The sequence below is a fragment of the Lepisosteus platostomus genome, chromosome 5, assembly GCF_059453375.1.
Source record: "Lepisosteus platostomus isolate fLepPlt1 chromosome 5, fLepPlt1.hap1, whole genome shotgun sequence".
NCBI classification, from domain to species: Eukaryota; Metazoa; Chordata; class Actinopteri; order Semionotiformes; family Lepisosteidae; genus Lepisosteus; species Lepisosteus platostomus.
In genome coordinates this window covers 18,129,025-18,199,854 of record NC_142615.1, presented here as the reverse complement: position 1 = coordinate 18,199,854, position 70,830 = coordinate 18,129,025, and the positions used below count along the sequence as shown (strand labels likewise).

General features: G+C 44.6%; 2 protein-coding genes and 10 non-coding genes across 12 annotated transcripts; 6 read left to right on the top strand and 6 right to left on the bottom strand.

Moving 5' to 3' along the window:
* Positions 1–1,027: 1,027 nt before the first annotated feature.
* trnaf-gaa (transfer RNA phenylalanine (anticodon GAA)) lies at positions 1,028–1,100 on the top strand. Its single transcript has one exon. It is a non-coding gene; the product is annotated as a tRNA-Phe (tRNA).
* Positions 1,101–1,209: 109 nt separating this feature from the next.
* trnav-aac (transfer RNA valine (anticodon AAC)) lies at positions 1,210–1,282 on the top strand. The gene has a single exon. It is a non-coding gene; the product is annotated as a tRNA-Val (tRNA).
* A 574-nt stretch (positions 1,283–1,856) lies between these two features.
* On the bottom strand, positions 1,857–1,928 carry trnah-gug (transfer RNA histidin (anticodon GUG)). The gene has a single exon. It is a non-coding gene; the product is annotated as a tRNA-His (tRNA).
* Positions 1,929–5,404: 3,476 nt separating this feature from the next.
* On the bottom strand, positions 5,405–12,131 carry LOC148664378 (uncharacterized). Its single transcript, XM_088631502.1, has 10 exons — positions 10,258–12,131; positions 9,900–10,034; positions 9,647–9,781; positions 9,332–9,397; positions 8,768–8,859; positions 8,520–8,646; positions 8,305–8,425; positions 7,714–7,772; positions 7,492–7,606; positions 5,405–6,926 (listed from the first exon to the last, which is right to left on the bottom strand). The coding sequence occupies exons 1-10, from the start codon at positions 11,887–11,889 to the stop codon at positions 6,910–6,912; spliced, it is 2,499 nt and encodes an 832-aa protein (XP_088487628.1). The 5' UTR covers positions 11,890–12,131; the 3' UTR covers positions 5,405–6,909.
* A 9,138-nt stretch (positions 12,132–21,269) lies between these two features.
* trnav-cac (transfer RNA valine (anticodon CAC)) lies at positions 21,270–21,342 on the top strand. Its single transcript has one exon. It is a non-coding gene; the product is annotated as a tRNA-Val (tRNA).
* A 1,723-nt stretch (positions 21,343–23,065) lies between these two features.
* trnaf-gaa (transfer RNA phenylalanine (anticodon GAA)) lies at positions 23,066–23,138 on the top strand. Its single transcript has one exon. It is a non-coding gene; the product is annotated as a tRNA-Phe (tRNA).
* A 109-nt stretch (positions 23,139–23,247) lies between these two features.
* On the top strand, positions 23,248–23,320 carry trnav-aac (transfer RNA valine (anticodon AAC)). The gene has a single exon. It is a non-coding gene; the product is annotated as a tRNA-Val (tRNA).
* Positions 23,321–26,915: 3,595 nt separating this feature from the next.
* Positions 26,916–26,987, bottom strand: trnaw-cca (transfer RNA tryptophan (anticodon CCA)). The gene has a single exon. It is a non-coding gene; the product is annotated as a tRNA-Trp (tRNA).
* A 5,220-nt stretch (positions 26,988–32,207) lies between these two features.
* trnal-uag (transfer RNA leucine (anticodon UAG)) lies at positions 32,208–32,289 on the bottom strand. Its single transcript has one exon. It is a non-coding gene; the product is annotated as a tRNA-Leu (tRNA).
* A 3,489-nt stretch (positions 32,290–35,778) lies between these two features.
* trnay-gua (transfer RNA tyrosine (anticodon GUA)) lies at positions 35,779–35,867 on the bottom strand. Its single transcript is given in 2 exon segments — positions 35,779–35,815; positions 35,831–35,867. It is a non-coding gene; the product is annotated as a tRNA-Tyr (tRNA).
* A 750-nt stretch (positions 35,868–36,617) lies between these two features.
* Positions 36,618–36,923, top strand: LOC148664371 (histone H4-like). Its single transcript, XM_088631501.1, has one exon. The coding sequence runs from the start codon at positions 36,618–36,620 to the stop codon at positions 36,921–36,923; it is 306 nt and encodes a 101-aa protein (XP_088487627.1).
* Positions 36,924–37,229: 306 nt separating this feature from the next.
* Positions 37,230–37,285, bottom strand: LOC148664370 (U7 small nuclear RNA). The gene has a single exon (XR_015939035.1). It is a non-coding gene; the product is annotated as a U7 small nuclear RNA (small nuclear RNA).
* Positions 37,286–70,830: the final 33,545 nt, after the last annotated feature.

The following is a 70,830-nucleotide window of genomic DNA, read 5'->3' as shown; positions in this document are numbered from 1 at the left end:
TGGGATAGGGGTATTCTGTTCACAAACCAATAGCATTTAAACAACAGCACCCACAATGCTGCAAGTAAGTGTTTTACACACTAAGCAGAGAGCGATGTCTTCCTCGTTAGTATAGTGGCAAGTATCCCCACCTGTCACGCGGGAGACCGGGGTACATCAGGACATGCATTGAAGTGAAAGCAGGATGCGCTGCGACATCCACTGTGCAGACCCGCCACACTAAGAGGTGAGTGGGTCTGTTCGATCACAGCGCTAGGCGAATCCCTAAACAGTGTGCGTGGCAACAAACGAAACGGGCCTGTTTCCGCCCGGTTTCGATCCGGGGAAATCGGGCCCAGTAGTGGCGGGATCTGTACAGTGCATGTCGTAGCGCTTCAATGTGCTTCCTGATGTCCTACACCGAGTGCAGAAAAGACAGCATCCACAGCAACAACAGCTCAGGTCTCTGCACAGGAGCTAAGCTGCCCTAATCTCCTCTGCTCTGCGGCTCCTGCGGAGTGGAGTCCTGCCTGGAGCCGTGTTTGCAGGCTGCGGCTCCCCGCGCCCTGTCTGTGCGTCGTGTCCAAGAGCTCCTGGGAGGAAGAGAGAGCCCTCCCACTCGGGGGCTTTTCCACGGTCTGTGTGAGGAGGGGCGGGTGTGTCCAGTAGCTTATCGAGCGGAAGCCTGGGGCGGCGGAGAGCTGTGATCGTGCAGACCTTGAGGTGTCACCTCTTTGTCTGCTTTCCCGCCACCCCTCCGCCCAAGCTCTGCTCCAAAGTAGCCCGGCAACCCCTCACACCTGCACTTGTCACAACCTAAGGTGCGGTCATGAGACACCCATGGGGTGTCGTTCTGTTCTTGCTAATTGTTTCCTGCCCGTCGCAGGCAGGAGTCCATGCGAGGAAGATGCGCTGGACAGAGCTCAGAGGGCGCAGCTGGGTGGCTTTCCTTCTGAGTGACGTTCCTGCAACACTCTCCCGCTACTCTTGGTGCGCTCATGCCACAACACAGGAAGGCTGGCGCAGGTGGCTGTGGGCTTTGCGCACTGCCGAAATAGCTCAGTTGGGAGAGCGTTAGACTGAAGATCTAAAGGTCCCTGGTTCGATCCCGGGTTTCGGCATTTTGTTTCATCGCGCCCTTTGTTCCTCTCTCCAGCGCCACCTGCCTAAAGTGACGCGTCCCTTTCTCAGTCCGAAACGCAAGCGAGACACCAGCAGCAGTCCCTACAGGTTTCCGTAGTGTAGCGGCTATCACGTTCGCCTAACACGTGAAAGGTCCCCGGTTCGAGACCGGGCGGAAACAGCCGCGTTTTGCACGCTCCTGTACTTCACAGAGGTCTTGAGCGACCGGTCATTTGTTCCCAATGTATTTCCGGTGCCTTCGTGCACTCTTGTACCAAACGCACGTTCCTTTTGTACGCGGAGCCGATCATTTGCAATTGGGCTGTGCCGACAGACCAGGTCGAGCTCTGTCGGCTCAAAAGCAGCGCAGGACCTGCAAGAACAACAGAAAGATTAGCATCCAGCGGGGGCCTCTTAGTGAGCCCAAGAGCTCATCAAGAATCGGCTCCAGCAACAGGGCTGGGCGCATTGTTCCATTCTCCGCCCACTCTCGGTGTAAACAAGTCCCTCCTGGTCTCTGCTTGAAATGCACTTTCCTGCGTTTGCTTTGGTGTAACTGGCTTCCCCTGCATGGGCGAATGTGAAGAAGATCCTTAGTAAGTCATTGAAGAAAACCGAGAAGAGGTCGGAGTGGCCTCTGTCGTTCATCAACGATCCAGTCAGGCAGTACTCCTCTGTAAAGCGCCGTTCGTTCACGTCGATTGGCTTTTTTTTGCCTTCATTCGTGCGAGTAGTAAAAGCAGACGCCCCTATTCTGCCGTGACCCGGATTCGAACCGGGGTTGTTGCGGCCACAACGCAAAGTACTGACCACTATACGATCACAGCGAGTTACCGAGACACACGCGGCAGGGTGGAAAGGGCTGTGCTCTCTTCGTGTGACATAATTCGGAAAAGTCCTGACGTTGCATTTCAACTGAGCCCCAGTATACATCGACCCTTCGACACTCTGAGTGACAACTCTCTCGCGTGTTTTCTCATATTTATGTAGTTTGCTTGCATGATGCCGGGAACAGCATGGTTGTTCGCTGCCATATAGTCTAGCGGTTAGGGTTCCTGGTTTTCACCCAGGCGGTTCGACTCGGTTTTGCCTCCTGCTTTCCAAAAGATCAGCACCGTGTACGAAAGAGCCGCATTAAAACTACTCGAACGTGCAAAACGTGCGAGATGAGGGGGCGCTTGTTTCCAACCGAAACTTCTCGCGTGTGAGACGAGCTGATCATCGCTGTGGGACCGGGGTAAAGTTAGCTCGAAGTTCGAAAACGATTTTGGCACGCCTGTAGCGCTTTCACGAAACCTCTTAGAGTTGCGAGAATGCTTGTTTTGTGTATAAAATACATTGTGGATGCTTTCTCAGCCTTTACTTTGTCGTTTTTATGACATTTTTTTGACCAAGCACGAATATTCTTTTGTCCATATCTTCGCGATGGAAGCACAGAATGCTGTCAAACCAAATGCATTTTAAAGACCACGACTTGTGGATATTTCCACACCCTTTATATCAAACTATCAGTGAGCTAATTATCTTTTTTAAAACCTCCGGTTTTTCATCGATGCGTAATTACGCACGAACTGGAACCCGGGGGACCGCTGTGTGCACACGTTCACAACGCGAGAAATACTGTTCAATACGGCTTCGTGCGAAAAACCGGTATATGACCATAGGAAGCAGAACAGCGCAGTCTCCAATTACCCAGACTGTAAGCACGGGAATAAAGCTTTGTTTGATTTCTGAAACCCTTCCTTTACGTCCTGTTTTCATTCAGGTAAGGGTCAACTATATTCACAATACTACTGACAGCAGGAAGATAAAAATATTCTTTACTCAGCAGCTTATTAAAAACAGCTCCCATGATGTTCATACCGACTTTTTACACAGAACACTGACACAGCTTTGTGTTCTGAATCTCTTTTTCTCTTGCTTTTATTTAATGTGGCACAATGCACTGGGATAGGGGTATTCTGTTCACAAACCAATAGCATTTAAACCACAGCACCCACAATGCTGCAGGTAAGTGTTTTGCACACTAAGCAGGTCATCTGACTATTCCCAGCTTTGTTTTGGGTTATGGAACCTTTATTTTTTTATGATTTTCTGAAGATAACACTACAGGTGGGATGGGTGGGTTGTCTTCATGGCTCAATAGCATTTCAAATACAGCACCCACACTGCTGAAACCAAGTGTTTTACACACCAGACAGGCCCCCGAACCTCATACAACCTTACTGTGGCTGTGGCCCCTGTCTTTATTTTGTAATGAGTTTCTGAAGATAACACTACAGGTAATACACTGGGACAGGTGGGTCGTCTTCATGGCTCAATAGCATTTCAAATACAGCACCCACTCTGCTGAAACCAAGTGTTTTACACACCAGACAGGCCCCCGAACCTCATACAACCTTACTGTGGCTGTGGCCCCTGTCTTTATTTTGTAATGAGTTTCTGAAGATAACACTACAGGTAATACACTGGGACAGGTGGGTCGTCTTCATGGCTCAATAGCATTTCAAATACAGCACCCACTCTGCTGAAACCAAGTGTTTTACACACCAGACAGGCCCCCAAACCTCATACAACCTTACTGTAGCTGTGGCCCCTTTCTTTAATTTTTTATGATTTTCTGAAGATTACACTACAGGTAATACACTGGGACGGGTGGGTCGTCTTCATGGCTCAATAGCATTTCAAATACAGCACCCACTCTGCTGAAACCAAGTGTTTTACACACCAGACAGGCCCCCAAACCTCATACAACCTTACTGTAGCTGTGGCCCCTTTCTTTAATTTTTTATGATTTTCTGAAGATTACACTACAGGTAATACACTGGGACGGGTGGGTCGTCTTCATGGCTCAATAGCATTTCAAATACAGCACCCACTCTGCTGAAACCAAGTGTTTTACACACCAGACAGGCCCCCAAACCTCATACAACCTTACTGTAGCTGTGGCCCCTTTCTTTAATTTTTTATGATTTTCTGAAGATTACACTACAGGTAATACACTGGGACGGGTGGGTCGTCTTCATGGCTCAATAGCATTTCAAATACAGCACCCACTCTGCTGAAACCAAGTGTTTTACACACCAGACAGGCCCCCGAACCTCATACAACCTTACTGTGGCTGTGGCCCCTGTCTTTATTTTGTAATGAGTTTCTGAAGATAACACTACAGGTAATACACTGGGACGGGTGGGTCGTCTTCATGGTTCAATAGCATTTCAAATACAGCACCCACTCTGCTGAAACCAAGTGTTTTACACACCAGACAGGCCCCCAAACCTCATACAACCTTACTGTAGCTGTGGCCCCTTTCTTTAATTTTTTATGATTTTCTGAAGATTACACTACAGGTAATACACTGGGACGGGTGGGTCGTCTTCATGGCTCAATAGCATTTCAAATACAGCACCCACTCTGCTGAAACCAAGTGTTTTACACACCAGACAGGCCCCCAAACCTCATACAACCTTACTGTAGCTGTGGCCCCTTTCTTTAATTTTTTATGATTTTCTGAAGATTACACTACAGGTAATACACTGGGACAGGTGGGTCGTCTTCATGGCTCAATAGCATTTCAAATACAGCACCCACTCTGCTGAAACCAAGTGTTTTACACACCAGACAGGCCCCCGAACCTCATACAACCTTACTGTGGCTGTGGCCCCTGTCTTTATTTTGTAATGAGTTTCTGAAGATAACACTACAGGTAATACACTGGGACAGGTGGGTCGTCTTCATGGCTCAATAGCATTTCAAATACAGCACCCACTCTGCTGAAACCAAGTGTTTTACACACCAGACAGGCCCCCAAACCTCATACAACCTTACTGTAGCTGTGGCCCCTTTCTTTAATTTTTTATGATTTTCTGAAGATTACACTACAGGTAATACACTGGGACGGGTGGGTCGTCTTCATGGCTCAATAGCATTTCAAATACAGCACCCACTCTGCTGAAACCAAGTGTTTTACACACCAGACAGGCCCCCAAACTTCATACAACCTTACTGTGGCTGTGGCCCCTGTCTTTATTTTGTAATGAGTTTCTGAAGATAACACTACAGGTAATACACTGGGACAGGTGGGTCGTCTTCATGGCTCAATAGCATTTCAAATACAGCACCCACTCTGCTGAAACTAAGTGTTTTACACACCAGACAGGCCCCCAAACCTCATACAACCTTACTGTGGCTGTGGCTCCTTTCTTTATTTTGTAATGAGTTTCTGAAGATAACACTACAGGTAATACACTGGGATAGGGGGGTGCTATTCATGAGTCAAAAGCTTCATCACAACATCTGAAAATTTTAGATTTTACATTCTTTTTATTTCCCATGTTTCGTTTAGTTTTTTCCTAATTTCACATTTTAAATAAGCTATATCTGTAATCACAATGAAGGTGTGGTATGCAGTCTTGATGATGTGACTGTGTAACCATCAGGCACGAAGGAGAGAAAAACAAAAAACTCCAAAGGAGAAAAAAAATCTCTGGGGGTCCAAGGCCTGATGGTTGACCTCCCCTCCAGGTCCTGGTTGTGTATGACAAGTAGTTACAAGAAACAGTTCACATGCACAACCATGCAGATTGACACGGTGAATTCTATTTCATATATTATGTGAGACTAGATGTTAATGTTGAGTGTGTCCCATCCACTGGGTTGAGCAGTACAGGATCTTGAGTTTTGTAGGCTGGGTTCCTTGCTTCAGAAATCCAGGAGGATCCCTTGTCATGGGGGACGGAGCTCAATATCAACCAAAGGCACCGAAGAGAGAACAGTGGCAGGCATGGTGTGGAGAAAAAAAAAGGGTTAGACACAGAAAAAACAATTGCAACGTGGTTGTCTACTTACCCACTTGATATCTATGTTTCTGCACCTCCTAAAGAATTAGATCACTTGGGATAAAGAAGACTACAGAGACGATGTAGAAGACTACAGCATTGTTAAATATGCTTGTAGGTATGGGGCATCCTTAAAAAGGTCTGACATATATTTCCACAATTTAGGGGCTGTGTGCCTAAATGCTCTGCTACGTGCTTGCTATTGTTAACATAATCTGTTCATTGATCTAGACAGCATCCTACAACTACCTTAACCTTACTGTAAGAAAAGTATCACTTTGGTGTCTAGGCTGTTCTTTTTCATGAGTCTCCACTCCTGGAGATGTACATGGTACGATATTGAAAGCCAGTGGGGTTCGGACTTCGATGATGCAATTGTGTTTTATTGTTCCGGTTAGAATCCTTTTAGCACTGTGCCCTGTCTGAAGGTAGATAGAGTACTGTTTTGGAAACCTAATAAAAAGGAATCACCCTAGATACACTTCTATTTGATAGAAGCCATTTTTCTTTGATCTTTCTCACAACGGAGTGGAATTTCTTGATTAATCTATCTTACTAGGATGGATACAATTTTATCTGGAAATCTTTCACATAAATCATGTCATGGTGACATACTGTCGTTTTACATTTCTTTGCACTACTACAGTGATGTTAACAGTGTGTAGTGATCATATTTAAAAGGGACTGTGTTGTGTCATGATTAACTTTTTTACTGTTTTCATACAGACTTTGTTTGGTTTCTGGCAATAGATAACAAATGGTTTCTAGTGATTTTGTGTTCTAGTGTTTTTCATTATTGTTTGGCAAAGTGTACGAAAGTTTACTCTTACCCAAGATAAAATTTTTGGGGGGATATTGAAACTTGTACTTACGTGTCTTTTGGAGGTGAATTCTGCTGAGAACACGTTGACAGTCTTCTTGAGTTTCCAGCATGTCTTTTATGTAATGCTCGGGAGTAGGGGGTGGATGCTCACTCATCAACAGTGCCTGAAATATAAAACCGTAAGAAGGGTTACGAACTGCAAAGGATCCAAGGAGTATAAATGGGTCACAAATCAAGATCTAGGTATTTGCACAATTTGCCAGATCTCTCTTAATCAAACTCCTTTTTTCTTACTTTGTGTTTTTACAGCAAGACGTTATATTGTTTCTGTGCTAAATGGCAAGCTCTTTTAGGTGTTCATGGTTGTGTCTTTGTTTCTATACTATTGGAAAGAAACCTAGTAAGTGATTTGATGCATCCATGTCTAATCATTAATCTGACACAGTAATTCTATCTTTGAGATGCCTGTGTCATGTAATAAATTGCACAGATTATCAGTAATCTTTTATGTGTGCCTTCTTTGGTGTGTTTTTTGAAAAGTTATCTCTAATTTATAGAACCATTAATGCCAGAAGACAAGCCTGCAATCCAAACTTCTTGACAATAACAAACAATTATAACGTCCACTGAAATATGTCATCCTACTGTATGTTTCTGCTGAATCTAAAACTACATGTCCTGCTTAAAAAACCCTTTCATAGTGATAGTTTGCATGCAGAGCATACTCACCAAACTGGGGTTGGCAAAATGTACATATCCATGTTACTTCATTCTTTGCGCTTTCATACTCTTCTTTTGAGATGCACAATTCATGGAACCAGTTTTCACAACTGTCACACTGAATCTACACGGACAGTAAACCTTATATCAGTTCAGCTATCACCTTTCACTGGCATGTTTTGTTATTATGTGCTTACATTACACATACAGATAGAGATGATGTTCACTTACCCAGTTTGTCTGCCGCACTGGTGTTTCTCCACACATCAGGCACATGTCCTGGAGAGGAGCTATAATAAACATGCCAAATAGACTGATTTTTCCAATGTTATCTACAGATCATTGTTGCATAATTGAAGACAGTTTGATAGAGACCTTTTCGTATGCACTTTCCTGATTAGGTGTTCTACTGCTTCTTAAACCGCACATTGTCATGTCTCAGAATACTCCTGTCAACACCTGTTACCCTTTTTTGCGTCAGCGTGTGTTGCTATGATTTTAAGGGGGCACATGATAACACAGCTATCATGTTTCAGTTTGCTTTGCTTCACTATGGGCAATTTAGACCCACACTTTTCCCAGACAATGGTTGTGTCAACCACGACGAAGGCCAAAGTGTCATTGAATTTTAACTGTGTGAAATGTGATTTAATTAACTTTTCATCACTGTGTTATATAGTACAAAAAGAATACCCAAATGAGTTCTGCATATAAATAAATTGAGAATCTTTTTCATCCAGACTTGTTACAGAGAGAGAACATGCTTCAGGAAAATAATATACACCAAGAAACGTAGGCAATGAGGATCATATGGTACAATACCTGAAGCCTGAAGAATTCTGATTGACAGGTCTTCCCGCAACTTTCTCATTTCTTTGGCACTGCTGTTTATTTCGATATATGTTGGAATATCCGGGAAATTGTTAATGATGTCTGCGCCCATCTAACAGACAAAAGTTTGTTTCAATTATTTCCCTAAAAATCTCTCATACAATAGTTTTAAGTCCAAAATTTCGGCGTGGAAAGGTTATGCTGACCTGCATCACAAAGACCCCACAGCTTGAGGCATCTGCTTGCCTGGTGTGACCAATCACGCTTGGGTGCCAGTTGATATTCAACCAGTCTTCTTTTCCTAGGACATTCCTTCGCATCTTAAAAAAGTCCCTGTGAATCAAAACAATAGGTTATTGATAAATGAGGAAATATTTGTCATGCTGAACTTGAACCTGAAATGTATGTGTGCCCCTGCAGAATTTCACCACGAAACTAATGCTTGATTTCTTACCTGAACCTTTTTGCCGCTGCAGTGGAGTCTCCCATCTCATCACTCCCCATAGGGTCGACCACAAAGACTTTCTGGGATGGAGCATACAGATACTGCAAGAAACAAAGGGCCCATCATCAGACATGAAGTTGCATTTAATGTGGGGCCAGACACACAGGCAGTTTCAGGAGTTTTATGTTGTTTAAACAAAGGTTTTTAATATTTGAATATTTTATATATATAATATTTATATTTATATATTATTTAACATTTAATATTTTGCAAACCTCGGCAAAGACAGTCAGGAAATGACCTAACAGTACTTTTTTTCCTACATGACACTTTGACTTGTTTGGTTGTCTGTTCATTACACAGCAGTATTCACAATAATAATTTAGGAAAAGTGCACTGTCACCATTGCCTTGGACACTCACTATCAATGTCCACCTTTTTTAACAGGAGAGGAACACATACATTGTGACTTTGTAATTTTTTTAGATGCAACAAGGATAATCACTTGAACTGTAATGGTTCCAGGTGTAATTATAAACCTACGCTGTTTTGGATTACCTGCACCACACTTACCAACAATTTCCAGTGGACACCAGTGTTAAAAAAGCTAATAATGGCTTCATAGTTTTCAAAGTTGACCTGTAATGAAAAGAATGACAAGATTAGTACAACAGGCTGCCTCACAGGGATGGTGTGCTACCTTTGAATTTTGATTTCTGACTATAAAGGTAGTTTCTTTAGGCAGCACCATGGGCACAGTTGTGACCTGTTTTGATTGCTTGTAGCTCTCCTTGTTTCTCTATTGATAAAACAATCATCAGTTAGTGAAAAACCATGTTTGCCCCCTCACTAATGTAATCCATCAACATTTGTGTTTGATGTCCTTACCTTGGACAAACGTTGTCTAGCCATGCGCTCTCTATTCCCACTCATGATTACACCAGTTGTGTAGTGGTTCATTAGGAAAACCTTCTTCCCCAAGTCCATGGATTCTTTCGCTACTTGAAAGTAACACTCAATGGTCTTATGGAAAAAGCAAACACAATTGAAGAAGATGTGATTTCACGCACTCACAAACATTTGATTACACAAAAGCTCAGAAACCTTAACAAATGCATGCAATCAAACACTTTCATCTTACCTCGCCTATGAGCCACTCATCTGGTTTCAGAGACACAAACTCCGAGTGTCTGAAAATATATGTGTCTGCACTGTGCATGGATGGCAAAACTGCAACCACTAATTCACTCGGATTGATGTTCCAAAGGGCGTGTACCTAAAAAAGATTTACCAAGCCAAAAGCATACACAAGAGATCACTGGACCTAACATAATGAAAATTGAGATTACACACCACAAGTATAACACAAGTATGTCAACAAGTATAACAAGTTCGAGAGAAACGACAAAGAACACCTACAGTAGTAGAAGATGACATTCATAAGCTCTGAAAAAGAAGTGAATGTCCACACAGAGAAATATTTGAAATACAAATCCTACCTTCTTTTTGAAATCTGTTTTCTCTTTTATAAGTTTTGAGATGGGGCGTGCATCACAGTGTGGTGTGATCACTTCAGCCATGCCCACGGCAGCTTGCTTGGGTGACACTTTCCTTTCTTCTTTGTGCTGCCATTCTTTATATTCTGTGGTTCCTGCTTTCCCCTGCTGTACTTGCAGGCCGTTGCTGTCATCTGGCGATTTTTCATTTGTTTCAATATTTCTATTGCTAACTTTTTTTTCCTGTGTTCTCATTTTTTGGGGGATTGGAATTTTCTGTGGTGCGCTGTAGAATTTATTTTTTGTTTCTTTGCCTACACCTGGTGCTCTCTTTGCCCATTGTTCCTGTGCATGTTCATGACGTGTCTTAGTGGTGATCAATGGAGCCGTCAAAACCTTTTTGGGGAGAGCATTTTGGATTATATGTTCTCTGTACCGGCCTTGGAGGGATTGTCTCATTATCGTAATAAACTCTGCTGGCCTCAGTTTCCTCCTGTGCTGAAGTATTGAATGCTTGACAATGCCAAACCAGGTCTCAACATGACAATTAGTGGCTCTTGTTTGTGCTACCTCTGACATTGATATGTCTTTTTTGCTGTCTGAAGCATATCTTGCCAGGTCACCCAACAAAATTCCACTCCACAGTGGAAATAGTGCCATGTATCTTTGCAACAGAAATCTTATTATGTCTTCACAGAAATAGGGGTTCACATTGTGTTGTGTCCCATAGTCATCATGTCCTTGAGCTGATATGCTGTCTTCATAAATACCTTTGAACTCCACAGCGAAAGGAGAGCGGCCCAGGCTGCCTCTCATTTTTGGGTACAGTACCTCATCTGTGTCTTTGACTTCTGCTTCCTTTTCCATCTGGTCTGGTGTGGTTGTTTGAGAAATGTAAGCGTTAAGGAGGCAGACACTAGATTGGACTTCATTTGTGAACCTCCTGCTTGAGAGTACAATACACATGTGTTTGAAAACATTTCTGGCGACACTCAAAGTTGTGCTGTTTTGCAGGATGGCAAAGGAAAATGTTGCAAAGTCTCGCAGTCCTTTGTCTGTTGTTTTTTTACTAATTGCTTGAGAGACAGCCTTTATGACATGGGCAGAGCAAAGGTGCAGAACAGTGAACATCTGAAGTTCTGTGTACTTAAGTTTGCCTTGGCAGACTTTCATTGCACGATTTAAGTATGCATGGATGGTGTCCCCATTGAAGGCAAAAAGAACACTGTGAATCAGGGCCCAGCTGTAGTCAGTTTCTACATGCTGCACTCTCTTGGTAGTACATGTTGAGATGTCAAACATGAATTTCCGTAGCCAACGTTCTATACTGACAATGGTGTGGTCAGTTGTCAACATTTCAGACACTGGTAATGGAGGCTTTCTTTTTCCACCTCCAGGTAACGTAAGACTGTAGTACAAAATTCTTTTGTTCTCCGATGGAATTTTTCTGACTACCCCTCCTGTTGCATCCAGGTAAAGGCTGACTTTCTCCTTCATCTTTAGATGGGCAATAAGAATTCGCATACTCTGTTCTGTGTAAAGATAGGCAGCAAATGTGTCTAACTGCAAAATCTGTATATATCCTGGGAAATGGACAATGTCGAAGTCGCATGCTTTCATATATTTTTGTGCCATATGTAATTCAAACACTGGATCATAGTGAATGCGTTTACTGTTCCTGAACTCTGATGAAATGACTTTCAGGACATTCTGTGTTAGTGGTTTAGATAAATTGCCTGCTGCAATTTCAGCAAGCGGTGTTCTGCTCAGGTTCCTGTAGTACACATTGCTGATTCCTTTTGTGAGGGCACGGGCAATCTTTCGACGATAAGGCTGACGTGCTTGTCGAAATTTTGTTTCCCTTTTACTGTGCTGTATTTGCCCTGCTCTTACAACATCAATTGTGATGTCATCATTGCCCATTGGTTTGTGTCTTGTTGTCATAATGTATTTTACATTGCAGGACCTGAAGGTACAGACTGCTTTTATCATCAGAAAGTTTTTTTTTTCTGCTGTTCTCTTTCCTGATGTATTGGTATTTGAAGGCCATTGGGCAACAAGGATTTATCTTCCTGAACTCGTTATATAAGATCTGGGTCCATGGTCGTCTTAGTTTAGATGTACCTTTTAGAGGTGCTATTTTTCTCCATTGTTCAGCCTTTAAACATACTAGGAAAGTTTTAGGCACAGACATAATCTTTCTTAATCCCCTTTTATCCTGAGGTGATGTCCCAGATGAGCTTGCCCCCTGGGAATATTCACTGTGCTCTTCAGGCTTTTTTTCTGATTCTACACAGATTTTTTCTCCCTCTAACATGTCACCACTGTCTGTGCTGCCGTGTGCTGCCCATGCATCTTCTGTATCTTCTGATGAACTTCTGAGCTCTGTGTTGCCTTCCAAACTATGTCCCTCACTTTGACTTGAAATATTGACTATAGATTGTGTACTGTCATCTGGTTTGGAATCCCTACCAATACTCTCCTCTTTCTGCGCCCTAAGCACTTTGGTTCTTAGTTGTTTTCTATCTTCATGCCAAATCACTGATAACCATTTCTTGTTGCTGGGGCATTCCTCTCCAAGGAGTCTGTTTGACAGTGTTGACCACATACTGTCATTCCACCTAATTTTTTTTTCGAGTTTAGAAAACTTCAGAAATTCGTTGATCACATTCCCTACTCCACCAGCCCTTGACCACAGGTCTGGCCTTCTACTCCTCTGTCCTCCTTTAACATGTGACATTGCCAGCAATCTGAAAAATAGAGAACATATCTGAATGGACTGGAAACATAATTGAAATTCAATGCCCAATGGATGTTAATAGTGTAGGAGCGCAACAGATGTACAAGTCCATTAAATGGTTTTAGTTCTGTGTTTAATTTTACGGGCCCTATATTTTGATATAGCATCAATCACAAAACAGCATTCTGTCACTGTCACAACCACCAGCTAGCGGAGAATAACTCACAAAAGAACTAACCACTACCAGCAGCGGGTTAATTATAACAAGCACCGCCGCACGTGTTAATCCATCAGCACACACTCTACTGTGCGGCAAGCAGCACAATTTTAACCATCCAAACCCTCGGTATTGAGTCTTCTCTTTGACAGCTCTACCTCGCGTTTACTCTAAATCTCGCTTACTGGTTACTGATCTCCCTTTTGCCTCTCGACCTTGGGCCTTGCCTTCTGTTTCGGATTGTTTGCTTCTCTCTGTACTTCCTGGATTTTGATCTACCTTTCGCCGATCGACTATGATCTTGCCTGACGTTTCGGATTGTTCTCTTGTCTCAATAACTACTTGCTCCTGCGTCTGCACAGGATCTGCATACCTTTTCACTGAGGATTCCTGGCAGCCACCACATAAAAAAAAACTAGAAAAGAAGTATGTGTTTCTTTTAAAAAAATGTTTTTAAAGAAGTCAACATATCTGGGTTGTGTTTGCAAGATTTTTAAAAATTGCAAAGTTTTTGTGGGTATGATTGTAAAAAATCAAATCATAACTGAAGAAGGCTCCATGGTCAAAACATTGTGTTTTCTTTCTTCTCTTTTCAGCATGGAATAAATCTGATTACTGTATTGACCATATACATTTTCTTGCATTAGGACTTCATATTCTGCATACCTCAGCTTGCTCTCCATGAGACACACAGACAGGGAGAAAAGCTGGGAGTCAGAGCACAGGGTCTGCCATTGTACAGCACCCCTGGAGCAGCTGGGATTAAAGGCCTTACTCAGGGGCTCAACAGAGTAGGATTCCTCTGTCAACCATGGGATGTGAACCAGCAACCTTCCAGCCACCGGTGCAGATCCTGAGCCACAGAGCCACTCCTCCGCCTATTGTGCCAATTCTTTAAAATTTGTCCAAAAAGATGCAATTTTGAAAAAAAAAAACTGTTGTAAATAACATCAGTGGCTATTGAAAAGTACATAGAAAAAAAGAGACAAGTTAATAAACTTGGAATGACTACTTACAGCTCTGGAAAGATCGAAGATAGTGTTTCAGGTTGTTGTCCTTTAATTGATCCTCAACCAAAACAGAAATCCTCAACAGTCGAACAAGTCCATGTGATGAAAACCCTTATGCTCTTTAAATGGTTTTTAATGGATTGTGCATCTGTACTAAATTTTTTTCCACTCATAAGCTTTTGGATGAGAGATTCTGACCACTGTATAAGATCAGAAGCAACAGAAAAAACAGGCCTCTTTTCTGCTTATTTAACACACTCCTAATGCAAACAACACATTATGAATACAATGGAAAGGTTGCACCCAATGGGATCAAGCAGCTTAAAACATATGTTCTGGGGACAGGAAAGTTGTTATAGAGATAAATGGTATTCATGAAACAAATTATGTAGCAAAAAACTTTGCCAAAAGTCACAACCCATTTAACATATGTCTGACAGGTTAAATGAGTTTGATATCTCTTAGGTTTGAAATGCACTCCAACGGCTGTATGATGCAAGCTCAAGAGTCAAAAGAACAGTAGTGAACTACAGTTCTTACAATTATAACAAGCAGCCGTGTGCTCTTGTGAATGATCTACATCATACACCCTTACAGACTTGGAAGTTTGCACAGTTTGTAGTCTTTCTAATTCAAAATTGGTTAAGTGTGAAATAGACGGAATGGTTTAAATAACCAGACAAAACAAATAGTAACAAACATTCCTTACCTTGGTCTTACATGGCACAGTTTGTTTATTTCAGGCTTTACTTTTTACTTTTAAATCCCTTCTAAACGAAACATGTCCCATAACTCCCTATGTACAGGGTGAGGCCTATTTATAATTTAACTTAATCTTTAAGTTGTTAATTCCTTACAGGAGCAAGCAGCTTGGAGCATGCGTTCTCAGCACTCCACGTGCCACATAGAGAAAGGAAAACTTTTTAATGGTGTTCATGTACATTACAGCTACATGAGTTAAGCTTTTGAAGGCTGATTTGTAGAGAGGTAAAAACAAATTAAACTGGTTCATGACAGTTCAAGAGAAAATTTTTATATTAAACTCTCTCTCAGATATCAGAGTATGCCAGTTTGACTGCTGTAAAAGTATTAAAAAAATAACAATACCTCTTGGTTATATTATACTGCGAAACCCAAGTGTAACTAATATTTAACAAGTAATAGTTTAATTCCATGCTGAAAAGAGAAGAAAGAAAACAAAGTTTCGGCCATGGAGCCTTCTTCAACTGTAACCCTTGAAGAAGGCTCCACAGCCAAAATGTTGTGTTTTCTTTCTTCTCTTTTCAGCATGGAATTAAACTATTACTTGATCCTTTGCAGCCTACACCTGCTGACACAGCTAGCCATCTGAACTAATATTCAACAGGTTCCACTCACATAGAGATTCAAAAATGCTTTATTATCATGACTGTTAAATCACAGAGTTGCCAAGGCCAATACAACATCCAAAAACATCCACAAAGAAAATACAACATAAGCAGATATTCTGCTACAGATTATTGTCTATGTGGCATTCTAGTTTGTGTTATGTTTGTGTACTCCTGTGGTTTTATAAGTGATTTTTCTAGTTTTTTTCTGTGCTGTGGTAGATTTAGAAGTGTGTTATTTTTGTTGTGCTATACTTCCTCCTCTGTATGCAATTGCATTTGACCTCAAGTACAGGCAGCAAAGCTATTATCAAACTTTGGTTTTGATCTTAACATCATCAGAGGGGTTACTGATTTCTGAACAGACTTAGAGTGTGAAAGTCAACAATGTATTATCCAACAACAGGTATTGTTTTACTGGTTCCCCCAAGGATGCATATTGTCTCCGTTACTCTTTGTCCTGTAAGCAAACACCCTCAAGAGCTCTCACCACTCCAGACACTTAATAAAATTTGCAGACGACTCTGTCATTGTTTGTCTGCTGCAAGTAAATGAGTGTAGCTATGGACATGTCAGATGAGTATGATAGGAGGTGTGAAGAAAACTTCCTGAAGACAAATGTGTCCAACATCAAAGAAATGATAACAGGTTTCTGGAAAAAACCCATACCCCCACCCAAACCTAAAGGGGGAGAGAATTAGCTGAGGTGGTAGGAAAAAAAAATTAGTAGTTGTGAAATGTTCTGAACCCTAAGTGAAATTTCAAAACAACTTAAAAAAACAGGTCCAATGTGGACATGATCCTCACAAAAGGACAAAATTGTCTTTATTATAAAGGCAACTTAAGCATTGTAATGTTAATGATTCATTGTTGATCTTCTCCTATCGGTCCTTCCTCAATTTGTTTTAATTTTCACTCTGATGTGTGGTTTGGAAATTTCAAGAACCAACTGGGTTGTCTTGTGAAATTATGTCCGTCTATTGTTCACTTGTTCTGCGTACAGCAAAATACATCTGTAACGAATCTTCACACCCCTTGTCTAACTAGTTCCAAGTTCCAACCAACTACAAAACCAATAGATTAAAATTCTGATTCATAGCTGCAGCCATTTCCTTACTTCATACTTGATTTCTGGGCTATTTTTTATATGCATGTTATTGGTAATTTATGTATGTTATTGTTATTGTAGACAATAGTTAGTACATCACATTCAAACACTTTAAAAAACAACCTTAGGCCTTCAAGGCTTGAAAATATAGAGCTCTAAAATATTGGAATTATTTGAAGACAATATCAGGAGTGCAAGTGGCAGGAAAGAGATGAGCACAACATGTATTCTTATATTATTTAGTATGTTGTTTAAGAATAAAATAAACTGTGGGAAGACTGCAATAACAGCAATAGTACAATAAAAGATGAGAATAACAGTGGAAAAAAAATTACAGGATTACTAAAAAATAAGGAACTTAAAATGCAATCCAACATCAGACAATACTGATAACAGGGAAGAAAGTGCAAGAGACTCAACAGCTGAGGAGAAGGGGAAAATATCACATTGAGATAAATAAGGAAAAATGGGTCACAGGAAAAAATTAAATCAAAGAGCAAAAGGGAAAAACATGGAAAAGCCAGCAGAAATTCTAGCACCAGCACAAAAATAAGGGGACAAAACAGAAAGAATACAAAACAACTGAACAAAGGAACAACACATGGAAGAAAAGAAAGCCCATGCATTCATGAACCTACACCAAAGAAAAGATAAAAATAGCTTTTCTCCACAAAGAGTTAAAACCCATCGTAACCATAAATACTGTAGGGAAAAAAAGTCCCTAGAAAAGCTGTGTCCTGTTTTCTCTGGTTATCTCACCTTTTGGAAAGGGTGATTGTATGCAAAACATTAATGCTAAAACCTGTTTACATATACTGTATCTACCTTCCTGCCTGGGCAGATGGCAGATCCACCACATTCACTTCTGTCAGACCTACCCTTGTAATCCATTACCATGAAAAACTCAAATCAGCCCAGGTCTGGAAACAATGCAAAAGGAGACATACTGTATGGAGAGAGGACCCAGAATCCCCCCTGTAGTAGACTGCTACTGGGCAAGGGGTAAAAAAAATAGAAAACCAACCTATTCCTTTTTTAAAAAAACCCTAGAAGCAGGCACACAGGCGAGCTCAATTTCTAACAACACATAAGCAAAAGAGACATCTATAAGGGCAGGTGACTGGAGATCTCAATAAGAGTCAACACAAACACAAATGATACAAAAACCAACACAGTCTTCCTAAAATAATTTATGTAAGTATTTTCAAACCGCTTATACTTTCTGAGTACGCTAAAAAAAATCAGTTGTGGACTGTACCTCTTACCCCACATTGAAAGTTTGTATATTTGTTATTTGTTCAAAATAGAGCCTATTGCTTTTTAGAAATCAAAGACACAGGTCACTATTTTTCTGTTCATTTAAAATGTGTGTTGAGTGCGTATGTGGTCAGATATGTGCCAGCTTCATATGAAGTCGATCTGACTTCTATTCAGGACACTGTATTTGGCAAGCTGCCAGTAATAGGGTATTGAAGATACTGGTGAATAGCTAGCCCAGGTTACTGTTCACACAAATGCTCCGGCAGTTGTTAGGGTCAGGTGATCAGTCCTGGATTCCAGGCCAAAGGAAAACATCCGTACTTCAGGATGGGGTTGAGTATTTTAAACTAGGCTCATCACTAGGCTCATGCAGTTATGTCACATGATGTGGCTGTTTACCCTGTCTACGCCACAGGCCTTTTGTAGTTTAAGGGTATGGAGTTAGTATACTTGCTCCAGCTTTGTGTTTGGGAAATCCAAGGGATATTGGTTGTTTTTTATAGACAATTCAACAATGTTCTGTTTTTAAGACTTTGTACCATACACCGATCTGCCCCGGAGACCCAAGTGATTCTGGTTTAGGTAAGCCAAGGGACAATGATCTTCACGTTACCAGGGGGACAGTGGGTGGACAAGTCTCCCCTAAACAATGTATCTTGTCAGATTATGATGTCAGTCCGTTTAATAATGTTGTTGAACTCCCTTCAGCCAAAATACAGAGGAGCCCAGGCCCAGAATGTTACACATACTGACAGAGAGTGATCTCATTATGTGTGTCATGATGGTGCTGTCTGGCTGTCCTGCTGGTCTGGATGAGGGGTGCGTAGTGTGGTGCAGGTACTTGTCCCATCCTGCTCTTGGTCCAGGTTGGAGGGTTGCACCGATTCTGAGTCTTGTTAGCTGGTATGGATTGGTTTGGGGGTGTTGATACCAGAGTGGTCCAAGAGGGGGGTGCAGATGTCTCGGGGGCATTCTTGTTTTTCTATGACTTCACGTTGATTCTGTTGGTTCTGAGTGTCTTGGTTACATACGCTTGTGTGTATAGATGAAAAAGCTATTGAAGAGCACCTCATTCATCTCGGTGGAAGTTCCCATGTTCAAAAAATCCTAAAAAGAGAATTAAAGTTTCACACAACAAAGCATGACTGTGAAAGGTCAGGAGGCCTGACACTTGCACAAGTGCACAACACTTGATTACAGTCAAAAAATCATGAAGCCATGAAGACGACCCACCTGTCCCAGTGTATTACCTGTAGTGTTATCTTCAGAAACTCATTACAAAATAAAGAAAGGAGCCACAGCCACAGTAAGGTTGTATGAGGTTTGGGGGCCTGTCTGGTGTGTAAAACACTTAGTTTCAGCAGAGTGGGTGCTGTATTTGAAATGCTATTGAGCCATGAAGACGACCCACCTGTCCCAGTGTATTACCTGTAGTGTTATCTTCAGAAACTCATTACAAAATAAAGACAGGGGCCACAGCCACAGTAAGGTTGTATGAGGTTCGGGGGCCTGTCTGGTGTGTAAAACACTTGGTTTCAGCAGAGTGGGTGCTGTATTTGAAATGCTATTGAGCCATGAAGACGACCCACCCGTCCCAGTGTATTACCTGTAGTGTAATCTTCAGAAAATCATAAAAAATTAAAGAAAGGGGCCACAGCTACAGTAAGGTTGTATGAGGTTTGGGGGCCTGTCTGGTGTGTAAAACACTTGGTTTCAGCAGAGTGGGTGCTGTATTTGAAATGCTATTGAGCCATGAAGACGACCCACCTGTCCCAGTGTATTACCTGTAGTGTTATCTTCAGAAACTCATTACAAAATAAAGACAGGGGCCACAGCCACAGTAAGGTTGTATGAGGTTCAGGGGCCTGTCTGGTGTGTAAAACACTTGGTTTCAGCAGAGTGGGTGCTGTATTTGAAATGCTATTGAGCCATGAAGACGACCCACCTGTCCCAGTGTATTACCTGTAGTGTTATCTTCAGAAACTCATTACAAAATAAAGACAGGGGCCACAGCCACAGTAAGGTTGTATGAGGTTCGGGGGCCTGTCTGGTGTGTAAAACACTTGGTTTCAGCAGAGTGGGTGCTGTATTTGAAATGCTATTGAGCCATGAAGACAACCCACCCCATCCCACCTGTAGTGTTATCTTCAGAAAATCCTAAAAAATATAAAGAAAGGTTCCACAACCCAAAATAAAGCTGGGAAAAGTCAGAGGACCTGCTTAGTGTGCAAAACACTTGCAGCATTGTGGGTGCTGTGGTTTAAATGCTATTGGTTTGTGAACAGAATACCCCTATCCCAGTGCATTATGCCATATTAAATAAAAGCATGAGAAAAAGAGATTCAGAATGCAAAGCTGTGTCAGTGTTCTGTGTAAAAAATCGGTTTGAACATCATGGGAGCGGTTTTTAATAAGATGCTGAGTAAAGAATATTTTAATCTTCCTGCTGTCAGTAGTATTTTCAATATAGTTGACCCTTACCTGAATGAAAACAGGGCGTAAAGGAAGGGTTTCAGAAGTCAAACAAAGCTTTATTCCCGTGCTTACAGTCTGGGTAATGGGAGACTGCGCTGTTCTGCTTCCTATGGTCATATACGGGTTTTTCGCACGAAGCGATTTGAACAGTATTTCTCGCGTTGTGAACGTGTGCACACAGCGGTCCCCCGGGTTCCAGTTCGTGCGTAATTACGCATCGATGAAAAACCGGAGGTTTAAAAAAAGATAATTAGCTCACTGATAGTTTGATGTAAAGAGTGTGGAAATATCCACAAGTCGTGGTCTTTAAAATGCATTTGGTTTGACGGCGTTCTGTGCTTCCATTGCGAAGATATGGACAAAAGAATATTCGTGCTTGGTCAAAAAAATGTCATAAAAACGAAAAAGTAAAGGCTGAGAAAGCATCCACAATGTATTTTATACACAAAACAAGCATTCTCACAATTCTAAGAGGTTTCGTGAAAGCGCTACAGGCGTGCCAAAATCGTTTTCGAACTTCGAGCTAACTTTACCCCGGTCGCTGTGGGAGGGTTACTCTGGTAGACAGGGCTGACCTTCGGCAATAGGATTTATAGTCTCCAAGATGATATTTGCACTTTCTGGAGAGGCGATTTTCTCCACTTCAGTAGCCCGATTTCGTCGATTGCGTGGAGAGGGCTGTAGAATGTGGCGCCGCCTTTCCTGCTCCGTCCATGACAGGCGTGCTGGTCTCTGGAGAGAGAGCACGGTCCATCAGCGCACTCCAATAAAGGCACTGGAAGCAGCTGAATCGCATTGGCGAAGCTCAGGGCTGGGCCGCTGGGCACGTCTTACCACCGTTTCCGTAGTGTAGTGGTTATCACGTTCGCCTCACACGCGAAAGGTCCCCGGTTCGAAACTGGGCGGAAACAGACATCTTTTGTCGCCAGGCACAAAAGGGGATTGGGGATTCGCCTGGCGCTGTGATCGAACAGACCCACTGGACCCACCTCTTAGTGTGGCGGGATCTGCACAGTGCATGTCACAGCGCATCCTGCTTTCACTTCAAGGCGCGTCCTGATGCACCCCAGTCTCCCGCGTGACAGGTGGGGACAGGTGACAGGTCCTATACTAACGAGGAAGACATCGCTCTCTCCGACCCCCGGCATCGTGTCCCGACCCACCGTGCTGGAAGCCGACGCATGCTGTGATTCCTTTACGGAGCAGAAATGACAACCGAGGAGCCGAGAGATCATGTCAGCATTTCGCGTCTGAACGGAAAACACAAACGACCAACTCGGAATGACTTGCCTTTGACGCTTCTCAAAGCGTTCTTTGTGCATCGAACAGACCCACTCACCTCTTAGTGTGGCGGGATCTGCACAGTGCATGTCGCAGCGCTTCCTGCTTTCACTTCAATGTGCTTCCTGATGTCGAGTCGACTGCCGTGCGGAGGCTCTGAAAGCGAGAGCAATGAAAAGGTGCACGACGCTGTGAAAGAAAACAGAGAAGTGAAAGGCAGGCATTTCTCTAAGGAGGTGAAAGAAAAGCTACTCCCCGTCGGGGAATCGAACCCCGGTCTCCCGCGTGACAGGTGGGGACAGGTGACAGGTCCTATACTAACGAGGAAGACATCACTCTCTCCGACCCCCGGCATCGTGTCCCGACCCACCGTGCTGGAAGCCGACGCGTGCTGTGATCCCTTTACGGAGCAGAAATGACAACCGAGGAGCCGAGAGATCATGTCAGCATTTCGCGTCTGAACGGAAAACACAAACGACCAACTCGGAATGACTTGCCTTTGACGCTTTTCAAAGTGTTCTTTGTGCACGACGACTGCGCCGCCTAGCAGATACAAAGGGGTTGTACAACTTTGAACTAGCAAATGGAAGAGGGCTAAGCCCCCTCTCTTTTAGCCCAGGTTCGATCTGTCTCCCAGAATCACCAGGGCGCACACACACACACACACCCGTGCCGTTGAAGTGCTCTGCTTCATTTCTAAGGGCAACTCAACATTCACTCCTATCCCGAGTGCAGAAAAGACAGCATCCACAGCAACAACAGCTCAGGTCTCTGCACAGGAGCTAAGCTGCCCTCATCTCCTCTGCTCTGCGGCTCCTGCAGAGTGGAGTCCTGCCTGGAGCCGTGTTTGCAGGCGGCGGCTCCCCGCGCCCTGTCTGGGCGTCGTGTCCAAGAGCTCCTGGGAGGAAGAGAGAGCCCTCCCACTCGGGGGCTTTTCCACGGTCTGTGTGAGGAGGGGCGGGTGTGTCCAGTAGCTTATCGAGCGGAAGCCTGGGGCGGCGGAGAGCTGTGATCGTGCAGACCTTGAGGTGTCACCTCTTTGTCTGCTTTCCCGCCCCCCCTCCGCCCAAGCTCTGCTCCAAAGTAGCCCGGCAACCCCTCACACCTGCACGTGTCACAACCTAAGGTGCGGTCATGAGACACCCATGGGGTGTCGTTCTGTTCTTGCTAATTGTTTCCTGCCCGTCGCAGGCAGGAGTCCATGCGAGGAAGATGCGCTGGACAGAGCTCAGAGGGCGCAGCTGGGTGGCTTTCCTTCTGAGTGACGTTCCTGCAACACTCTCCCGCTACTCTTGGTGCGCTCATGCCACAACACAGGAAGGCTGGAGCAGGTGGCTGTGGGCTTTGCGCACTGCCGAAATAGCTCAGTTGGGAGAGCGTTAGACTGAAGATCTAAAGGTCCCTGGTTCGATCCCGGGTTTCGGCATTTCGTTTCATCACGACCTTTGTTCCTCTCTCCAGCGCCACCTGCCTAAAGTGACGCGTCCCTTTCTCAGCCCGAAACGCAAGCGAGACACCAGCAGCAGTCCCTACAGGTTTCTGTAGTGTAGCGGCTATCACGTTCGCCTAACACGCGAAAGGTCCCCGGTTCGAGACCGGGCGGAAACAGCCTCGTTTTGCACGCTCCTGTACTTCACAGAGGTCTTGAGCGACCGGTCATTTGTTCCCAATGTATTTCCGGTGCCTTCGTGCACTCTTGTACCAAACGCACGTTCCTTCTGTACGCGGAGCCGATCATTTGCAATTGGGCTGTGCCGACAGATCAGGACGAGCTCTGTCGGCTCAATAGCAGCGCAGGACCTGCAAGAACAACAGAAAGATTAGCATCCAGCGGGGGCTTCTTAGTGAGCCCAAGATCTCATCAAGAATCGGCTCCAGCAACAGGGCTGGGCGCATTGTTCCATTCTCCGCCCACTCTCGGTGTAAACAAGTCCCTCCTGGTCTCTGCTTGAAATGCACTTTCCTGCGTTTGCTTTGGTGTAACTGGCTTCCCCTGCATGGGCGAATGTGAAGAAGATCCTTAGTAAGTCATTGAAGAAAACCGAGAAGAGGTCGGAGTGGCCTCTGTCGTTCATCAACGATCCAGTCAGGCAGTACTCCTCTGTAAAGCGCCGTTCGTTCACGTCGATTGGCTTTTTTTTGCCTTCATTCGTGCGAGTAGTAAAAGCAGACGCCCCTATTCTGCCGTGAACCGGATTCGAACCGGGGTTGTTGCGGCCACAACGCAAAGTACTGACCACTATACGATCACAGCGAGTTACCGAGACACACGCGGCAGGGCGGAAAGGGCTGTGCTCTCTTCGTGTGACATAATTCGGAAAAGTCCTGACGTTGCATTTCAACTGAGCCCCAGTATACATCGACCCTTCGACACTCTGAGTGACAACTCTCTTGCGTGTTTTCTCATATTTATGTAGTTTGCTTGCATGATGCCGGTGAAGTGGAAATCTAATAAGTAAATTGATTCTTAAAAATGTAGAGAGCTTTGAAAAAATATATTGGTGCTTTTAGATAATATATTTCAAGGATGTAACTGCTGTGCTACAGTGCGTGCAGAATTTTAGAAAACAGTTCGTCAACAAAGTACACTGTTTAGGTTAGTTTAGAAGACAATGTACCAAAACAATATATGCTGTCTGGGTCATTAGAATTAGCTGAAAGTAACTGATAAGCTTTGAATAACAAATCTAGTTTTTCTTCTCTCGCTCTATGATGTAATCTGTTTTCTCTTAGAGAAAGGGGAAGTTTTAGAAGGGACCAAGTGCTGAATTTTTTTACAGCGCAACGTCTTATAAAAACCCTGTACTGCTTGTAACAAATTGAGTCTCTGGTTGCACTTTGCAGGGCTCCCAATATTGCAATATTGAAATAAAGACCTTACTCAGGTGAGAACTCTCTCTTGTGGCTTCCTTGATAGTTATATTTCCATGACAATTTGGGGGCTCGTCCGGGATCACAAACCTGAGCGCGAACGGCTGCTGAAACTCCATCCGGACCCGGACAATTTTAGCAAATTGGACGAACCTCGGAGGATAAACTGTTTATCCTTCCAGAGACGCGTCTGGAGTATTGGCAGCTGTCTGACGTCAGTAAGTGATCCTTTAAAATTAATAGTTATATTTCCATGACAAGAGAAAAACCATCAACACCCCTACCACCTCCACCAATCCTAACCTTGTTTTTACTATACCCTCTGACCTTTCCCTTTCACCCCTTTGCATCCTCAGCTAACATATTTTAAAATTACAATAGACTGTATAGTATTTATGTTTAAAATTAAGGTAAATATGTCAAAATATCAAAATCCAACTGCACAGTGCTATTGTAAGAATGCTTGTCAAGTTCTCAAACAAACCTGCATTGTATTTTTAAAATATTTCAGCAGAGGATTCTGGATAACTGGAGTATAAATGAAGATTCGACGATAATTTTTTTTGAGTGAATATGGTTTTCTGGGGAGTTGCAATGTTGGGCATTATTGGACATTTCCCGGTGACCCTGACACGTGTTAAACACTCGCATTTCCTGCAAATATTAAAATGGTTAAGGTTTCGCTGAGAAATCCAATCGACTGAAGACAATGTTTATATTGCAAAAGAACCCCGTCCCTGGGTGGACTCGAACCACCAACCTTTCAGCCGAACGCGCTAACCGACTGGTAAGGTCATTTCTCGAATCACAAGTTTTCGGTTAAAAAAAAATCCCGTTTATTTTGCCAGCCTGTAATATTTCTTCTGCACTGATAACCAAGAATTGAATTTCATTTTTCGCAAGCTGTGTGAATTTAATCAAAAACAAGTTTTCCAGAAAGGAAATGAACACATGCATTTAACGAAATCAAGCCCTTTGTGATTGCCCGAAATGATACGTTCTGTACTACAAGATAGGAAGAAAGACACGGCTGGGATTTGAATCTCGGTTCTTTTGTTTAATAGAGAAGCGCTTTAACCAACTAGGCTACAGTGACAGGGTACCCATCACCTTTTACAGCCGCTTGGACACACCGCTCTGAGACATCTGCGTTCAGTAAGCGCTGAACCTGCGCTCAGAGCAAATTGCCTCTTTTACATAGCAGCCCCGACACTGAGAAACGAAGAGAACTGGCTTTTATCTGCCATTTTCATGTCCAATGCGTTTGACATCTCCCAAGGGCGACAGAGTTCTTTTGCGACACTATTTCTTCTTCTTTTTTATTTCTGTACGCTTTGATAAAAAACGAGAAATCGTGCAACGGAAAAATATCTTTTTTTCATAGAGAAAACGTGCACCAGGAAATGTTGTGTTGAGAAGAAATGATTTAACATGATACGTGACCTAATTTATCGGAGCAATTGCTCGACCAGCAAGATCTGGAGAGGTTGGAGAGTCTGGTGGATGTGATAATTATACGGTGTTGTGGAAGAAAACAGTCTTTCTTTGAATTCTCAGTCAATCGGAATTTCAGTGCGAAACATAAACCCCTTGTCTGATTTAAAGAGATTATATTTTAAAACTCATAAAAAATCAGAAAACACATGTTTCTCACTTTGAAATTTTAGACGGAGCGGTGCATGACTAGTAGCGGCGCTGAGCACACTTTGGGGGAATTCAGGTCATGTGAAATGCCAGCGGTTTAATAAACAACGCGTCTGATTTCGGATCATAAGATTGTAGGTTCGACTTCTACCTGGTTCGTGTAAATTTTATTCAAGCTCCTCAGTCATAGATGTATATTATGTAATGAACCGCACCTGAAAGCAAACGTTGGGTCTGTTTCCTTTGTTTTCCAGCATGAAATAGCAAATCGTTACAAAAAGCACCTGCTAATGTCCAATAGCGGGTTTTGTTCTCAAATTACAGTTTCAGGCTTCAGACACTTTTTAATAAAACAAAAGTGTCCGGAAACTCATTAACTTTCAGGTTTGCTTGAACCTGTATTAAAAAAAGTTATCTGAAACTTCCGGGATTCCATTATCTGATGTAGCTGTCTCTAAAGTTGGACGTGATGTTAAGCAGATGTGAACTGTGCCTTTTCTCTTAAAAAAAAAAAGTTCTTTTTTCCCCTCCACTCCAATGCTGGAGACTGTAAGCCTGTGTGAGCCCCACACTGCGTGTCCTGTACTGCTCTATTTTGTTTTGATTATCTATGTGGTGTACAGATAGAACTCAACTGCATGGGGTGAATTCCGTGTTCAGGACCAGCAGAACCTGAAAAAGTAACAGCTGACCACGACATGATTTGAACACGCAGCCTTCTGATCTGGAGTCAGGCGCGCTACCGTTGCGCCACGAAGTCACGGTTGTCAGAGCTGTTGAATTTCCCAAAGGAGACAAATCAGCTTCACAAAAAAAAAAATCTCCTGTGAAGAGCGCAGCTCTCCGAAGAGAGTCTCTTCTTCACAGACCACATTTTATTCTTCCTGCGCAGCTCTTGTGCAGGTGTTGTTCTCAATTACAGATCCAGGAACACTGATTTTTTTTCTATTTTTTTTAATTAAGTACCCCATGGTGCAACGGTAGCACGTCTGACTCTAAATCCCCAAGTTCATTTTCAAAGTATATCGGAGTCAACTGATACTGATCAGGTTCTGCTGCTACTGAACCCGCAGTCTTCACCTTAAGGTTCAATTCCTCAAGCCTTTTGACCTTATATGTCCATCCCTTCTCGTCAAAACTCGTATTTTCACAGAGTACCCTTCAGAAATCGCAGTATAGAATGAAAAAACTCCAGTAGATCTCGGCCGCTGTTGGTGATTTTCCTTTAAAAATAAATGAATCTCTGGAAATTTTACGGAGTGTATCACTTTCACTGAGACCGAGAAGTGTTAAGCTGTACATGAGTCTTTGTGGTTCGGTTGTTAACCAAAAGGGTGGTGGTTTGAGCCCTCCCAGGGACACTATGAGCCTTTTAATGTACACACCCGTCTCACTTTATCTCCACGGCCGGTCTTGTACCGCAATCAAATACAGAGCCCGTAGGAGGCAGTAAGCTCGCATATATAGCTCACTGTGTATATAATGAAGAAGCAGAGGTTAGTTTCTCATCTGCGCGTTACAGAGCCTTACGCAACTCGTACTGTACCAACAGTTAGGGTTTGATCCCTGCACGGGCTATTAGCTGAAAAGCCATTGTAAATGACGTGTAAGAGATTTATAGATACTGTAGATCAGTAGTTCTCAAACTGTGGTACGCGTACCGGCAGTGGTACGTGGAGTGCCACCAGGTGGTACGCCAAATGACCCTGGAACTGTGTAGTGTGCACTGAAAAATCGGGACAGGTTTTCATATTTTGTATTTTAATACTTGTCGAATACGCAGGCTACATACTACGATACAGTGCGTGCTAATACTTCAGTGGACACAAGAGATACTCTGTAATTCTATACCACTCTATAGGAATGCGTGCTACGGATGCAAGTGACCAATTGTATTTAAAAAAGCTATTGTATCTCCAGCAAATAGGGAGAAAGGAGAATTAGCGTGATTTTGGAACAATGCCAACATTGTAAACACAGGAATGCATAGAAATACGTGCTACGAACGCAGGCAATCTTGTGAGCACACGAAAGCGTGATAGAAAAATATTTAAGAACTGTTCGAATTTGAGAAAAATACACAGAGCGTCTCTGTGTTTCGCTCCCATGCGCATGAAATAAAAACTTTAAATAAATACGGAAATAAAAACGGAAACGCGGAAAAAGCTTGCGGATTGCTAAAGCAGGTAAGCTACACTATTTTTGAAGAACCTTATTTACAGTTGGCAAAAGAGCTGACACGTATTATGTGTGGAAAAGCTGCTAAACAGCTCGACCTGCTGCCCCCCTCCCCCTGAAAGACACAGTCATTTATAGAATTATTGAAATGAAGGATTATATCAAAAGTACACTGATAGAGCGCGTTAAGATGAGCAGATGTTTTTCACTGCAATTAGATGAGTCTGTAGTCGATTTGGCCAATTTGCTCGTTTAGATTCGAGTTTGAGGGTATGTCTCATGAAGACTTTCTGTTCTGTAAACCGCTACCAACAGGAACTACAGGAGAGCACATATTTCAGCTTCTGAATGAATTTATCGAAGAGAATGACCTCGACTTGATAAAATGCATCTGAGTTTGTACCATTGTTCTCCAAGAAGGAAAGCTGTTTAACACTGACGTCACTCCTTTTTATTTAACCCAGATTGTGAAGACAACTCCACCCTATCAAAGGAAAATGTTGCACAAAAGTTGGAAAGCACACTCTGAATCCATCTGTACTGTATATTTGATTTCCGCGATCCGTTCAAGGCTGCTTGGTGCTTCGCAAGCAAGTCATGTTCAGGGAAGAAACTCAGCTTAGAGAACTACTGGTGCATTTTCACTCATTGAATTTGATCTTTGTACTCTCTTTACATTCTCAGCTATAATATTTCAAAATTACAGTTCGGATTTGTTGGAAAACTTCACAGGCATTATTAAGTTAGGACTGTACAATTGTATTTTAATATCTTGGTATATTTACCTTCATTTTAATATGGATGTAACCATAAATGTTGTACTTTTGTCGTACATTTTAACTGAGGACGCACGACGACTATTATACCTTGTGATACATGCAAGACATCTGTAAACGAAGATGTAATTAGTCAAATTGGCAATTAACAGAAAACCACAATTGTATAATATTATTTCTCTATGTCGATGATCAGTTGAAGGATTTGAAGAAACTATATATTATTCCTCGATATCGATGATCAGTTGAAGGATTTGAAGAAACAGCAGTGATAGCAGGTGATTTTGGTTTTGAACCCATCTTTACACCTCAATAATCCATTTGTCCTCGAAAAAAGAAAAGACAGGCATGTTTTGAGTCTCATAATGATCATCTTCTCGATCCAAAGAAACATATAAATTTGATTCCTTCCATAGTATTTTGGATTTTCTTACGAAGATCTCACGAAGTATTGCCAGGATCTATATTTAGCGTTCGGTAGCGATAACACTGCTGATATTGATTGAGTAGAAATCTATGATGTATTGACAACTTTATCTGAAGTGAGAAGTCCTAGAACGCTGTCTATGAAGTGTTAGGATTCATACCAAGATATACTTTTTGTTTTCAACCCAAAATGCTGCTATTGCATTACACATTATGTGAACATTACCAGTTTTGGTAGCTTCTCTGCATGATTTTTCAAAACTGAAACTAAATACAAAATTATTTAAGATCAACCATGACAAAAAAATTATAAATCAGGACTAATATTAATATCAACTGATGTTACTACAGAAAAAAAGATGTAACTGAAATATTAATAAGACTATGCAAGCCTAAAAAGTAGAACAATTCAATTTATATAACTTTTTTTTTTTAGAAATGGGCTCACACACCGGAAGACACTAACGTTTCTCTTCGTTAGAGTATGTGAATAACAGTTTAACCCAAAATATTTGGAGTCCAGAGGGAGGACTTGCTCGCTGAATGATCTCTCAAGAAATCCCTGGTGAGATTCAACAGGTGTTTTCTTCAACAGCCACTAAAAGTCTGATGACCTTCTCTGGATTTCCTGAATATGACGTAAAATTAGTTCAAATCATTTGGTAGTTAACACAACGAAATGCTTTGGAGGTACATTTAAAACAGCAGAGCAAGACTGTAGCACTTCGTGTGTGACTGAATTTAATTGTGTAAACCTGGCTCTCTATGAACACGAGCAAAGAGTTCTTACTCAACAGAAGATTGCGATGTGAGCACAATAATATAAGACATCTGGAGACGCCAGAGATTGAACTCAGGACTTCATACATGAAAAGCATGCACTCTACCACTGAGCTACATCCCCTATGGCACAGATGGTGGAACTGACTTAAAGATGTGCATATGTTTACTGACCACAATCCACCCTTCATGAATAATTGAAATGAATAATTTATTTTTATATCCAGTCACATGGGCGACGGTGGTTGATTCTTCAATGGGGGAGTGCGTTTTTCTACCTCCTTACTCGACTGTCTTTCAATTATGTTTTCTTTGAAACCTTTTTGCATCTTTTAAGTGCTTGCAATTAAATTACGCATAGAAAAACAGCAGTACAGTTGATGTTCATGGACTGATGCACACAACTCCAGTGATAAAGCCCTTTTGTAAATATTGTAGAAGAATGTTAAAGGGCGAAACAACGCTCCAACCACGTGAATGGTAACAAGAAGGATCGTGTTCTTATTTAATATGTGCTTTTGAATTGCCTAGTCAATACACACAGGCTTTAGAGATGGACAAATAATTGAGTGAATCAAATTAGTTTTTGTTGGTCGTCTGTGTCTTCATAACTTTGTAGGTGAGAGAGAGGATTGCGAAAATGTGCAGGTGCTTCTCAGAAGTGCGTTGGTGGTATAGGTTCCTTCAAATAACTGAGCCAGTGCATCCCAAATCTTTTCAAGATGATCTGTGATCTGGTAACACATCTCCTGAAACTAACATTCGAGGTAGGAAGTGTGCTCTTAAACACCAAAACACTCAAAAAGGAAGAAGCAGATCTCTGTACACAAGACGGTAGTGCGATATTAGAATTTCAGAGTTCTTGACGGATTCAGGCTCCTTCTCAGAGGTCCTTGCTCGCCAAATAACTTTGCATCTGAGGAAGAGCACCACGGAAAAAACCCAACTCAACAAGAGAGCGCGTTGGTTGCTCTTGCTCTTAATGCAAGGAGCTGTTTTTTTTTCCTCGCAATAATAATTATTAACCAGAAACAGCAGCACAGGTAGGTCGCATTTGTGATTATGTCATTTCTCTGCTTCAGCAAGGTCAATAAAAGACTCTGAAAGTAGTAAAGCAATCTCTCTGTAGATTGCGCTGCTTTTTACCCAGAGTAAAACTATTGGATTGAAGGAATGCTAACCGCTGGGTTAAAATGTATAGTTGTTATTTGGAGAAATCTGTAAACTCGTGATCGACAGTGCTGATTATTTTCCGGAGACGGAGCACTGATGACCTATCCGAGCTAATTGATAAAGCTCACCCAGTGGATACTCTAGCAGAACGTCAAAGAACATTCACCTTTGTATCCAAAGAAACCACAGGAACAACATCAGGAAGCACAATCAATTCCCCTTTTAAATCTTTCCTGTAAGGTATGCTATGTGAATTCATGAAGTTAATCCTCTGATCTCTTTTGATCACGAACAAAGTACTTCTGATGGAGCGCTATGTTCAAAGATTTAATAAGCTTTACCCCTGCCAACGATTCGGCGTGAAGAATTAAAAGTTTCACAGACAAAAGCAGCTCACCAGCACAGCCAATATTGAATGTACTGTACTTGCCGGTACACTATCATGTGCACTGCCTCAAAAGTGATCTTGGCAGATGTTGTTCCCTACATAAAGCTGAACGTGCCAAAGAGAATTTCTGTTGAGAAAACAAAATATTTTTTCTGCCTTGATGTTAAGCCTGTCTTTTAGAAAGTTTATATCTTAACACCTGCAGCCTAACAAAAAGCACTTTTACTGATCGTATTGCAGGTCTTAAAACATTAACATTTGGCAGCGGTGGGATTTGAACCCACGCCCCCAGAGAGACTGGAGCCTAAATCCAGCGCCTTAGACCGCTCGGCCACGCTACCTTCCTCCATGTCCATCTTCCTCACATTGCTGGCTTGGACTGGGGGGCTTCAGCTCTTGTCGTCGGATCTAATGATATCATGACATGTGGAAGTGACTGCACCTTCATCTTCCGAGATGCTTTCAATAGCACAAACGCTACTTTCACTGGCACAAACATAGCAATAACGAAGGAGGTGGGTTTCATCCTTTGTGCTGTTTGTAGGGGCGCAACTCTACGTCGATCTACTGACTTGAAGAGCAAAAATCAAAATCCTCTCCTACTACTATTGCTTTTTTCATAGTTTCTTCAAATCCTTCATTTGAACGTCGATTTTGAAGGATATTGATGATAATACCACATAAATTGTGGTTTTCTTGTGATCGCCAATTTTATTCAAATATCAGCCTTTTTTACGGTTCCTTGCGTGTTTCACAAGGTATAATAGCCCCCCTCGCATCCTCAGCTAACATATTTTAAAATTACAATAGCTTATACAGCATGCATGTTTACATTTATATTAAAATTAAAGTAAATATACAAGAATACATACAGTACTAACCCAATAATTCTTGTCAGGTTCTCCAACAAATCTGCGTTGTTATTTTAACATGTTTCAGCTGAGCGTGCAAAAGGAGTATAAATGAATTTTCCCGCCAGCCATTCAAAGACCAAATTCCATGAGTGAACATTATTTTCTCAGAAGTTGCCGGTATTGGACTTTGCCGGTGGTATTGAATTATGTCCAAACTGTTGTAGTAGTTCCTTCTTGAAATTCGACACGTGCAAAGCACTCGTAATATCATAGGTGTTAAAGTTCGCTGAGTCTATTCGAGTCATGGTGTGTATCCCTGCCTATCATTGGGAGACAGGTAGCTTTTTTACACTCAGATTCCAATCTTCAATGCTTTGTGTGAGAGCTTACATAACTTTCATTTTCTCACATTTTCTGACGACTGTTCCAAAGGGGCACCCTGTCAATTCCGAATACTTTTCAAAAATCTGACATTCATTTATATAAGAGACAGACCAAGTAATAATTCTACATTAGTTCAGGTGGGTAAACCTGAACTAACTAACTAATAAACCTATTAATAATTCTACATTAACGTGTCCTACACTGATCAGACTAATTGACATGGTCTGATTCAGAGCCTGTGCAGTTCGTGCTAATTACAACAACGACAGTTCTGAACCCTCATCACCGAACTGAGCACAAGTTCAGCTGTTCTCCAGTTTTGTTACGCATGGTTTTTCATTGCAATTGAGTTCAGAGCTGGAGCTGATCTCCAGACAGTACAGTGTTTTGGGTAAGTTGTCGACGCAGGAGGCTGCAGACAACTTACCCAAAGTGTTTTCTATAGCTTTCAGGTGCAGTTCATTTATATAAAAGAATGTAAGTGGTATAACCTCAACAAGCCAGATGGCAGTCGAACCTATAATTTTCTGACACGAGGCCTAACGCGTTATTCATTACGCCACTGATCCTGCTATTATAGTGTTAAAAAAACGCGTTTTCTACGTCTGTTTAAAAATCACTAAAAAAGACAAAGGGCTTGTGTGTTGCGCTAAAATTCCGCTTCATTTCGAATGCAAATAAAAACCGTTTTGTTCCGTGAAATCATACATTTGTCACATCCTTCATACTATACTTCTCTCTTGTATTAGTAAAGCATTTTGATTTAAACTGAACAATATATTGTAATGCAACAAGGGCTCAGGTGGGCGCCGTCGCCGCATTAGGTCGGCCACCCACCGTCGGGAGCTCGAACCCGGGACTCCCATGTCTCTCTGCAGCGACCCAGCCCGGTGAGCTAAAGAGAGATCTCCCCACAACCCACGGGCTGTGGTCCTGCTATCACAGGGAAGGGCAGTGACGTCACCTGCTCTGGTACACCGGCTCTTACACAGTGCCTGTCGGCCGTAAGCGTTACACTATGAAAGGTTTCATCTATACACTTACACATAATAAGTATACGAATAAAGAAGCCGCAGCTCAGGTATTAGAGAGATTTAAAATCGGATCGGAGGATTTAGAGTCCAGACTGCAAACCAACAGCTGACACAGGTCTTTTATAGAACCGTTTTGAATTCCTCTACTTTGTCCCCGTGACGTCATTGTCCTGCTCGCAGCCGAGCCCGACACACGTCTGGTTTCTGTCGCTGGGCGCATACCCTGCGGTCCATGCGGGTCCTGATACCCCAGTACAATGACGGGGACGCTAAACTGTAAACAGGTGCCGTCCTTCGGCTGAGACGTAAAACCAAGGTCCTGACTCTCTGTGATCATTCAGGAGAATGGTGGTGGTGGCGGGGAGTCCCCATTACCTGTAAAGCGCATTGAGTGGAGTATCCAGAACAGCGCTATATAAGTGTAAGCAATAATGATTATTATTATTATGTAAAATGCAATAAAAAATAAAACAAAATATCAAACTTTGATTCAAAATAGATTAATATAAAACTGATAAAGCTAATGCTTTTTTCAGGGCTATATCTACTTTTTTTTTAAAAAAGCGAAGTCTGTCGCGACTGAAAGTTAGAGAAGGTATACCAGCGGGTGCCTTCATATCGTGAGCGTCAGTCTCGCCCGTAGCTGCGAGAAGGTTAAAAGCGCACAAGTGATTTGTCTTTCGTCAAAGTAACTGCCGGAGCAGTAAGATGCAGAGCACCATCCAGCAGCTGTAGACGATGTTCGGGGAAGAGCTAATTCTGTTTTCAGCACAGGGAGTGAGAATGAGCTCAGTCCGGCTCCCAGCAGAATCCATCCTGGTTTGGTTACAGTGAGTCTGAGGCTCTTTGGATCGTAACGTAAAAAAAACAATTGCTCACATCGTGTGACTTCCACCACAGGAAGGAAAGATATCACTTAAAAAAATCAGAACTGAAGATTTGGATCCGGGGCCTCATACTTATAAAATTATTAAAATAATAATTATCAAAATATCAGATTGTGTTTCTGCAAAATTTCATGCACAGTACGCCATTTTTATCTAAAACAGTCACAACGAGGGCTTTACACGCAGTCTGGGGTATTTTCCCCTTTTATATTTTTGCCACTTTATATCGAACCTGTTATACTCCCAGAAGTGCACAGTAGCTTGTACTTTTCACCGCTGGTATAAACAGATGTGTGCCGTGTTTGCCTTTGTAAGCATTTGTTTAAAAAATAAGTTCACAATACGATAAAAACACAGAAAGCACAAACTTTATAATACAACGATACAAAATCAATACCAAATCATTATGCCAATTAAGTAACTATCCTTTGAAAACAGAGAACACCTTTATATCTACAAAAAACTTGACATTTGTATGTATTTTTGAATTACAAAGCAGACAGTGTAGTCCCTTAATTCAAAGATCAGATCTTGGCAAAAAAAAGACAATCAGACGTGGGCTGAATTCGGAACAGGAGCCTTTGCTTAGTCGATTATTGAGCTTTTGATCAATGTCTGAATAAAACAGAGTCGCTTTTTTAACTCTTTGATTAAATTACATGAAAAGCACCTTCCTTCGAGCCGGAATCAAACCAGCGACCTAAGGATTCCCTGTTGACTCCACTACAGTCCTCCGCTCTACCAACTGAGCTATCGAAGAGATGCTGTGGCATTGCTCTCTGGCACATACTGCCCAATGAAGTAAAATGTGAAATGGGTGATTTAAATCCCACTTCGACATCAAGTTTCCAACTCGTTTCCTTAGTCTCATTTACCTTGAATTTAAGCCACGAACCAGGATTCTACTGTATAAACTTCCAGGGATATTACAAAATGTTTGATGGGGCATCAATCATTCCAGGCGGAAATTGATTCCTTTTTTTTCTCGAGGGATCATATTAAACATTTCATTAGTATCGAGAGGAGGATCACCAGTAGACACAAAACAAACAGTTTCTTTCTGTCTTTATTAGAAAGTAGCGTTTGTGCTACATTAATAATATTTTCGTGGAAATAAAGAAGTTGTAAATTTTAAAAATTTATATTTGAATCGAAATGTGGTTTTGAGTTAAATATTAGCGTGTTCATGTAATTAGTTTGTGTTTGTCATTACTATATATATTGCCATGTTACTAGAATTTGTAACTGAAGTTTACTAGTTTTGTTTTTTATGATGATTAGACATTTGAATACAATATTGTATATAATGTATAATTTGAACTACATATTGTTAAGGTGTGAATAATTGTATATTTTAATAATACATTTCTAAAACAAATCATTGGCTTTATTTACTAGTTTCCACACCTATAAAAATCTTTCTTTGATGTATAATAGAAATCAAAGAAAGATGTCTATTATACATCAAAGATGAGCAGTGTGTGTCGTGTTCACAGCTGATAACTAGAAGATGCCTGGAAGAGGCAAAGGCGGAAAGGGACTCGGGAAAGGAGGTGCTAAGCGTCACCGTAAGGTTCTCCGTGACAACATCCAGGGAATCACCAAGCCCGCAATCCGCCGCCTGGCTCGCCGTGGGGGAGTGAAGCGGATCTCCAGGCTGGACTACGAGGAGACCCGCGGGGTGCTGAAGGTGTTCCTGGAGAACGTCACCTACACCGAGCATGCCAAGCACGCCAAGAGGAATACCGTCACTGCCATGGACGTGGTGTACGCGCTGAAGCGCCAGGGCCGCACCCTGTACGGCTTCGGAGGCTAAACAGGAGCGGAGCTTCACTACCGGACCCCGACGTATAAACCCAAGTGACCCAGTGACATTTGTCACTGCTGACGTTGCTTTATGGGTCTATTTTCTATACTGTGCTGATCAATTGGAAATCAAATGGCAAAAAAGACCCGTTCCCGCAGCTAAGGTCAAATATTAGGAATCAAAACTGCTAGAGTGTATGGAAGCACACAGCTTTATCAAGATTTCCAAGTGCAAGATCTTTTTATTCATAAAAGACCCTATTTATGTTGTATGAGAAATATTAATATTAATACGGAATCCTTTTTCACCAAATAAATGGGGTTCCTGACTTCAGAAAGCCTTCTAGACAAATACTAAAAGAGCAAAAATTCAATTTGGTAAATGAAATGAAAACACATACCCTACCAAACCTTGAGTACAGGCCATTCAGGATGATAATACAAAACCATTTATAATTCAACAAATAAAACCTGTCAACTGGTAATCATCACTTATCATAAAAAAATAAGTAGCAATACACAGTAGGGGACTCTTGGGTGCAAGTTAAATCCATGCAAGAAGGGGTTTAGTGTTATATTTCCAAATCAGATATGCAAATGAGAGATCTGGCCCAGCCAATCTCAAAGCTCCCATGGTATGGAATGGAGCTGCTCCCCTCTTCTAGTTATTCACACTGGAGTTAGGTTACATATTAGCACATTTCATCTAACAGTTGCTCCAGAAACAAAAACGTAAACAAATGATCTGGAATGTGACCACACCTATGAGATTGTAGTTCAACAGATAACTTGTAAACCTTGTCATAAGATGTTTTTTGTTCTACAAAATATACTTTATTCTGAAAAAAAAACATCTCAAAAGGAACATCTCACACATATTAACACTCCATGTAATAAAAAACAACGGCGGAACGGAGATTGATTGTCCGTTATCAATCTTTGCGAGTGGGGGCGGATTTGCGCAATTAAGAGAGTCCCTCCAAATCTACCACTTGCTATTGTCCTTTAATCTCTGTATAGGGCCCAAAGTCCATTCCAGCGCTCCCTCGCCGTGGGGAAACCCCATTTGGCGACGTGGTGCTTCGTCCTCCTCCTGAGGTCCGCCAGGATCCTCTCCTCCAGCTCCCTCGCCCCCCACTTTATGTTGTGCCGGATGAGAGTGTTCCTCGCCTTCCACAGTCCTTGTTTTGTGAGGGACAGTAGCAGCCCCCACAGGTCCTGTGTCCCCTTGTCCAGTCTGGTGGGTGCCAGCCCCCAGCAGAATGTACTGGTAACTGAGCACTGCATCCTTTCCCAGGAGTTGCATAATGTTGTCCATTCTGCCCCACACCACCTTGGCGAAGAGGCAGCTCCAGAACACGTGCTCCTGAGTCTCCTCGACAAAACACGTGTTCCGGGGGCAATGCGGATTCCTGGTTAGCGAGTGTCTGTAGAGGACCTCTCTGGTAGCCAGTCTCTTGTGCACAGCCATCCAGTTGAGGTCCTTCAGTTGGTTGTCAAGTTCTTTGGGCTGTGTCCTTTCCCAGACTTGTCTGGGAACCTGCAGCCTTTCGTCAGCGACCAAATGCCCCCTCACCTCTTTGTACAGGGCTCTGTGGTTGGTGCAGAGCTCTGGCTGTCTCGTGGCCTCGTACCTCCTGCTCCACTTGACAGCGTGGGTGTAGAACTTCGGTCGCCTCTCTGCCTTGGGCCCAGTGTTTGACCACTGGACCAAGTGCCTCATCGGTACTGGTACTTGTGGCCAATGGGCTCCTGCAGCCCCCGACAGAGGTTGCAGTAGAAGATGCAGTCGAGTTTCAGGGGGAAATGTGGGACATCTCGAACCCCTTCCTCGACCGGCTGACACATCCGGTTTTCGAGTGATGTACTCGTACTTGCCGCCCCAGACGAGGCCGAAGATAATCCCTTGCAGCGCTCGTCTGAGTCTGGCCGGCAGCGGGTACACCACCGCCAGGTAAACCAAAGCCGGCAGGATGTCTGCTTTCAACACCATCACTTTCCCTGTGTAGGACAGCGACCGCGTTTTCCACAGACCCAGCTTCGCATTCACCTTGGCGATCCTCTTGGTCCAGTTGTTGGTCTCGGTGTCTTTGGAAGGAAACCCCCAGTATTTTGAGGGGCTCCGTGCAGAGCTTGAGACCCTCCGGCGCTGTCGTCCTGTGCTTCCAGGGCCCGAAGAACTTCAGTTTTCTCTTTCGGCGGTTGAGTTTCGACCCCGAGGCTCTGGAGTATTGCTCCATGACCTGCAGGGCCCTCCTCTACCCCCTGTCCGACCTCAGGAACAGCGTTGTGTCGTCGGCGTACTGGGAGATCTTCAGGGTTTCCCCCGCGCCTCCCGGTATCTCCAGGCCGTAGATGACAGGGTCCCGTCTCACCGTCTCTGCTAAGGGCTCTTGAAGAGGAGATGATGCCCTCCCTCATGGTGTCTCCGAGTTTCCCCCGGCGGAAGATCCACTTCCACCAGATCTGCCGCCAGGGTGTCCCAGAAGCAGGTGTAGAATTCCTTGGGGAGTCCGTCCGGCCCTGGCACCTTGCCATTCTCCATGGACAAGAGCGCCGCCTTCAGCTCCTCGGCCGCGATCGGACCCTCCAAGTCCTCCCTCACCTCCTCCGGTACTCGTGCCTTCAGCTCTTCCAGAAAAGCATCGCCTGCCTCCACCTCCGTCTGCTTTTCTGAAAAGAGCTCTGTGTAGAAAGTGGTGGCCGCTTCTACCTTGTCGCTCTCGTCCAGCACTTCCTCTCCATCTCCCCGTCTCAGGCCGTGGATCACCCTCTTTTTCTGAGCTCCTCGGACCTGATTGAGTTTGCGGAGCCTCTCCTTCAGGTCCCGTGCCCGGGCTGAATTGAAGGCTCCTCCCCCATTAGCTGAGCTGTACTCCTCCTCTAGTTGTCTCTGGAGTCGTGCAGCTTCCTTCCTCTCCCTGGCCGCCTTCCATCTACAGTACGTCTGCGCCAGGGTTCGGGTCCTGTCTTTCACCGACTCCCACCATTCCACCATGGAGCTGTAGCCATCTCTCAGATCGACCCAGCTCGCGTAGTCTTTACAGAACAGTGCCTTGAAGTCGTCTTCCTCCAGTATCTCCCGGTTCAGCTTCCAGTACCCACAACCGAATGCCGGCAGGTTGGTGTTAGCCACCACCGTCAAGCGCTCGTGGCTGGAATACCACTCCGGGGACACCGTCGCCGACTCCAGGGAGCAGGTCGTGTGCAGAAAGATGTAGTCCAGGCGGCTGCACACTCCCCGGGAGTTTTTCCATGTCGTTCCGGCGTCGTTAGGGCGGCACCGTCTGAAACCGTCTACCAGGGAGAACTGCTTGAGTAGCGACTCCAGCTCTGCCGAGCTAGCGTCGCTCCCCTTCTCCCGGTCGACGTTGAAGTCCCCGCCAAGCACCACCTGTCTGTTGGTGGTGCAGCAGCTGGCCAGGTCAGCAAACACTTCCTTCCGGATAGAGGGTTCCGTCGGAGCATAGACGTTAATTGCTCTCAACTTCTGCCCCCTCCAGTCGATGTCTGCGACCAGGATCCGGCCCTGCACCACCGAGAAGGAGGAAACCAGCGTCATCTCTGGGTTTCTGAGGAGGATTCTCACTCCGGAAGAGTGGACCTCTCCTACGCTCCAGCATGATTCTCCCTTCGTCCATTCCCTGGTGAATGTCAGCTTGTCGCTTTCATCCTTCAGGTGGACCTCCTGTAAGAAACAAACTGAGAAAGACTTTGAGACCAGATCATGAAAGACTCCCCATCTTTTCATCGGGTCTCTTAGCCCTCTCACGTTAGTTGTTAGAAAGGTAAGTTTCACAATCATGATTAAACAAGTGAAAGTTGAACCTCCTCTCTTTGTGCTTACAGTGGAAAACTTGGGAGTCTACATCTGGGCACTGTTTAGCCTAGATGTAACTCCTCTCGTTCGGGTCCTGGGGGGAATATGCTGGGCTCCCTCCAGGTCTCGCTGGGGACTGAAAGGTAAACATGCTGGACAGGTCCAGCCCTACCATCAGTCCCAGCTCCAGGGCGGCTTCAAAGTAATCTTGTCTTCCTCGAGGATACTCTCCGCCACCGCTTCGGGAAGGCTTTTTTCTTCCCTTTCTCCAGGAGTTTCGGGGACCTCCAGTTGCTCCTGGGCCTTGGGGGAGGGGGGCTCCACTTCCTGGGCTGCCTCTTCCTGTTGTTCCTGGGCCTCAGGGGAGGGGGTTCCGACTTCCTGGGCTGCCTCTTCCTGTTGTCCCTGGGCCTCGGGGGAGGGGGTAACCTCTTCCTGGGCTGCCTCCTCCTGTTGTCCGTGGGACTCGGGGGAGGGGGGTTCCGTTTCCTGGGCTGTCACTTCCTGTCATCTTTGGGCCTCGGGGGGGGGGGTTTCCATTTCCTGGGCTGCCTCCTCCAGTTGTTCCTGGGCCTCAGGGGAAGAAAGTTCCGTTTCCTCTAGGACGAGGAAACGGTTCTCCCTTACCACTGTAGGAAAACCGGCTCAGGGACGCCAAATATGTAAGAAAACCGGCTCAGGGACGCCAAATATGTAATCATAGTGGCTCTCTGAAGGCACCAGTTCTGTAGGGTTTGGGCATTTACTGAGACAATTATTAATTGTAGCAGTAAATCACAAAGTTGATTCTTTTGATGGCTTTAGAATCCAACCATGCGACATAACTCAAACAACGCACACACACAGGTACTAATACACGAGGATACATTTATTAATACATAAAATATGCATGTAAACCTAACAGATCTTATCGAGAGGGTTATCAGAATACAAAAGATATATATTCAGTCAGTTACGAAGTGTTACACATATCAAGAGGACATACATTCAGTATATCATTCATTAAGACCATTTCGTAAAGTGAACTTGGTTACAACTTCTACATTAGATACTCAAAACAAGAACATAACTCTTAGGAATTAAATTGATATCAACTGGTTGGGATTACAATTGAATTCTCGAGCAGTAATGCAGTGAAGTTGAATACTCATCCAATCTCTGGGGATTCAGATCTCCTGCGGGCACAAAGAAACAGTTGCAGGCTGTTGCTGTCCAATTCGCACTCTCTGGCTCGGTGCCAGGCTGTGCTGTGCGGCTTGCGACGGAGCGCTGCTGATGCCCGCTGGCCGGCTAGTTAGTGTTGGCTTTAACTAGCAAAGTTTGTGCACAGGAGAAAAGATGACTGTGGGTCCCAGCAAGTCAGGAAGAGGACCGGTTCGTTCCTGATGAAGAGCTAGTTCTGAATAGTGATTCAGCTGTCCACAGTTCCGACCGGTTCACGAGGCCTGCTGCTGGTTACTCTCTGGCAACCTCCACTCTAGACTCTTAGAACAAAGGAAGGTTCTGGCACTCGGACACACTGGCCGTTCCGTGGTTGTCCGGGCTGAGTCTCAGGATGGTCAGGAGGCGCTCTGCGAGAATGTCCTGCCCTTGGGAGCCTTCTGCTCCTGGGCCGTCCTGCCCTGGAATTCTCCTTTGAATTCCCTTTAGAACAGTCCACAGAATCCTCTCCAGAATCTTACTGAATCTTACTGAATCTTACTGAATCTCGTGTTGCCTGTTTTTACCTGGAGGAACTTCAGCTCATTGATTGGCTGAAAGTTCCATGGGCACCAGAGTCCCACGTGGGTTACTCGGCCCTACCAGTCCCTGATTGGTTGATCAAGGTGAGATATGAGTCACTTACTCCTGACACTTAGGAATGCAGTCCAGATGTCCAACTGGCACTCCCTAGACAGATAGGCGCCAATGGGTGACCATTGATCATGATAGCCAGGCTTAGCTAAGTGCATCCCCCTTTGGGAGCTGTCCTTATCAAAAGAAAACATCTTAAATCAGCCTGCATGAATAGTTTCTCTGTGGCTGCACCACAGAGATGAACAGAGAAATGGGGCCTCATTTGGGAAGCTCAGAAACACTTAATTCTGCCTTATTATTAAGCCTCGCCGCTACACCACTCTTTTCTTTTGTCCTTCCGAAGGTGGATCCTCTTTCCCTTCTTGCTGGGAGTTATCCAGGGCCCTTCCTCCGGTCAGCCATTTTGTCCGTTGTCGTGGCGGCCATCTTGAGGCACTGGTGCGGCTGGGGTGTGGCCTCGGCAGTTTCGGTTCTCTGCGGGGGAGGTGCGGGTTCTTTGTTCTCACCTCTCTCCCTTTGTCTTGAGACCGGTTTCTGCTGGTCGGCTTCCACCACCTGCGCAAACGAAGGTTTGCTTACCTTGCATTAGTGAAGGAGGTGTCCCTCGGCGCCGCATCCATCGCACTTTTTGGCTGCCGGCAGGTTTTTGCCAGGTGCCCCTCTTTGTTACAGTTGTGACATCTGACGATGTCACACGTGTTCTCCTTGTGGCCGGACTGTCCGCACTTCTTGCAGAAATCCGGCATCCTGGGGTAGTAAAGGTACCCCCTGTCGGCTCCGATGTTGAAGCGGGCCGGGGGGTGCTGGAAACCGTCGACGCCCTCTAGGTCCTCTTTCAGGAGGACTCGGTACTGGCGTTTGCCGTACCAGACGCCGCAACTGTCCCTGATCTCCGTCGGTTTGCCCACCACTGTTACATACCTCCCTAGGTACGCTGTTACCAGTGCCATTGGTACGTAGGGGTTGTACGTGAGGATTGTGATGGTCCTCTGGTTTGTCTTCCTCATAGGCTCCGGTCTGAAATCAGAGAAACATGGGTGCTTACCTTTTTCTCTGATCATTTTCGTTGCCTTTTCATATGAGGCGTCCGTGGCTATGTAGGCCTCCATGTATCTCTCTGCCTTGTTGTCTTGCAGGCAGTAGAGATCTCCGGCCACCAACTGCAGGATCCCTCTCAGGAAGGTAATGAAAAAGGATTTCGCAGTTGGCATCGTCTCTGTTTTCTTGGTCCAGTGGAACCGGATCAGTGTCTTCTTGTCTGCCATCTGGAAAGGAGAAAAAAGAAAAAAGGAGAGAAAGAGAGAGAGCAAGGTCCTGTGGAGAGGACGGTTTAGCTGCTAAAGGAGCAGCGAGTGAGCCCTGGACTTTGTCCTTGTGGGCAAAGCCCAGCTAGGTGCAGGCGCAGGAGGAGAGAGAGAGAGGGAGCGGATAGCGCTTCTGAGTCTCGAGGAAGAAAGCAAGCACCGCGGGTAGGCCACGAGTACCTACTCCCAGCCAAGAGGCCAAGGAGGTGGAGCAAGAGAAAGGGGGAGGGGAGAGGAGAGAGCAGAGAGAGAGAACGTTGCTGCCGGATCCCAACCAGCTCAGCTGCTGATTGGCCTTAACCCCCTAGGCTCAACCTAGGGCGATACCAGCTCAAGCACTCTTCAGGATCTTCGATCGCCTTCTAGAACTTTGGAAAGACAAGAACTGCGGGCATGCCACTTGAACTTGATCTTAGCCAAAAGGCCGATAAAATTGGATTCCAGCTCACTGGCCCTCCAAAACTTAGGTCAAGACTTTAAACTCTCAGACACATATAGATGTATATATCCCACAACAGCAGGATATACATGGTCAGGGAGGAATAGCAGCTCCAGAATTGACTATTGCTTTGTCTCAGAGAGAGTGAAAGTTGTTGGGGTCACTCTTCAGCCTGTCTTCTTCTCAGATCATCAGGCTTTAGGGTGTAGAGTGGAACTCCAGGGCGGGACTGTCTTTGGCCCAGGCCTCTGGAAACTCAACACAAAGCTGCTAGAGAATGAGGGGGTAGTATCCCGCTACAAGGAGAAACTATCACAGTGGCTGTCCTTGCAGTGTCTGTACGGGTCAGTAAGAGAGTGGTTGGAGGAGGTGAAGGTGAGGACAAAGGCCTTTTTCATGGCTGATGAAGGAAGGCTGCTGCCAGACGGAGAGGAGTGCTAGCCAGGAAACAGAGGCAGCTGCAGCGTCTCTACACGATGCTGCACAGTGGCTTCGATGTGCTTGAGGATATCACCCTTTTAAAAAAGGACATCCGGAGCATAGCCGAAGAAAGCAGTCGAGGAGTGCTGTTAAGAAGCAGAGTGCAGTTCTTGGAAGAAAATGAGAAGTGTACTCGCTTCTTTTTCAGGAAAGTGGTAGGCTCCAAGTCTGTCATGGAAAGTGTAGTTGATGAGGAGGGAAGAGAGAGTACAGAGCTGAGTGCTATCCTCTCCTGCATCGAGGCCTTCTTGTCACGGACGTCCAAAGGGACTAACTGTGGGGAGCAGGAGTGCGGAAAAAGACCCATATGCGTAGCGGCGAGACGGAAAAAAGGCCCGGGCTCATTAGTGCAAAGAGTTCAGGAATGCCGTATAGAAACCTGTGCCCTCAGGGAGCGGACGTGGGGCGCCCTGGTGCTAGACGGGTCTCAGGACATCCGAACGTCAGTGCTGAGGGAGGACAGAGTGCAAGACCCGGAAATATATAGCCCAAGGGAAAGAGAGGGACAGGAAGGACAGCAGACCAGGAACTAGGGACAGGACAGAGAAGGACCGCCCTCTCAAGACTCAAGACTGTACAGCTCTACAGAGGTAAAGGATGAAGAAATTCATTTTTTTACCTCAAAGCTAGAAAACGTTTTGAGTGAAGAAGATAGGGAAGTACTTGAGGGGGATTTGACAGTAGAAGAGCTGAGAAGCTATGGAGAGCTTACAGAAGGGGAAAACTCCGGGTGCTGACAGGCTCCCTAAAGGGGCGTCTGCTTTTACTACTTGCACAAATGAAGGCAAAAAAAAGCCAATCCATGTGAACGAACGGCGCTTACAGAGGAGTACTGCCTGACTGGATCGTTGATGAACGACAGAGGCCACTCCGACCTCTTCTCGGTTTTCTTCAATGACTTACTAAGGATCTTCTTCACATTCGCCCATGCAGGGGAAGCCAGTTACACCAAAGCAAACACAGGAAAGTGCAATTCAAGCAGAGACCAGGAGAGACTTGTTTACACCGAGAGTGGGCGGAGAATGGAACAATGCGCCCAGCCCTGTTGCTGGAGCCGATTCTTGATGAGATATTGGGCTCACTAAGAAGCCCCCGCTGGATGCTAATCTTTCTGTTGTTCTTGCAGGTCCTGCACTGCATTTGAGCCAACAAAGCTGGTCCTGGTCTGTCGGCACAGCCCAATTGTGAATGATCTGCTCCGTGTACAGAAGGAACGTGCGTTTGGTACAAGAGTGCATGAAGGCACCGGAAATACATTGGCAACAAATGACCGGTCGCTCAAGACCTCTGTGAAGTACAGGAGCGTGCAAAACAATGCTGTTTCCGCCCAGTCTCGAACCGGGGACTTTTCAGGTGTTAGGCTGACGTGACAGCCTCTACACTACGGAAACCAGCAGGGACTGCTGCTGGTGTCTCGCTTGCATTTCAGGCTGAGAAAGGGAAGCGTCACTTTAGGAAGGGGGTGCTGCAGAGAGGAACAGAGGGCTCCATGAAACAAAACGCTGAAACGAGAAAGGGAAGCGTCACTTTAGGAAGGGGGTGCTGCAGAGAGGAACAGAGGGCTCCATGAAACAAAACGCTGAAAACCGGGATCGAACCAGGGACCTTTAAATCTTCAGTCTAACACTCTCCACACCCACCTGCTCCAGCCTTCCTGTGTTGCGGCATGAGCGCACCAAGAGGAGCGGGAGAGTGTTGCAGGAACGTCACTCAGAAGGAAAGCCACCCAGGTGCGCCCTCTGAGCTCTGTCCAGCGCATCTTCCTCGCATGGACTCCTGCCTGCGACGGGCAGGAAACAATTAGCAAGAACAGAACAACGCCCCATGGGTGTCTCATGACCACAACTTAAGTTGTGAAAGGTGCAGGTGTGAGGGGTTGCCGGGCTACTTTGGAGCAGAGCTTGGGCGGAGGGGGGGCGGGAAAGCAGACAAAGAGGTGACACCTCAAGGTCTGCACGATCACAGCTCTCCGCCGACGCAGGCTTCCGCTCGATAAGCTACTAGACACACCCGCCCCTCGTCACACAGACCGTGGAAAAGCCCCCGAGTGGGAGGGCTCTCTCTTCCTCCCAGGAGCCTTTGGACACGACGCACAGAAAGGGCGGGGGGAGCTGCCGCCTGCAAACACGGCTCCAGGCAGGACTCCACTCCGCAGGAGCCGCAGAGCAGAGCAGAGGAGATGGGGGCAGCTTAGCTCCTGTGCAGAGACCTGAGCTGTTGTTGCTGCGGACGCTGTCTTTTCTGTTCTCGGGGTAGGACATCAGGAAGCACATTGAAGCGCAGCGACATGCACTGTACAGATCCCGCCACTACTGGGCCCGATTTCCCCGGATCGAAACCAGGCTGAAACAGGCCTGTTTCGTTTGTTGCCACGCACACTGTTTGGGGATTCGCCTAGCGCTGTGATCGAAAAGACCCACTCACCTCTTAGTGTGGCGGGATCTGCACAGTGGATGTCGCAGCGCATCCTGCTTTCACTTCAATGCACGTCCTGATGTACCCCGGTCTCCCGCGTGACAGGTGGGGATACTCGCCACTATACTAACGAGGAAGACATCGCTCTCTGCTTAGTGTGCAAAACACTTACTTGCAGCATTGTGGGTGCTGTGGTTTAAATGCTATTGGTTTGTGAACAGAATACCCCTATCCCAGTGCATTGTGCCACATTAAATAAACGCACGAGAAAAAGAGATTCAGAACGCAAAGCTGTGTCAGTGTTCTGTGTAAAAAATCGGTTTGAACATCATGGGAGCTGTTTTTAATAAGCTGCTGAGTAAAGAATATTTTAATCTTCCTGCTGTCAGTAGTATTGTGCATATAGTTGACTCTTACCTGAATGAAAACAGGACGTAAAGAAAGGGTTTCAGAATTCAGACAAAGCTTTATTCGCGTGCTTACAGTCTGAGTAATTGGAGACTGCACTATTCTGTTGCCTATAGTCATATACGGGTTTTTCGCATGAAGCCGTATTGAACAGTATTTCTCGCGTTGTGATCTTGTGTATACAGCGGTCCCCCAGGTTCCAGTTAGTGCGTAATTACGCATCGATGAAAAACCGGAGGTTTAAAAAAAGATAATTAGCTCACTGATACTTTGATGTAGAGGCTGTGGAAATATCCACATGTCGTGGTCTTTAAAATGTATTTGGTTTGAAGGCGTTCTGTGCTTCCGTTGCGAAGATATGGACAAAAGAATATTCGTGATTGGTCAAAAAAATGTCATATAAACGAAAAAGTAAAGGCTGAGAAAGCATTCACAATGTATTTTATACACAAAGCAAGTATTCTCGCGATTCTAAGAGGTTTCGTGTAAATGTTACAGGCGTGCCAAAATCGTTTTCGAACTTCAAGCTAACTTTACTCCGGTCTGGTACCGTAGGTCACGTAGGTTAAAATCCAAGTCATGTTTTTTTTCCTATCTTGTGGTACATAACGTACCATTTCAGACTATCATAAAGGGCTTGATTTCGTTGAATGCATGTATTCATTTCCTTTCTGGAAAACTTGTATTTCAAGAAATTCACACAGCTTGCGAGAAATGAAATTCAATTCTTGATTATCAGTGCAGAAGAAATATTACCAGCTTAACCTGAAAGTTGTGATGCGAGACACGGACCCACCATTCCGTCTGTGTGGCGCGTTCGGTTGTTCACTGCAAGGTTGGTGGTTCGAGTCCACCCAGAGACGTGTTTCTTATGTGATGTAAACATTGTCTTCGCAAAGGTCGATTGGATTTCTCACCGAAACCTTAACCATTTTAATATTTGCAGGAAATGCGAGTGCTTAACAGGTGTCAGAATCACCGGGAAATTTCCAATTACTGTATGCCCAACATCGCAACTCCCCAGAAAACCATATTCACCCAAGAAAAAGTCGAGTCGTCATTTATACCCCCGTTGCATCCTCTGCTGAAATATTTTAAAAATACAATGCAGATTTGTTTAAGAACATGCAAGCATTGTTACATTAGCACCGTGCATTTGGACTTCGATATTTTGACATATTTACCTTAATTTTAAACATAAATACTGTACAATCTATTGTAATTTTGTTGTACTATTAAAATATGTTAGCTGAGGATGCAAAGGGGTGAAAGGGAAAGGTCAGAGGGTGTAGTAACACCAAGGTTAGGATTGGTGGAGGTGATAAGGGTGTTGATGGTTTTTCTCTGTAGAGGATTTTGAGTTTTTTTTCCTTCTCTGAAGTGAGAAACTGGAAGAGTTGGGAGTTGAGGGATCTGATGAGGTTAGTTATGTAAGGAAGTTGATGTGGAGCTGTTAGCTGTAAAAACTCCTTAATGTCTTTGATGTTGTCATCAGCGATAAACTGCACTCAGCAAAGATAAAAAGAAAATTATCTTTGCTTACTGCCCTGTCTTTCTCACACCTAAAGAAGGCTCCACAGCCGAAACATTGTGATTCTTTTCTTCTCTTTTCAGCAGGAATAGTCCTTTACTTGTTCCTTTGCAGCCTACGCATGCTGACGCAGCTACTCACCCGATATCTAACATTCTATAATCACAACTATGAATGTCCACTTTGGGTATTTTTTCCATGATTATTTATTATTGTTATTTATTCTGTCATTGAAGCATATTTTATGTCATACTGAAGTGTCATAATCACTGAAAAAATATTTTTTTCATTTAGAAAGTAAGAAAATGATAAATCACTAGGAATTGCATTTAGCCTGTTCTGATCTAGATTTTCTAAATTAACATGCCATGTTCACAATGTCACAACTCATAAATGAAACAGTGAATTGTTGTAATTACAAAAGTACATAGTGTCGGGACATTGAGATGTTTTGGTAATGAGGATGGAGGGACATGCAATGTTCACAGGGTCAAATTTATAAAACGCTACAGTAAAATTTCTTGTATTTCGGGATTATGAGAGCCTGTTACATTGTGTCTCACACCTCAGTGTCAGAATTTTGAGACATTTTTATAACCAGGGGTAGGTCCATAGCAATAAGCAGAAAGTGCGATCATCCTTTGCTCATCCTCGGTTAACCATATATTCTCATATGCCATGTTCTGAATGTCCCATTTAAAACTGCTATATTAAAATTAAGACTTTTTATGATCAGAAGGCAAGGTTGTGGTAAATATGCATAAAGTGCAAGTGAACTTATGTTTTGCCTTTGTCTTGTTATTGTGAGTTTTGAAAATTGGTTTTCGATTTTCTGAAATGTGTTTCACACAAAAATGCAATTTGGATAGTCACTACTTATATATTCCCCTTTACTGAGGATATGTACAGTAATCCATCCCGATTAGTACTTTTAAAAATTACTGTAGAGAGCCATCAGAAAGGGAATGAAAACTTGCATTAAACAAAATCAAGCTGCATGTAATCATCCATAGTGATACATTTTGTAAGACAAGACAAGAAGAAAGACACTGCTGGGATTTGAACGCAGAATCTCCTGTTTAATAGGAAAACACTTTAACCAAATCAGCCAAGATGCTGTCAGAGTATTAACATCATGTCTGCATCAGTGATTACAGCTGACTATCGCTGGAGGACAGTTCACTGTGAACAAGTCAGCCTGCATAATGAGGGGAAGAGACCAGCCTCTGTGATGCACTATAGAGTTACACTAACCTTCTATCCAACTGTTCTATGCTGCATTCTACCCTAATGGTAAATATTGATTTCCGTGCGTGTAATATTAATTTTTTTGTCAAATATTATCAAGCACAAATTTTGTTGTTGAAAATAAGCCTTGTGGTTTTCAATGTTGTGATCCTTTTCCCCCACTGTCACCCAAATTGATACACTGTGCTTTGACAATTCTTCAAGCGATATTGTTTAGAGGAGCTCAGTAGAATTAGTTTGCGTATATAAAGTATTTCTTTTCCCTTTAATCCTTTAAAACATATTACATTTTCAAAATATTGTATCTTTCTTCCTACTAATTGTAGCGGCAATGCTTGTTAATAAGACAGAATTAAGTGTTGCTGTGCTTTCCCAAATGAGGCCCCATCTCTCTCTTCATCTCTGTGGTGCAGCCACAGAGAAGCTATTCAGGCAGGCTGATTTAAAGATGTTTTCTTTTGATAAGGGACAGCTCCCAAATGGGGATGCATTTAGCTAAGTCTGGCATCCATTGGCGCCTATCTGTCTAGGGAGTGCCAGATGGACATCTGGACTGCATTCCTAAGTGTCAGGAGTAAGTGACTCATATCTCACCTTGATCAACCAATCAGGGACTGGTAGGGCCGAGTAACCCACGTGGGTCTCTGATGCCCATGAAACTTTCATCCAATAAACGAGCTGAAGTTCCTCCAGGTAAAAACAGGCAACACAGACCTCCAAGACTATTCTAAAGGGAATTCAAAGGAGAATTCCAGGGCTGTGAGACAATTCCAGGGCGGGACGGCCCAGGAGCAGAAAGGCTCCCAAGGGCAGAACATTCTCGCAGCGCGCCTCCTGACCATCCTGAGACTCAGCCTGGACAACCACGGAACGGCCAGTGTGTCCGAGTGCCAGAACTTTGCTTTGTTCTAAGAGTCGAGAGCGGAGGTTGCCAGAGAGTAACCAAACGATCCACCCGAGGTTAGCACCAGCAGCAGGCCTCGTGAACAGGTCGGAACTGTGGACAGCTGAATCACTATTCAGAACTATCACTTCATCAGGAACGAACTGGTCTTCTTCCTGACCTGCTGGGACCCACAGTCATCTTTTCTCCTGTGCACAAACTTCACTACTTTCAGCCAAAACTAACTAGCCGGTCTTCAGAGAGCATCAGCAGCGCAACGTCGTGTGATCCACTGTCCCAGCCTGAGGAACAGACAGTCAGCCCGTCTCTCAATAATAATAATACGGTGTGTGATCTCCTGTCCCAACCTGAGGAACAGACAGGAGTGAGCCAGTCTCTCAATAATAATAATACAGTGTGTGACTTCCTTTCCCAGCCTGAGGAAAAGACAGTGAGCCTGTCTCTCAATAATAATAATACAGTGTGTGATCTCCTGTCCCAGCCTGAGGAGCAGACAGCGAGCCTGTCTCTCAATAATAATAATACAGTGTGTCATTTCCTGCCCCAGCCAGAGGAACAGACAGTGAACATGTCTCTCAACAATAATATAAATAAACTGTGTGATCTCCTGTCCCAGCCTGTGGAACAGACAGTGAGCCTGTCTCTCAATAATAATAAAACAGTTTTTGATCTCCTGTCCCAGCCTGGGGAACAGACACTAAACCTGTCTCTCAATAATAATAATCCAGTGTGTGATCTCCTGTCTTAGCCTGAGGAACAGACAGTGATCCTGTCTCTCAATAATAATAATCCAGTGTGGAATATCCTTTCCCAGTCTGAGGAACAGACAGTGATCATGTCTCTCAACAATAATATTAATAAACTGTGTGATCTCCTGTCCCTGTCTGAGGAACAGACAGTGAGCCTGTATCTCAATAATAATAATAATACATTGTGTGATCTCCTGTCCCAGCCTGGGGAACAGACAGTGAGCCTGTCTCTCAATAATAATAATACAGTGTGTGATCTTCTGTCCCAGTCTGGGGAATTGAAAGTGAGCCTGTCTCTCAGTAATAATAATATAGTGTGTGATCCACTGTCCCATCTTGAGGAACAGACAGGAGTGAGCCAGTCTCTCAATAATAATAAAGCAGATTATCATCTCCTGTCCCAGCCTAAGGAACAGTCAAGAAAGAGCAAGTCTCTCGATAATAATAATACAGTGTGTGATCTCCTGTCCAAATCTGAGGAACAGACAGTGAGCCTGTCTCTCAATAATAATAATACAGTTTTTGATCTCCTGTCCCAGCATGAGGAACACTGAGCCTGTCTCTCATTACTAATAATACAGTGTGTCATTTCCTGCCAAAGCCAGAGGAACAGACAGTGAGCATGTCTCTCAACAATAATATTAATAAACCGTGTGATCTCCTGTCCCAGTCGGAGGAACAGACAGTGAGCCTGTCTATCAATAATAATAATACAGTGTGTGATCTCCTGTCCCAGCCTGAGGAACAGACAGTGAACCTGTCTCTCAATAATAATAATAATACAGTGTGTGACCTCCTGTCCCAGCCTGAGGAAGAGACAGTGAGCCTGTCTCTCAATAAAAATAATACAGTGTGTGATCTCCTGTCCCAGCATGAGGAACAGACAGTGAGCTTGTCTCTCAATAATAATATAGTGTGTGATCTTCTGTCCCAGTCTGGGGAAAAGAAAGTGAGCCTGTCTCTCAGTTATAATAATATAGTATGTGATCCACTGTCCCAGCCTGAGGAACAGACAGGAGTGAGCCAGTCTCTCAATAATAATAAAGCAGATTATGATCTCCTGTCCCAGCCTAAGGAACAGTCAGGAAAGAGCAGGTCTCTCGATAATAATACAGTGTGTGATCTCCTGTCCCAGCCTGAGGAACAGTGAGCTTGTCTCTCAATAATAATAATGCAGTGTGTGATCTCCTTTCCCAGCATTAGGAACAGACAGTGAACCTCTCTCTCAGTAATAAAAATACATACAGTGAGCCTGTCTCTCAATAATAATAATTCAGTATGTCATCTCCTGTCCCACCCTGAGGAACAGTGAGCCTGTCTCTCAATAATAAAAATACAGTGTGTGATCTCCTGTCCCAGCCTGAGGAACAGACAGTGAGCCTGTCTCTCAATAATAATAATAATAATAATAATAATAATAATAATAATACAGTTGTAGTGTGCTCTTACGAGGCACCAGTTCTGTAGGGTTTGGGCATTTACTGGGACAATTATTAATTGTAGCAGTAAATAATAAAATGATTATTTTAATGGCTAGAATCCAACCATGCGATATAACTCAAACAACGCATACACACAGGTACTAATACACGAGGAAATATTTATTAATAAAATATTTATACATAAAATATTTATACATAAAATATGCATGTAAACCTAACAGATCTTATCGAGAGGGTTATCAGAATACAAAAGGTATATATTCAATCAGTTACGAAGAGTTACATATATCAAGAGGACATACGTTCAGTATATCATTCATTTAGACCGTTTCGTAAATGAACTTGGTTATAACTTCTACATTAGATACTCAAAACAAGTACATAACTCTTAGGAATTAAATTGATATCAACTGGTTGGAATAACAATTGAATTCTCGAGCTGTGATGCAGTGCAGTTGAATGCTCATCCAATCTCTAGGGATGTAGATATCCTGCGGGCTCTCTGGCTCCGTGCCAGGCTGTGCTGTGTGGCTTTAACTAGCAAAGTTTGTGCACAGGAGAAAAGATGAGTGTGGGTCCCAGCAGGTGAGGAAGAATACCGGTTCGTTCCTGATGAAGCGCTAGTTCTGAATAGTGATTCAGCTGTCCACAGTTCTGACCTGTTCACGAGGCTTGCTGCTGGTGCTAACCTCGTGTGGATCCTCTGGTTACTCTCTGGTAACCTCTGCTCTAGACTCTTAGAATAGAGGAAAGTTCTGGCACTCTGACACTCTGGCCGTTCCGTGGTTGTCCGGGCTGAGTCTCAGGATGGTCAGGAGGCGCGCTGCGAGAATGTCCTGCCCTTGGGAGCCTTTCTGCACCTGGGCTGTCCTGCCCTGGAACTGTCTCGCACCCCTGGAGTTCTCCTTTGAATAGTTCTGTGTTGCCTGTTTTTACCTGGAGGAACTTCAGCTTGTTCATTGGCTGAAAGTTTCATTGGCATCAGAGACCCACGTGGGTTACTCGGCCCTACCAGTCCCTGATTGGTTGATCAAGGTGAGATATGAGTCACTTACTCCTGACACTTAGGAATGCAGTCCAGATGTCCATCTGGCACTCCCTAGACAGATAGGCGCCAATGGATGACCATTGATCATGATAGCCAGTCTTAGCTAAGTGCATCCCCATTTGGGAGCTGTCTCTTATCAATAGAAAACATCTTTAAATCAGCCTGCATGAATAGCTTCTCATTGGCTGCACTACATAGATGAACAGAGAGATGGGGCCTCATTTGGGAAAGCACAGCAACACTTAATTCTGTCTTATTAACAAGCATTGCCGCTACAAGTGAAAGACTGAAGTGAAATAGAGTGGGGACGAAGGCAGTGAAGAGAGAGAACGTGGGAAGAAGAGAAAAACGCAAGGGAAAAAAGCAGCGTCGTAAAAGAGGTGACGGAGCTGTCCTCTCTATAAGAAAGGTGCCATTGAGCCCTGCTCTCGCTTACGGCCACACCCCCTTGAGCAGGCCCTCTGACGTCACAGGGGCCGTGGTCAGCGTGAGAGCAGGAAGAAGGAGAGGAATAGAGCATTTGTTTGTCTCAAGTAAGACTTTGTTTTTTGTGGTTTTTTGTGAATTTTTGGTTGATTTTTGAAGCCCTCCCCTTCAGCCTAGCGCTGTTTGGGGAGGGGAGAGACTTTTGGTTTTTTGTTGTTGCTTTTTTGTTGCTTTCTGAGTCCTGTTTGTGTTTTAATGGAAGGAAAAAACATGGAGGCAGAGAATGTTATTGTAGTGGAGGAGGAGAGTGGTGTAGGAAAGAGAAGGATGAGGAATTCGGATCGACCCCCCCGGCGGGTTTTTGCAAGGGCGCATACTGTTGTGGTGGATGTGAGCGGTGTGGAGAAACCATCTGCGGGTGCTATTATCGCAGCGGTGCATGGCGTCTATGGGGAGGGCTCTCTTTTTGCCTGCCGCCCCCAGACGCCAAAAGAGTTTGAACTGACTCTGTACTCAAAAGAACACGCGGACCCTGCCGCAGGCTGGAGCAGAAGGAGGTAGTGGTTTCCTTCCTCCACCTCCCGGCATATATCTCAGACGAGACTATCAAGGAGAAGCTGAGTAGCTGGGGGGTGAGAGTGATTTCGGACATCAGGATGCGCCACTACCCTGGGACCACCATTGCTGATGGCATGTAGCCTCGTTGCCATACAGCACCCGCTTCGCCACGGCAGAGGGGGACCAGTACTTCAGGGTCCTCCACGACCAGCAACAAAGGGTGTGTCATGTCTGCCTGGACTCGGGGCACATTGCCAAGGACTGCCCCGAGTTCCTCTGCTATGAGTGCAGACAGCCCGGCCACCGCGCCAGGAACTGCACCGCTGCCAAGTGTCCGGACTGCCTCCATGCGCTCATGAGCTGCAACTGCGAGCCGGAGCCGGAAGATCCAGCCGGAGCAGGAGCAGCTGCCCGCAACGCCGAGGGGGTTGAAGATGGACTACGAGTGGCCGCTGCAGCTGAGCATGGAGAGTTGCCAGCAGCGGCGCCCCAGGACCCCAGTGAGCCAGCAACGCCCCAGCCGGTGATGGGGGAGAGGCAGAGGGAGGCCCCTCCAATCCTGGGTACAGCGCAGCAGAAAGGAGCCGGGGACCAGCCAGCATCTCCACCAGCAGGGGCGCCCCGTTGCCCTAACAATCCTGCTGCATCCCACTCTGTGCCGCAAGAGAAGCAGAGGGAGGTTGCTCCACAACATGCGGCGGTGCAGCGTGGTGCAGCTGAGATCCTACGGGCACCACCACCACCAGAGGCGGCCCCTCAGCGTACCAGTGGGCTTTTGACACCCCAGCCTGTGCAGGGAGAGAGGCAGAGGGAGGAGGCGACGGCACCAGCACCACCACCACCATCACCGTCAGCGGTTCCCCAGCTTACCAGTGAGCCAGCAGGGCCCTCCTCTGGGTCCAGGCATGAGAAGCCTGCTGGGGTCAGCAAAGGCGCTGCTGCGAGGCGTGTGACCGAGCGGCAGCGGCAGCGGCAACGGCGAAAAGACCCTGGCAAGGTGGACATAGGCCCAGACGAAAAGACGCCCGAGGACTCAGAGGAGCCTGAGGAGAAGCGCCCGGTTGCCCTGCAGCGGCCACAAGACACCGGCCTGCCAGGTGAGGGAGCCTCTTCAATACTCGGTCAGGCACCGTTGGCAGAGACTGAGGAAGGGGAGTTGGATATGGTCGTGGGAGGAGAGGTAGGGGAAGTGGTGGAAGTAGGAATGGAGGATGGGTGTCTGGAGATGGATGGGGCAGGGACGGAGGAGGGGTATTACAGGGCATGAAGATGGAGGGGGAAGGGGAGGTAGTGGAGATGGATGGGGTGGAGAGGGAGGACAGGGAGGAGGGGGAGGGGAGTGGGCAAGCCGGGGTACAACCGCCTGGGCCCTCGAAGGCTGGGATCCAGTGGCACCACGTCAGGCCTCAGCCCAACCTGAAGCCCAGTTCAAGAGTTGTCCGCAGACCCATCCCTGATGTCTCTGCGGTGGCGGAGACAGGAGGTGCGGAGGAAGCGGCAAGTGTTGGCAATGAGAATGTGGCAGAAAGGGCGGGGAAACTGTCACGCGGGCCGGAGAATTAATTTCACTTTTCAACTACACAGGAGGTAGGGGAAGTGGTGGAAGTAGGAATGGAGGATGGGTGTCTGGAGATGGATGGGGCAGGGACGGAGGAGGTGGAATTACAGGGCATGAAGATGGAGGGGGAAGGGGAGGTGGTGGAGATGGATTGGGTGGAGAGGGAGGACAGGGAGGTGGGGGAGGGGAGGGGAGTGGGCGAGCCGGGGTACAACCGCCCGGGCCCTCGAGACTTGTGGGGGCTTAGGGCAGGAGACTTCCTGACGAGGCTGACTCCGGGGCTGGTAAAACATCTGCCCCCCTTTTACAGGGAGGTCCTGCTGGAGTGGGGGGAGTTCATGTCCCAGCATGTCTCCTACACGCCGGAGACCCGGGCCCAGCTTCTGTAGCAGCCTCTGTTCCTCAACCCCCTGCTGGGGTCTCGATGGAACAGGCGGCTCTACGAGGCTGGCATATCCAAGGTCAAGGATCTTCTTGATGAAGTAAAAGACGGGTTTCTGCCCACCCAGGCTATTGTCGACGCTGTCCGAGAGGTCGACGACGAGCTGCCAGTCAGTAACATCCATCAGAATGTTGGATGTTACGAGCAGCTCAAACTCAGTCTCCCGGACAGTTGGCTGGAGAAGCTCCATCTACAAGACGGGGCAGCAGGCCCGGCCTGGCCGGAGATGAGGGTGAAGTGGGGAGACCGTGGGGTGGACCTCCTGGGGTGCACAACCAGCATGTTCTACAGGCTGATGTTGGCGAAACGCTTCAGAGTGCCGGTCTCAGAGGTGTTCTGGGGTAAGATCTTCCCCCAGCTCGAGCCAGGGCGTACTTGACGGATCTGCTGGATGGCCTGTTTCGCTCAGTTCGAGGAGCTGTTCTTGACGGGGTGCCCTGGAAAGAGCTGTTCCTCTTTGGGTACCGCGGGTCTGAGAGGGGGGTTAACGCCATTTTAGTGAACCTCCTCCTCAGCCTAACGAGGACAGCTGTCTGGGAGAGGAGGAACCTCATGATGTACAATGGCCTGAAGCCAGACCTTGTCAGGCTGTACATTGCCAGGGTGAAGGACTGCTTCTCTGTCAGCCTGGCCTACTGCAGGGCTGAAAGGCGGATGGCCGACTTTCGCAGGATCTTCTTAAAAAATAACATCTTTGTGGACCTGCGGGAGGAAGGCCTGTACTTCCGGCTCTGAGATGGGGGTGTCTTTGAACAAAAGACACACACGGCTCCACCCTTTTCCACCCCTGAATAGCATTGGTGAGTTGAATAGCATTCAATTCACATCGAATAGCATTGGCCCCTGAATAGCCCCTGAATAGCATTGGCGAAGCTCAGCACTGGGCCACTGGGCACAATTTCCCACTGTTTCCATAGTGTAGTGGTTATCACGTTAGCCTCACATGTGAAATGTCCCCAGTTCAAAACAGAGCAGCTTTTTTTGTTGCCACGCACACTGTTTGAGATACGCCTAGCACTGTGATCGAACAGACCCACTCACCTCTTATTGCTTTCACTTCAATGTGCTTCCTGATGTCGAGTCGTGTGCTGTGCAGAGGCTCTGAAAGCGAGGCAATGAAAAAGTGCACAGCGCTGTGAAAGAAAACACAGAGAAGTGAAAGGCAGTCATTTCTCTAAGACCGGGGTAAAGTTAGCTTGAAGTTCAAAAACGATTTTGGCACACCTGTAGTGCTTTCGCGAAATCTCTTAGAGTTACAAAAACACTTGCTTTGTGATTAAAATGCATTGTGAATGCTTTCTCAGCCATCACTTTGCCATTTTTATTACTTTTTTTACCACGCTCAAATATTGTTTTGTCCATATCTTCACAATGGAAACACAGAACGTCTTCAAACCAAATGCATTTTAAAGACCACAACTTGTGGAAATTTCCACATTCTCTACATCAAACTTTCAGTGAGCTAATTTCGTTTTTCATCGATGCGTAATTACGCACTAACTGGAACCCGGGGGACCGCTGTGTGCACATGTTCACAATGCGAGAAATACTGCTCAATACGGCTTCATGAGAAAAACCCGTATATGACCTTAGGAAGCAGAACAGTGCAGTCTCCAATTACCCAGACTGTAAGATGACAAGATGAGTTGATGGAAAGAGCACAAAAGTTCAGCTCGTACAATAGGCAACGGAGATCCCAGCGTTGTCATCGCACTTGAAAGGACTGCCTTGCAGACCAAGGGCAGTGGGCGGTGCCCGGTAAGAGGGGCAGAGGCGGTAAGCCATGATGCCAAGAAGCATGAAGCGAGGGGGATTAGCTCAAATGGTAGAGCGCTCGCTTAGCATGCGAGAAGTAGCGGGATCAATGCCCGCATCCTCCAGGTCTGAGTTTGGAGATTCGGGAGCCCGGTGCTCTCATTCAGCCTCTGCGACTTCTGACAGGTGCTCCTCCGTTGCGGAGAGAATGTCCTTCAGTTGTCAAGCGTTGAAGGGCCACACCTCCTTCCGAACTTCAGTCTGCACTGAGTGCGTCTCCGGCATATTCTCGTCCAATTTGTCAGCTTAGCAAGTGAAAAGTATATCCGAGTGAAAACAGTGCTGATAATACTCTCACGAATTGTTAGAAGACGTGCTTTTGATCATCGATTACTTAACAATCACATTCGTTCGACTTGAGCCATCAAGCTCGTAGTTTTCCTTCAAATCTTGAAACCTCTCAGTGAGAACATCATAGGCTGCAGGACGCCCCGTAACTTGATTACTTCAACAGAAAGAAGAGCAGACAGCTCCACAAATATGCGAGGCGCAGAGAGCGCAAGGCGAGCCGCACACGTTTCGGTGGCATTTCCCAAGTAAGGACGCATGACAACAAGCGATCGCGGTGCTCATCTACGACACAGTGGTGATGAGTTTTCAGTACGTGTTCTTTTGAACAAGCAATGAGGTTGCCGCCTTGGACAGCTGACTGCACGCTCTCATTGTGCCACTTGATGAGAATTCACCAGGCTCGTTCAGTCATTAGTCACATTCCATCGTTTGCCGTAAGCAGACGCTGCGAAGTGATGTGGATATCAGTTCCCAGTGGATATCAGTTCCCAGTCTTGTGGAAGAGGAGGAAAAGAGCACACGAGGGCTCGTCCGGGAGTTGAACCCGGGACTTCTCACACCCTAAGCGAGAATCATACCACTAGACCAACTAGCCACAGCAGCACTTATCATTTCAATCTGTCAGCGAGCTTGAGGATGGGGGAGAGGCGCCATTCGCTCGTCCAGTCAGACCTTCATCAATAAGTCAAGAAAGCCGCAATTACACAACTGCCTTGCAGACGAAGGGCAGTGAACTGTGCCCGGTAAGAGGGGAACAAGCGGCACTAGGTGACGCCGAGGCATAAGTCCCAGCGAGGGGGGTTGGCTTGTATGGTACAGCGCTTGCTTTGCATGTGGGAGGTAGCAGGATCAATTCCTGCATCCTCCAGGTGTGTGCTTAGAGCTTGATGTGCCGAAAGGTGTCCTTTAGCCTGTGGTCACGCCTTGCATGGAGAGCATCGTGCAGCTGTCAAGCGTTTCGCAGCCACGCCCCCTTTTCATCTTCTCTCTGGCTTAAGCGTCACTCCGCCCCTCTCTCTTGACATTTCATGTCAGCATGTCAGAAGTCCGAGTGACATTTTTAATGGCTGAGTGAGGGCACGATGCTGAAGCAGAGAGGCCACTTCAGCCACAGAGACTTGTGCTAGGTGAGATCTGAAAGACGGACTCGCAACAGAAACAGACCAAAAATGTATCGGTGAGATCAAAAGGCAAATGCAACATTCAGCAGAGGGCGTCTAAAGATTAGGGAACGGGCGACTGAAATCCATGTGAGGCAAACTTTCCGGTGTGTGTACTGCAGCTGGGCTTGTTGGCGTAATTGGTAGTGCGTCAGTCTCGTCATCTGAAGGGCCTGAGTTTGATCCTCACACGGGGCAGGGCTGCTTCCTCTCTTGCTCTTTTCAAACACTTGCGGCAACTGTTCGCTCATAACCACGTCTGGAATGCGTGACCTTTACACGGGCGAGAAGCAACGCCACATCCCTTTTCTAAAGAACATTCACATTCAGAAATAAGTCAAGAAATTTGCCATTACTTTCGCTCGCACTGCTGTCAGCCTGCCCATGTTGCCAAAGAAAGATTCACTCGGCGTCAACATGACAGAACAGCGATCACTTGAAAACAATGTTCCACACTCCGTAAGCAAGAACTTCAGTGTTTGCAGTCACCCGATATGCCGATAGTCAAAGGAGCGCAAAACACGAAGCGTCAAAAGACAAGATGAGTTGATGGAAAGAGCGTTGAATTGATGAGCACAAAAGTTCAGCTCGTACAATAGGCAACGAAGGTCCCGGCGTCGTCATCGCACTTGAAAAGACTGCCTTGCAGACCAAGGGCAGTGGGAGGTCGCTGTTTTGAGACGGAGGCATTCGGATGGTGGGCCGAGATCTATTCTTCTTAAGGAATTCTTCATCGTGAAAGATCGGTCCACAGGTCATCCAAAGAACTCAGGGAATCATGTGCTTCTGAATGGAGTGAAGTGCTGAAACACATGACATGCCCCCTTGATCTCACATGCACAATTCTGCTGCAACATGCACAGCTACCGTCCACACCAGGCAGTGGGGCTTCAGCAGAATTTGCTAGCCACCTGCAATTACATATCCAGCTGCACACATATAGATGGCCCCTCTGTCCTTTTCAGGATCTCAAAAAAAAGCATAGCGTGGTTTTCCTGCCACCTGATTGACCTCATCTCCCTCGGAATGTGCCCCGCCACATTCATTGCTGAAGCAGGACGGAGGCTAACGGACATGTCAGAACAGTGAGGTTAAATGATCTCTCCAAAATATTGTGGTTGTAGTGGAAGAGATATGTTTTAAATTGTACCTTGGTATTTCAAACTCTCTCTAGAATGTTATCCATTTCTATTTTATTTTGACAGGAACTGTTAAAAGGCTAATGACACTAGATGAAAAGAGAAGAAAGAAAACACAACGTTTCAGCCGTGGAGCCTTCTTCAGGTGTGAGGGCTCCACGGCTGAAATGTTGTGTTTTCTTTCTTTTCTTTTAAGCATGGAATAGACCTATTACTTGTTCCTTTGCAGCCTACACATGGTGACACAGCTCCCCACCTGAACTGCTAATGATACTAGATGCCTGGTAGTTTGTGGTACTTCGTTATTGTCTTATGTTTGCTCAAACTGCATATGTGTTGTAGCGGCGAGGCTTATTAATAAGAAAAAATTAAGTGTTCTGAGCCTTCCCAAATGAGGCCCCATCTCTGTTCATCTCTGTGGTGCAGCCACAGAGAAACTATTCATGCTGGCTGATTTAAGGTTTCCTTTGATAAGGGACAGCTCCCAAAGGGGGATGCACTTAGCTAAGCCTGGCTATCATGATCAATGGTCATCCATTGGCGCCTATCTGTCTAGGGAGTGCCAGATGGACATCTGGACTGCATTCCTAGGTGTCAGGAGTAAATGACTCATATCTCACCTTGATCAACCAATCAGGGACTGGTAGGGCCGAGTAACCCACGTGGGACTCTGGTGCCCATGGAACTTTCAGCCAATCAACGAGCTGAAGTTCCTCCAGGTAAAAACAGGCAACACAGAGAGCCTGTAGTAAGATTCAGGAGAATTCTGTGGACTTTTCTAAAGGGAATTCAAAGGAGAATTCCAGGGCAGGACGGCCCAGGAGCAGAAGGCTCCCAAGGGCAGGACATTCTCACATCCTGAGACTCAGCCCGGACAACCACGGAACGGCCAGTGTGTCCGAGTGCCAGAACTTTCCTTTGTTCTAAGAGTCGAGAACAGAGGTTGCCCGTGCATAACAAAAAGATCTGCCCGAGGTTAGCCCAGCTGACAGCCTCGTGAACCACCGTTACTCCACCGCCAAAGCTCGCCTGATCAACGAGTGAACTAGGGTTGGAACTGTCGACAGCTGAATCTCAGGATTCAGGACTAGCGCTACATCGGGAACGAACTGGTCTTCTTCCCATCTAAAGAGTGTGACTTGCTTGGGCCCGCAGTCACTTTCCATGTGCACAAGCTCTGCTAGTTTCAGCCAACACTAAATAGCCGGTCTTCAAAGAGCATTAGCAGCGCATCGCAGCAGGAATCTCTCCCTCCTCTCCTTCACGCCAGCCGCACCGGCCACTGCCTGGCACCAAGCCAGAGAGCGCCGATTGCACACAGCAACAGCCTGCCACTGCTTCTTTGTGTCCGTGGGAGATCTGAATCCACACAGATCGGATGAGTATTCAACATTCTGCATTACAGCTCGAGAATTCAATTGTTACCTCAACCACAATTGATATCAATCTAATACCTATGAGTGATGTACTTGCTTTTGAGTATCTAGTGTAGAAGTTGTAATCCCAGTTCATTTACGAAACAGTCTAAATGAATGGTATACTGAATGTATGTCCCTCTTGGTTTGGAACTCTTCGTGATTTAATATATACCTTTTGTATTCTGCTAACCCACACTCTTAAGATCTGTTATGTTTATATGCACATTTTATGTATTAATAAGTGTATTAGTATCTGTGTGTGTGCGTTAATGAGTTAACCCGCAAGGTCGGTTTTCTAATAGCCATCAAAGAATCATTTTGTGACTTACTGCTACAATTAATAATTGTCCAAGTAAATACACAAAACCCCTACACATGCATGGAAACCAATATTTACCTGCTAATCCAGAATGCAGCAGAGAACAGTTGGACAGAAGGTTAGTATTTGTCGATACTGCATCACAGAGGTCAGTCTCTTCCCCCTCATTATGCAGGCTGACTTGTTCACGATGAACTGTCCTCCAGTGACAGTCAGCTGCAATCACTGAGTCAGAGATGGTGTTGATACACTGATGGCACTTTGGCTGATTTGGTTAACATGCTTTCCTCTTAAACAGGAGATGCTGAATTCAAATCCCAACAGTGCTTTTCTTCCTGTCTTGTCTCACAAAATGTATCACTATGGATGATTATGTACAGCTTGATTTTGTTTAACGCAAGTTTTCATTTTCTTTCTGGAACAACTTGCTTTTCATGAAATTCATACAGCTTGTGAAAGATGAAATACAAATCTTGCCTTGTATATCGCAGGCTGGTAAGAAAGAAGCATTATTTTCTTTTTTTTAATCAGAAGCTTGCAAATGGAGAAAAGGGACACACGTGAGTCTCTGTTAATTGAAAGGTTAGTGGTTTAAGCCCACCCAGAAATGCACTTCTCATTATTGCAATGTAAACCTCATCTCTACTTATTTGGATTTCTTAGCAAAACCTTAACCCACTTCATATTTGCGGGAAATGTGATTCTTTTGTTAAACAATTAAGTATGTAAGTCAATATCACTGGGAATGGCCAATAATGACCATAATTCAAGGACGTCATATTCAGCCATGGACTTTGATCTTCGAATGGCTGGCAGGAGAATTCATTTATGCTCTCGTTGCACCATTAGTTAGAATATTTAAAATTACAACACAGATTTGTTGGAGAACTTGACAAGCAAAAAAGGACAGTTGAACAGCATGATTATGTTAGGACTGTACATTTGTATTTTAATAGTTTTGTATATTTATCTTAATTTTAATATACATGTAACAATAAATGCTGTTCTATGTAAATACATTTTGTTGTATTTTATAATATTTTAGCGGAGGGCACAAGGTTGTCTATTATACCTTGCGAAACTTCCAAGACAACTATAACAGAGACTTATATTTTAAGAAAATTTGCTTTAAAAGAATTTGTACGATATCATCCCTCAATATCGATGTTCAAATGAAGGATTTGAAGAAGCAACAGCGATAGGAAAGTACATTGATCTTGGACCAATGTTTGCATTTGAACAATCCTTCCTCCTGGAAAGGAGGTATGTTTTGAGTCTCTTGATGATGCTCTTCTGGATAAAAAAAAACGTGCAAATTTGTTTCAGATGTATTTTGGATAAAATTATAACTGTCATCGAAGAGAAATTTGATCAGTTGAGTCCAGTCAAAACTTTCGACATTTTATATGATGACAGGACGTACATTTAGGAATCAGTACCGATAACACCGCTGCTATTGATGGAATAGAAATAAGTGATGTATTGGCAGTTTTATCTGAGGCAAGAAGTACTAGAACACCTCCTATAAAAATGTTAGGATTCAGAGCAAGAAATATTTTTTCACCTCACCCAATGATATTGCATTAACGAGGCTGAAGCTGGCTTCTTATTCGACAGCTTCTTCTTCTGCCTTAAATGCTGCTGCTGTGATGTTATGCCGGCTTTCGCCTGTAGATAGCTCTCTATAGTAATTCTTAAAAGTATTAATTGGGATGGATTACTGTACTTATCCTCAGTAAAGGGGAATATGTAAGTAGTGACTATCCAAATAGCATTTTTGTGTGAAACACATTTCAGAAAATTGTAAACCAATTTTCAAAACTCACAATAACACAAACACAATAAGTAAATAAGACAAAGGCAAAACATAAGTTCACAGGCACTTTCTCCATATTTACCACGACCTTGCCTTCTGATCATAAAAAGTCTTAAAATCTTGCATTTTACAAGAAATTTTAATATAAATGGGACATTTAGAACATGGCATATGAGAATATATGGTTAACCGAGGATAAGCAAAGGGTGATGGTGTAACGAACAGTTCTTTCCGGGCCCTATGCGGACGACACGATCCAGAATAGTGAAGACACAAGGGGAAAAATAGTCATGCAGGAAAAGGGTCTGGAGACAGGGGGCGTGTCAATGCAGTGCAGGCGTCCAGGGGAAGTGAGTCCAGGTGAACAATCCATGTAGGAAATCCAAAAGAGACAAAGAGTAGAGTCCAAGGCCAGGGGATCCATCCAGGGAGTTAAAACCGGCGAGGGGAACCAGTAACTAGGAACAGAAAGTTAAAAGCATAACGGAGCCAGACGCAGCAAGACCCCGGGCTCTCATGATGTGGAAATCAATGAGGAACCCGGAGTGAGGTCCGCGTATGGCTTTTAAGGGGGAACGGGAATAGGGATCAGGTGCAAACAATGGGAGGGAACGAGGAAGGGCTGGAGCTCCCTTAAGAGGAGGGGTTAGCGATCGTGACAGATGGCACTTTCTGCTTATTGCTATAAACCTACCCCCTGGTTATAAAAACATCTCAAAATTCTGACACTGAGGTGTGAGAGACAATGGAACAGACTATCAAAATCCTGAACTTTAGGAAATTTTACTGTAACATTTTTTAAATATGACCCTCGGAACAAAGCATGAGAGAATGCATTGGGAATGCACTTTCTACTGTATTTATGGCCCTCCCTCTTGATTATGAAAATGTCTCAAAATTCTGACACTGAGGTGTGAGACACAATGTAACAGGTTCTCTTAATCCCGAAATACAAGAAATCTTACTGTACCATTTGAACATGGCATGTCCCTCCTTCCTCATTACCAAAACATCTCAATGTTCCAACACTATGTACATTTGTAATTACAACACTTCACTGTTGCATTTCTGAGTTGTGACATTGTGAACATGGCATGTTAAAGTATATAGAAAATCTAGATCAGAACAGGCTAAATGCAATTCATAGTGATTTATCATTTTCTTACTTTCTAAATGAAAAAAAAAATTCAGTGATTATGACACTTCGGTATGACATAAAATATGCTTCAATGACAGAATAAATAATCATGGAAAATATACCCACAGTGGACATTCATATTTGTGATTATAGGAATGTTAAATATCAGGTGAGTAGCTGCGTTAGCATGCGTAGGCTGCAAATGAACAAGTAAAGGGTTATTCCATGCTGAAAAGATAGGAAAGGAAACGCAACTTGTTGGCCGTGGAGCCGTGGATGACAACATCAAAGACATTAAGTAATTTTTACCGCTAACAGCTCAACATCATCTTCCTTTTATATCTAACCTCATCAGATCTCTCAACTCCCAACTCTTCCAGTTTCTCACTTCAGAGAAGGATAAAAAACTCAATCGTCCTCTACAGAGAAAAACCATCAACACCCCTACCACCTCCACCAATCCTAACCTTGTTGTTACTGTACCCTCTGACCTTTCCCTTTCACCCCTTTGCATCCTCAGCTAAGATATTTTAATATTACAACACAATTACAATAGATTGTATTAATGTTTAAAATTAAGGTAATATGTCAAAATATCAAAATCCAACTGCACAGTGCTAACGTAACAATGCTTGTCAAGTTCTCAAACAAATCTGCATTGTATTTTTAAAATATTTCAGCAGAGGATGTGACGGGAGTATAAATGATGATTCGACGATCATTTTTCTTGTGTGAATATGGTTTTCTGGGGAGTTGAGATGTTGGGCATTATTGGACATTTTTGACACGTGTTGAACACTCGAATTTCCTGCAAATATTAAAATGGCTATGGTTTCGCTGAGAAATCCAATCTACCTATGCGAAGACAATGTTTACATCGCAAAAGAAACCCAGCCCTGGGTGGACTCGAAACGCCAACCTTTCGGTTAACAGCCAAACGCACTAACTGATTGCGCCACAGAGACTGACTACTGGGTTCTCGAATCACAAGTTTCTGGTTAAAAAAAAATCTCTTACCATTCTTTATGCCAGCCGGTAATATTTCTTCTGCACTGATAACCAAGAATTGAATTTCATGTTTTGCAAGCTGTGTGAATTTAATCAAAAGCAAGTTTTCCAGAAAGGAAATGAACACCTGCATTTAACAAAATCAAGCCCTTTGTGAGTGACCAAAATGGTACGTTCTGTACTACAAGATAAGAAGAAATACACAGCTGGGATTTGAACCTAGGTTCTTTTGTTTAAGAAAAAGGCACTTTAACCAACTAACCTATGGTGACAGGACACCTGTCCCCTTTTACAGCCACTTGGACACACCGCTCTGAGACATCTGCGTTCAGTAAGCGCTGAACCTGCTCTCAGAGCAAATTGCCTCTTTTACATACAGTAGCAGCCCCGACACTGAGAAACGAAGAGAACTGGCTTTTATCTGTCATTTTTCATGTCCAATGGGTTTGACATCTCCCAAGGGCGACAGAGTTCTTTTGCAACACTATTTCTTCTTCTTTTTTATTTCTGTACGCTTTGATAAAAAACGAGAAATCGTGCAAGGGAAAAATGTATTTTTTTCATAGAGAAAACGTGCACCAGGAAATGTTGTGTTGAGAAGAAGTGATTTAACATGATACGTGACCTAATTTATCGGAGCAAATGCTCACCCAGCAAGGTCTGGAGAGGTTGGAGAGTCTGGTGGATGTGATAATCATACGGTGTTGTGGAAGAAAACAGTCTTTATTTGAATTCTCAATCAATCAGAATTTCAGTGCGAAACATAAACCCTTTGTCTGATTTAAAGAGATGATATTTTAAAACTCATAAAAAATCAGAAAACACATGTTTCTCACTTTGAAATTTTAGACGTGGCGGTGTATTACTAGTAGCGGTGCTGAGCACACTATGGGGAAATTCAGGTTATGTGAAATACCAGCGGTTTAATAAATAACGCATCTGATTTCGGATCATAAGATTGTAGGTTCGACTTCTACCTGGCTCGTGTAAATTTTATTCAAGCTCCTCAGTAATAGATGTCTATTATGTAATGAAGCGCACCTGAAAGCAAACGTTGGGTCTGTTTCCTTTGTTTTCCAGCATGAAATAGCAAATCGTTACAAAAAGCACCTGCTAATGTCCAATAGCGGGTTTTTTTTCAAATTACATTTTCAGGCTTCAGACACTATTTAATAAAAGAAAAGTGTCCGAAACTCCCTAACTTTCAGGTTTGCTTGAACCTGTATTTAAAAAAAAATTATCTGAAACTTCCGGGATTCCATTCTCTGATGTACAGTAGCTGTCTCTAAAGTCACATATGATGTTTAGCAGATGTGAGCTGTGCCTTTTCTCTTGTGTTCAAGGCTATTCGCTGTGTGAGCTCCACACTGCGTGTCCTGTACTGCTCTATTTTGTTTAGATTATCTATGTGGTGTACAGATAGAACTCAACTGCATGGTGTGAATTCCATGTTCAGGACCAGCATAACCTGAAAAGCTAACAGCTGACCTCAATGTGATTTGAACACGCAGCCTTCTGATCGGGAGTCAGACACACTACCGTTGCACCACGAGGTCACAGCTGCAGCACCTTTGAATTCCCCAAAGGAGACAAATCAGCGTCACAAAAAAAATTATCCTGTGAAGAGCACCGCTCTTCCGAAGAGAGTCTCTTCTTCCCAGACCACATTTCATTCTTCCTGCGCAGCTCTTGTGCAGGTGTTGTTCTCGATAACAGATCAAGGAACACTGATTGTTTTTCTATTTTTTTTTTAATTAAGTACCCCATTGTGCAACGGTAGCATATCTGACTCTAAATCCAGAAGTTAAGTTTTCAAAGTATATCGGAGTCAACTGATACTGATCAGGTTCTGCTGCTACTGAACCCGCAGTCTTCACCTTAAAGTTCAATTCCCCAAGCCTGCTGACCTTATACTGTATATTCAATAACGAAGAGTCACAAACCATGAGGGACATACATTCAGTATACCATTCATTTATACTGTTTCGTAAATGAACTTTGATTACAACTTCTACACTAGATACTCAAAGGGAAGTACATCACTCATAGGCATTAAATTGATATCAACTGGGGTTGAGGTAACAATTGAATTCTCAAGCTGTAATGCAGAATGTTGAATACTCATCCAATCTGTGTGGATTCAGATCTCCCACGGACACAAGAGAACAGTGACAGGCTGTTGCTGCATCCAATCGGCATCCTCTGGACCAGCGCCAGGCAGTCCTGGTCCGGCGTGATGTGTGGGAGAAGGAGGGAGTTAGTCCTGGCTCCACTAGCAGAGACTGTGGACATGAAAAGTGACTGTGGGTCCGCTCTTTCGATGGGAAGAAGACCGTTTCGTTCCCAGTGTAGTGCTAGCCCTGAATAATAAGATCCAGCTATTGACAGTTCCGACCTTAGTTCACTCGTTGATCAGGTGAGCGTTCGCGGTGGGTTCATGAGGCTTGCTACTGGGCTAACCTTGGGCGGATCCTTTGGTTACACGCGAACGTTCTCCGTTCTCGACTCTATCACGTGATTGTCCGAGCTGAGTCAGAATGTCCTGGAGGGGCATCTTCTGGGCCCTGTGCTGCCTTTTTTATCTGGAGGAACTACGGTTGTTCATTGCTTGAATGTTCCGTGGGCATTTGAGACCCATGTGGGGTTACCCTGCCCTACCAGTTCCTGATTAGCTGATCAAGGTGGAGGATGAATAATTATGCTCTCTGACATTAGGGTTGTAAACAACCTAGGATGAGACTCTCCCTTGGAATCTCCCAGACAGTAAGGCACCAGAGATGACCATTTATTAGGGTGGCTGGAGAACCTCAGACTTGGGAGTTGTTCCTTATCAGGAAAAACATCTTAAATCTGAACCAAATGGAATGGCCTCTCTGTGTCCAGCACCACTAGGATGAGGGAGAGCAAGGCAAGGGAGCAGAAAACTTAATTCCTGTATTATTAATAAGCCTTGCCGCTACACCAGCATGGAGCTTGAATTCACAACCCTGGGATTTAGAGTTTCGTATGAGTTGCTCCACAGAAGACTGAAATATCATATTTACTGTATGTTACATACTGCAGGTCCTGTGCTTTACATCACTGAAGAGGTTGGTCTGCTCTCCAGGTTACCAACAATAAGTTCAGACATTACTTATGTGGGGCAGCACTTCAATTCAATGATTATTTTCTGCACATAGATGGTTTCCCCCCCTTCACTCAAATAAATATAGAGGAAGCTCTTTGGCTGTTCTCGTAAAGGAAC

Excerpts from the sequence above, each read along its gene's own strand:
- LOC148664378 (XM_088631502.1), bottom strand. The coding sequence starts at position 11,889 with ATGGCACAAAAATATATGAAAGCATGCGACTTCGACATTGTCCATTTC. Across the intron at positions 9,398-9,646 it reads CTAGACAACGTTTGTCCAAG|GTCAACTTTGAAAACTATGA; the intron begins GTAAGGACATCA and ends TTTTCATTACAG. Across the intron at positions 8,426-8,519 it reads GTGGGGTCTTTGTGATGCAG|ATGGGCGCAGACATCATTAA; the intron begins GTCAGCATAACC and ends TTTGTCTGTTAG.
- LOC148664371 (XM_088631501.1), top strand. The coding sequence starts at position 36,618 with ATGCCTGGAAGAGGCAAAGGCGGAAAGGGACTCGGGAAAGGAGGTGCT.